The sequence below is a fragment of the Arachis stenosperma genome, chromosome 10 (genome assembly GCF_014773155.1).
Source record: "Arachis stenosperma cultivar V10309 chromosome 10, arast.V10309.gnm1.PFL2, whole genome shotgun sequence".
Taxonomy (NCBI): Eukaryota; Viridiplantae; Streptophyta; class Magnoliopsida; order Fabales; family Fabaceae; genus Arachis; species Arachis stenosperma.
In genome coordinates this window covers 96,424,274-96,496,362 of record NC_080386.1, presented here as the reverse complement: position 1 = coordinate 96,496,362, position 72,089 = coordinate 96,424,274, and the positions used below count along the sequence as shown (strand labels likewise).

General features: G+C 34.1%; 1 protein-coding gene and 1 non-coding gene across 2 annotated transcripts; one reads left to right on the top strand and one right to left on the bottom strand.

The window, feature by feature from the left end:
* The first annotated feature begins 3,044 nt into the window (after nt 1-3,044).
* LOC130957367 (uncharacterized) lies at nt 3,045-3,545 on the top strand. The gene has a single exon (XM_057884231.1). It carries the CDS (start codon nt 3,045-3,047, stop codon nt 3,543-3,545), a length of 501 nt encoding a protein of 166 aa, XP_057740214.1.
* Nucleotides 3,546-47,309: 43,764 nt separating this feature from the next.
* Nucleotides 47,310-47,413, bottom strand: LOC130959238 (small nucleolar RNA R71). Its single transcript, XR_009078331.1, has one exon. It is a non-coding gene; the product is annotated as a small nucleolar RNA R71 (small nucleolar RNA).
* Between the last annotated feature and the right edge of the window lie 24,676 nt (nt 47,414-72,089).

Genomic DNA, 72,089 nt, shown 5'->3' with positions numbered 1-72,089 from the left:
AGGTCTAGATCAAGCACTTTTTCTTTATTTTTTTACTAACACACTAACTGTTTGAATTTTTGCTTAAACTAACTAAAACTTCATTCTAGCAATAGATTGAAGTTTCACTGGTTTTCTGGATCTGTGTGTTTCTTATTGCGTGTTTGTATGTCAGGTACAGGAAGAGCTTCCCCTATTCTCTCTGAACTTGACCAAAGAACTCTTCGAAGAATAAGAAGAGCTGAAAGAGGGAAGAACGTTATTGGAGAGGAAGAATCTGAGGAGGAATTCCAATAAATGGAAGGAGATCCATCAAATCCCAATCAACCAGAAGGAGGGGTCAACAATAATCCACAACAAAGAAGAGTACTGGCTTCCACAACAAAGAATCTGAGTTATTATTACTTGATGCGACCCGGTACACTTGCCGGTGAGTTTTGTGTTGGATCGTTTTCCACACATCAATGGCCACCAGCATAACTGAAGTGGTTGAGTTTCTTTCATCCTATTTCTCTTTCATTCTTATTTTGTTGTCTTCTATTTTCTGTTGCTTGCATGATCTTTTTTCAGATCTTAAAAAATATGTCTCATGTATTGCCCACTAAGATTGAAATCAAAAAGAAAGAAGAAAAGATGTAGTGCATGAGAAATTGAGTTTAATTTTAAGAGTAGTCTTATTTACTTAAATGTAGTGGTATTATTTATGATTCTGAATGCATGATATGAATAGTGCATAGTTGAATTTGAATCAAAGGATGTTGATGTATAAGGAACAGGAATTTAGAAAGTTATTATGAATTCTCTGAAATAAGTAAAAATTTAATCCTTGAAGCAAAAGAAACAGCAAAAAAAAAACTATAAAAGCAAGGTCCAAGGCTCTGAGCATCAATGACTAGGGAGGTCAGACATGATTAAAAGCTCAAAGAGTTGTTTCCCTAGTCATATGCTTGTGGTATTTTTGTGTCAAATAATCCTTGAGAGAGAACACTTAGAGTCGAGACCAAGTGCGTTTAACAGAGTATGCCAAAGGCTTTGAGCACCACTGTCTGGGAGCAACTGAAAGAAAAATCATAACTTAAAAAGAGTTCACCAATTAAGTGCTTGTGGTGTTTCTGTGTCAAGTAATCCTTGAGACAAAACATTTAAAGTCACGGCTAGGCTCAAGGTGCAAAGCACCAAAGAAAAAATAAATTAAAGAAAATTTTGCTGTGTTCAAGGATTAAACTGGAGTATAAAGATCATAGAATTTATAATATGATCCAGATTCTAAATTCCAAATGACACTGACGTTCCTCTAATTCAAAGGAGAGCGAGATGCCAAAACTGTTCAAAATTACAATGAATAAACCCCATTTTAAGAATAGACTTGAGCATGACTAAACTCTCACTTCTCATGCAAATTCACATCTTAATCATGCACTTATTTTGGTTGCTTGAGGACAAGCAACAATTCAAGTTTCGTGTTGTGATGCGTGAGCATCTTTCTTATCTTTTCCTAGTGAATTTACATTTAAATTGTTGAGTTTAATCAAGAATTAATTATCTTTTAGCCACAATGGATGCTACTTTGAGCCTCGTGCAATTTTATTTATTTTAGGTTGCATTTGGCTGGATTTGATGGAGAGGAAGCTTGCACAAATGGAAGGAGCACAAGAATTAAAGGAGATGATCAGCGAGGAGCGACGCGTACCTGACGTGATTTGGAGATTTATGCAGCAACGCGTGCGCGTACCTGACGCGTATGTGTGACACGCGAAGAAGACCATCACCGCGTACGCGTGACTGATGCGTACGCATGACATGCGCCACGTGCAGAAAACGCAGAAAACGCTGGGGGCGATTTCTGGGCCCATTTTGGCACTCAAGTAAGGCGCAACTCTTTGCCAAGTTAGGCGTGGATCCAGTGAAGAAAGTGGTCCCCATCCATCAATTGAAGACTCGCTGATTGCTATAATTAATTCTGATTTAAATTCAAATTTGATTTTAAAATAGGAAAAGATATTATTTTAATTTTAGAAAATAGATTTTTTTAAAAAAAAATTAATTAGGACTAGATATAAAAAGAAGTAACTTTTCTTCTGAAAAGGGATTCCATTCTATTCCAATTTACATTCCGCACTTTACAGTTTATCTAAATCCTAGTTTTTCTCTCCGAGTCATGAGCAACTAAACCTCCACTGTTAAGGTTAGGAGATCTGTCTATTGTATGGATTGATACTATTATTTTTCTATTTTAATTCATGTTTTGATTTATATTTCAAGAATTGTTTTCGTTCTTTATTTTATGAAATTGGGTAGAACGGAAGTATGACCCTCTTTCTAATTGAGTTCTTATATAACTTGGAAAAGCTCTTTACTTGAACAATAGCGTGAAAATAGTTTCTCCTAAATTCTAATTATCTGGACTTAACAGGATACGTGACATATAATCCTCTTATATTTGGATAATTAGGATTTTTATGGCATAATAACTAGAATTAAACTTCACGCTCTAATTGGAATTAATTGACCTAGGAATTGGTGGTTGATGAATTTTAGAGGAGACTAGAAAGGTCTAAGGAATTAAGGTCTAGTCACATGTAGTTTGCCATGAATTAAATCTTGCAGGATTAAAATAAATTAATAAGAAATGTCAATCCGGAAAATAGATAACTCTAAAGCCTTAATTGCCTTCTTCATATTGTTTCTCCCAACTTATTTACTTGCCTATCTTTCTAATATTGTGAATTTATTGTTTAATGCTTTTGAACTCTCAAACACTATTTTCTGCTTGTCTAACTAAGTAAATCACTTAACCATTGTTGCTTAGTCCATCAATCCTCGTGGAATCGACCCTCACTCGCCTGAGGTATTACTTGATACGACCCAGTGCACTTGCCGATTAGTTTGTGGGTTATAAATTCCGCACCACTATACCGGCCTTCAATGATGAAGGAATGTATTAATTTTGCTTGACGTTGTGATCAATGTCAAAAGAATGCACCAATTCAAAGAGTCCCTGCGAAAGATTTGCATGATATAATTAACCTTAGCCATTTAGAGGATAGGCCTTGGATTTAATAGAAATGGTTCATCCCCCTTCAACTAAGGGGCATAAACTCGTTTTAGTCGATTACTTTACTAAGTGGGTGGAAGCTATGTCCATGAAAGAGGTTATACAAGCCAAAATAATTGATTTTATTGAGGAATTGATTATTCACAGATTTGTTATCCCTCCAACTGTAACTACAGGCCAAGAAACTATGTTCACAGGTCAACAAGTCGAAGGATATACTGAGTCGAAAGGAATTAAATTGATACATTCAACCCCATATTATGCACAAGTAAATGGCCAAGTTGATGTTGTTAATAAAACTTTAATTAAGTTGATTAAGGAACATATAGGGAGGCAGTCTCAAAATTGGCATAATACTTTGAGTCAAGTATGGGCTTATAGGTGTTCCTCTCGAGAAGCCACAGGGTTGACTCCCTATAAGCTGGTATATGGTCATAAAGCAGTATTGCCACTTAAAATAAATTTGCAAACAGTTAGAGTGACGAAGCAAAATGATTTACCTGTCGAATAATATTGGTCGAGCATGATTAACAAGTTAGATCAATTAGACCAATCTCGACTAATGGATTTTGATCGAATGGTGAGGCAAAAAGATAGTATCACTAAGTCAGACACAAGAAACTAAAAAGGAAAACATTTATGGTTAGTGATTTGGTGTTAAAATTTGTTCTCCCGACTGAGCAAGTTAAAGGAAACTTGTTTCCCCTTTGGGAAGGACCTTTTAGAGTTTAAAAGATATTTAATGGAAATGCTTATGAATTAAAAGATATAACAACTGCTCAACAAATAGGCATGTAAATGGTAAATATCTAAAGTTATATCATTGTCATTAATCAAAAATATGGAAGGTGCGTACAAAAGAAAAGTTCATAATGAAAAGCTCTAAAAAAATACAATAAATTACAAATAAGGTTCTAAACCTAAATTCAATATCTTCTTGCTTTTTTGTCCAAGGTAGCAGAGGCTTCGATAGTTTTTTCTTCAGCCTTGATTGTTTAATTGACATTTTCCATAAGAGCTGTATGACCTAAAGTTTTGGAGGCATGAACCTGATTTATTTTCTGAAGCTGTTGATTGAGAGCTGCATTTGTATCCTCGATCTTTTCTTTGCTTGCTTCAGCTCAGCTAATTCCTTTTCAAGAATCTCGACTTTTGTAGCTATAATTTGCTCTTTGGCTCAACCTTCTGATAAGACTTCTTCAATTTGAGACATGGCTATTTCATATTTTTTTAACTGTTGATCATGGGTAGCCAAAGTCTCAATTGCTATATTGAAGTATTTCTTGACAAAGTTGACCATGGAAATGTGATTGTAAATATCTTCCATAAAAGTCTCCAAGGATTTTAAGCATCAGCTGGAATTTTCTGATTCAAGAAGTCAAGGGCTGCCAACAGTCGAGTTTTCAGGTCAGTATTATTGTTTATCTCTTCTAAGGGATAGTTGAGACAATCAAGAACAATATTGACCCTTTCAATAATCGAAGGGTCGGGGCCTGGTGGAAGTTGTGGCTCAGGAGAGGTAACCTCTTCTTTGCGAGTCGGAATGATTTTTCTATTTCTTGCACTAAAGGGGCAATTTCAGGTTCTTGTCCAGAAGAAAAGAAAACTCTTGTTCCTTTAGAGGAATATACTTGTTGAGCTTCTGAAAGTATGTTGGCAAGGTTGAAATTAAAATCATCAAAGTTCAAGTCTTCATCTTCAAGAGTTGGAATATTAATAGGAGACTCATCATGTTCGACATCAATTGGATTTTGGGTAGGAAAGATGGTCGAAGTCACTACAACTGAGGTCAAAATAGGACCAGATACTTGCTGGGACTGTGCATCAGTCGGTAGAGGTGGCATATAGCTTGCCTACAAAGAAATGAAATATTATGTAAAGCAAAAGAAAGAATAAGAATATGAACAAAAGAAAGAAGAAGAAGAAAGAGCTATAATTACCATCAGGGAATTAGTTGAAGCTTGAAAGAAAGGGAGGTAGTCACCTTTGGAGGAGGTTGTGTGACCTCAGCTTTGACACCTGATGCATCGACACCGGGTTCGGAATAGCTTTGTGGTCCAGTCTGGGACTAAGAACTACGCTTTACGGGTTTCGACTATAAAGTAAAACAAACGGATCATTAAAATATGCACAATGTATAGGTTGGCTATTAAAGGTGAAGTGTGCAAAAATACCTTGATAGGTGGAACTGGATCATATTTTTGTACTTTCTTGGGTTTATCTCCCATGAGGATGTCGACAGTTCCCTTTTTCTTTGAAGATAAGGTGGCCTCACTCGACCGTCCTTTGCCTCGACCGCTTTTGGATTTAGTTTTCTTAGGAGCAGCTTTTTCATTCGACTCCCAGTTCTCTTCGACTGGTTTGGGGTCAGGGGCAACACCCGCTAAGGCTATTGGTTGAACAACTAGAATATAAGGAAGGTATAAGAAAAGTAAAGACTTCAAAGGTTTTTAAGCATTAAGAAAAACATGGTACCTGAAAGATATTTAGCAATCCTCGTATGACCATGGATTCTATCCCTGGCACCTGCGTAATAGATGGCACCAGTTGATGTGCTCATCTTTGGTTTCTTCGACGTAGCAGCAGTGTGTAGAAGGAAGAACCAGGTTAGAAAGTGCTTGTTCAGTCAAAGGGCAATGAGATTGGTAATAAGTCGACCACCATTTGTGAAATAAAGGTGTCGAAAGAAAACAAAATTTGATGTCATATATCTCGTACTGGAAAGTCACTTGTTGATGGTTCAAATCAAGGATTTGATCAAATTACTTCAGATTTGACACTTCATAATGGATCATTTGGACCCCGCTTCAAGTGAAAGAGGTCAAGGTAAGGCATGTTCAAGGCCAAATTACCTCGACACATATTGTGGGGAATAGACGACGAGTTTCATTTGACTCATGAGGAAGCCCTACAGGAAGGATATGGGGAGTTAAAGTTTTCAACCACAGTTCATCAAGAGCCTCTTGATTTTTAGGATTGAGGTTTGTTAGGAAATGAAGGTATCTCACATTGCTTTTTTGACAAGCCAAAGGATTTGGGTGGTAAGCAGAATCAACATTGCTTTTAATGGTAAAGGAAAGTTTAGTGAAATAAAAAAATGCATCGATGGATGACATTCCTTTTGGTTTTGACCAAGAAAGAGAAGACAATCGAATACCTTTAAGAAGAGTTTTTGGAAATTCAGAAGGGACAGTAAATTGAGGTTCGAAAACAAATTTCAACCAAAGGTTAACAATCCAAAGTGGACCAAACGGGTTTGTCGACGGTTTTTCCCGTTGAATTTTAGTGACTACCAAAGAAAGAATCTCATATAGTTTACCCAAGATAAGTGAGGGAAAGTTGATGTATTTCTTGTGATGAAGCATGACAGCTAATGGAAAGTAATTGCTTTTCTGGATTTGGATCGACTTTGGATAGCAAACAAAGGCATTGAGCCATAAGAGAAGGAAGCTACGTGTTCACTATCACTAATAGGGTCATTTTCAGAACTCATGTTATTTTGAATAAAACCCGTCAGAGAAGTCGAATCAAAGTTGATGTTGAAAACATCATCAGGACATGTGGTCGTCCAGCAAACATCTTCCCCATTAGGAAAAAGGCCAGTCAAAGATGAGATCTCCATCAAGGTCGAACCCATTATTTCATATGGGATATGGAAGTTATTGGTGGCTGGACACCAAAAGTACATGCTAGCCCCAAGAAGGGGGTAGTATAGGATAGGTCATGAGTGGCTAGTCAAAGAGCCGAATTTATTGGTGGTGAATGACTGTGACGAGTTTCAAACTCGCGACTGTAAGGCGTGGTGACAACGCAAAAGGATAGTAAATCCTATTCTTACATGATCGAGAACCGACAGATGATTAGCCGTGCGGTGACAGCGCACCTGGACCATTTTCACTGAGAGGACGGACGGTAGCCATTGACAACGGTGATCCCCAACATACGACTTGCCATGGAAAGGAGTAAGAATGATTGGATGAAAGCAGTAGGAAAGCAGAGATTCAGAAGGAACACAGTATCTTCATGCACTTATCTGAAATTTCCACCAATGAATTACATAAGTATCTCTATCTTTATTTTATGCTTTATTTATCTTTATATTCGAAAACCATTATAACAATTAGAATCCTCCTGACTGAGATTTACAAGATGATCATAGCTTGCTTCATACCAACAATCTCTGTGGGATCGACCCTTACTCACGTAAGGTTTATTTCTTGGACGACCCAGTGCACTTGCTGGTTAGTTGTGCGAAGTTGTGAAAAATGTGTGCGAACCATAGTATTGTGCACTAAGTTTTTGGAGCCATTGCCAGGAAATTGTTCGAGTTGTGAAAAGTATAAGTCACAATTTTGCCTATCAGCAAGGTCGTGGCCTATGGAAAAGGAGAAACCCGATCATGGTCAAGATTATTCAGGAGCAAGTCTATCCTTGTAATATATAAATAGGAAAAACTCAGAAGGATTTTGGATGACTTCAATCAACAACACTAGATCATCACCCAAATTCACAAAAACTTCTCAGTCTCAAATGACGAAAAAGAAGAGTATAAAATGCAAGTGCATGTGAATGTTAGAAGTCATTTGATTTATTTTCTTTGTTTTATATTTAATTCAATTTTCTCTCATTTCTTTATATTTCATGTTGTTCTATTTTCTTTGCAATTCAAGTTTATATTAATTTATTTAAAGCTTTTCTCTACTCATTTATTTATTCATTTTACATTGTTCATTATAAATTTGTCATTAGTAATTTCGATGTAGGTCGTTTTGACACCATTACTAAGCAATTTCCGGGTCGAGCTCATTCTTTTTTAAAGGAGTCGTATTTGTTTCCCGAACTGAGATCTTGATACAAGCTCGATTCGACACCCTGTCGAAAAGTACTAAAAATCAAGTGAAATAACGGGATATTGAGATAAGAATACATAGATAATAAATTATATTTGACATATGAAATATGAACAGAAATATTGTGTTTAGAGATACTAAATTAATATATTTTATATCCATTTTAATAGGAAAAATACAAAATCACTAACAAAAAATACAATTTTTTTTATTTTTTATCATTTTTATTAATTTTTTATTATTATATTTTTTTCAATTTTTTTAAATAGAAAATACAAAAATAAATTAAACTTTTATAATTCGTTCTAATTTATTACTAACAAAATTTTCCAAATTTGAACAATCCCATTTTCCTTATTGTGGATAAAACACGTCCAATACTTATCCCAATTTTGCCAACCTAATTCACTTTTAGTACCGAAAAAGATTTATTGACTTAGTATTTTAACCGTTTGGTGAGGAGCTTCACATTTTCTACGTGCAATAATGCATGGTTTCTGTAGGGTACAGTGGATGTCCAAGTTTTCTTGTCGAAGGTACTGTTAACAGCTATGTTCATCTTCCAAAGAATGATGAAGTCAACACTCAATATGAAAGGAAACAGTTTAGTTCATCTTGGTCTTATTATTAAACGGAAACAAATTTATTTTTTATAATTATATCTCACGATCACTTTTATGTTATGGTAGGTGTTGAGACTTTAGTCTTGAAAATAATTATCCAAAATACATGCTTGCTAATTTCAGGATTGGAGGAAATAAAAGAGAGATTAGAAAAGAATGAAAAGGCCCACATGTCTGGAAATGATAAGAAATACCTGAAGAATAATAAATGAAAAGGGAAAAGATGTTCTCTCGCTGTCCCATTGAAAGACAAATGAATAATAATGTGAGGCATAGAGAATGAGATATGATCCTTAATTGTATGTATTGTATCCCATCTCACCAAAGAAGAGGGTTGGATTGGGTTGGGTTCCCACTTCTCACTACTCAAAAAGCATCATAAAACCTTACTTCTACTACTACTTCTACTTCTTCCAACAAACGCTGAAGTGACATCTCTATCTATCTCTTTTGCACCGCATCTATCTCACCCTTCTTTCCTCTCCTCATATTTTTCCATATACTTTTTATATACAAAGGATAAGGACTACTCATAAAGATACTCTCATTTTGTAACTATTATGTAGCATTTGGTCATTTGGGTATTGTTAGACAGAAATAATGGAGACAATCAAATGGTACAGATATTTTGTTTAGGAATTTTTTTTAAATATTTATTAAGAATACATAAATTTACTTGAAAACTTTTAGTATATGCATTTTTGTGTGTGTGCATGTGCGCCTTTTTTTTTATTAAAGTAAATAGATAAATTATTTTAAAATTTATGATGAGATAGACAACGGTAACTTTTTTATCTAAAATAAATATTCAAATTGGTATGTAAAAAATTTTAGATTGAACACTTTGATCTTAACAAACTTTTATTCTCTAAAAGCTCTTGAAAATTATTTTCATCAGATGGATTGCTCTCTTCGTTATTTTAAAGAGGAACTATTTGTTTTATAGCCAGCGAGAATCCAGAAAAATTTAGTAATAGGAGCAAAAGTATAATAAAATTTAGATATAGATAATTTTTTTTGGCTTCCCACAATACCTAACAAGTTAAAGACTAATCTGTCGTGAATTTGAATTCTATTTATGAGTCTGCAATTGGCTGGCAATGAGTTACTACACATACGAAACGGAATTCGAACCCCCAATACTTACTTAAGCGGACAATTAAGTTAATCACTTAACCAATCTAATTTGGTTTAGATATATTTAAAATTTTAAATTAGAACTATCTATACATATTGATAAGAACTAGAAATTTATACAAAATCACTTATTATAATATTTAAAATAATAAAATATAATTCCATACACACAGCATAATATTCTATATAAAAACAATATTTTATTTTATTAAAAAATCAAATCTATTCATTATAGTCTTTATGGTATAAATAAATTTTTTTATTTACCAACATAATTACAGTATATTAATATATAGATAATATGCTTTTTATCTTAAATAATTTTTTAAAAATTACTAATAATTTGAGTTGTATTTAATTAAAAAACCAAGTTTCAATTTAATTATCAATTAATTAGCTAATATAATAAAGTTAATTATCACTATTTTTTAAGTTTATTTATTATTTCTTATATTAAATCAAATTTAACAATATAATTATTATTGTGTGTTAAGTTTAACAAAATATTTTTTAACATAAAACTCAAAAAAATTATTTATATTTTATTTTGAAACAAACATAATATAACAAGTGCTATATATATATAAGTATTAATTTTTTTAAAAAGTTTTGTGAGGGCAAATTTCTCCTCTTCATTGAATATGGGTCAGTCGCTACTTATAGTGATATACAAGTGTAATAATTCAGATCATGTACGTGATAAAATTAAAATTATAATTTTAAATTATTTTATTAAAATTAATTTAAGTTACAATAATTTGATTAATAAAAAAATAATATATTATGCGTTTAAAATATTTTTTTAATCTGATATTAAGTGTATTAGTTTTAATGTAGTTATTAATTATTTTTATTAATTTATTTTTTTCAATAAACTAGACATATATATTCATCAACAAATATTTATATGTTATTTTACTGTCAAGTAAAAACATATAAAAATCAACTCAAAATGAACAACAATAAATTAGTGGAGAATTCAAATGCACAAATTTCTTTAATTAACAGTAAATAATTTTAAATCACTAAAAAATAACTCAACACTCCACTTTGGTGCCGATAAAACATGTATCTGAAATAACATTATGATAATTTTAATATCTTCAAGATGTAAATATGGAATAAGAATGTATTGCCAATTAGCACTTAGAATTTTTTAATTTTTTTTTATTGATAGTAATAAATTTTAATAAATTTGACTAAGAGATTTAGAAATTATCTTTTCATTATAAGCTCTCAAAAACTTCTCCATATATCACATTCATCGTACAGTTATCTTCTAAGTATCTGTGATCTTGCAACAGCACTCACAATCTATCTTTACTCTTGATAATGCAACATACAATTGACCATTTATTTAGTTTAGGGTTATTTGTGGGTTTGATTGTAACAGGTAGTAATTATTAAATTGATAGTTGTAGTGGACTCAAAAGCTCTTCTGTCAATAATTACTCAAGATGTAAATGTGGAATAAGATTGTATTACCAATTAGTACTTAAAATTTTTTAATTGATAGTAATAAATTTTAATAAATTTGACTAAGAAATTTAGAAATTATCTTTTCATTATAAGCTCTCAAAATTTTTTTATATACCACATTCATCGTACAGTTATCTTCTAAGTGTCTGTGATCTTGTAACAGCACTCGCAGACCATCTTTACTCTTGATAATGCAACATACAATTGACCATTTATTTAGTTTATAGTTGTTTGTGGGTTTGGTTATAACATGTGATAATTATTAAATTGATAGTTGTAGTGAATTCAAAAGCTTTTCAAAAATAATTACTAAGAGACCCGAAAGGAAAAAGCACCCAAATAGCTTAGTTAAGTGCATAGCACAACACAGGAGAATATCTAGAATTATTTTTTTGTAATATTTATTTAGTTTATTTTTTATTTTTATCGTAGATTATAGTTATTTTTAAAATATTTATTTAATATATCATGTGCTAATACTAAAAGTATTTTCTAAAAAAGATATATTTATAAAAATAGATATAATATAATTACAAATATAACATAAATAAATTAAATAAATAAAATGTTAAACAAATATGCTTACCAATGCCTTTGTTAAAATTTTTAAATTGTAGAATAATTATGTATTCGGTTTTTTAGTGATCACGTAGATGATTGAATAACTGGATTCAAATTGATCTCATAGTGTGTACTTTTTTATTTCTAAATGAAAGCGAAAATTAAGAGATATAAGTAGTAATATGTAATGAAAAAGATAAAAAAATTTTGCATAAAAAAGATAAATGTTACAAAAAAATCTCATTGTGAAAAATTAAAAGTTTACATATTGCAAATCATGAAAATCAACCATAATGTACTGGCTACTTCTCCCAAATTTTTATCATGATATAAGTTCTTTTTTTATCAAAAGTCCAATAACATCTCTTTAAAAAAAAAAGATGAATGAAATGTACTAAATTAAGGACAAATAAATGAATAATATAAGAAATTACAGCTTTCTATGTGTATAAATTAAAGAGAATTTACTAATTTAATTTATATTAAACAATAAAAATAACAGTATATTAATATAACAATATACCTTTAGAAAAAGTCACAATACAATTTCAAACATTTTAATAAATAAACTGTTAAAATTTTTTCTATCCATAAAACGATGCTATTATACAATTTTTTGGCAAAAATTAAAATTAAAAGGAAAAAAATTTTGTGTGGGTTAATATCTACTTACTACATACCAAATAAATAGAATCATTCATTTATTTGTTTCAATATAGTAGTATGAGCAAGAAAATTGAAATGATTATCAAGAATTTTATGATCATCAACCGTATTTACTATACGTGACTCCTTTTTAAAAGTTATTCTGCACACCTGTGTAGTCGGAAGATATATTCCACTTGATTCCTCATTCAAAAAATTTGAGAAAACACAGACGTTTCCCTCGATCAGTTCATTTTCAAACATTTTTGACAAAAAATTCTTGATTGAATAAAGAATTTTATCACACTGCAAAACAAATTAAATATAAAAGCTATTAGCACTTATAAAGCTATTAAATCGCACTATTTTTTACTCGTGTAAGGGTTTACTTATCAAATAAATTTAAAATACGAACAAAAAATATTTATAAACCTGGCATCACTTGAAAGAATTATGAAAATAAGCAACTAACCTTATCATTCATTAGAATAATTTCTATGTAAGCTATTTTAATTTTATCAAATTTGGATGAAAATTTTTATAACCTTTTAATTCTTGCATTTATTATTCATACTTTCTCATTACATAATTTATCATAGGTAATACTATTGAAAGAATCGTAGCTAATAACCATTAGATATAAAAAATATAAAATAAAATAAAAACTATTTTTGAATTATAAATTTTCTAAATGATAAACATAAAAAAATATTTATTATTATTCTTTTTATATATATATATATATATATATATATATATATGCTAATTATATCCTCCAATATTTTTTATGAAATACTTGCTACGTTAAAATTATACTATTATGTTTTATTATTAATCTTTATCATTAATTTAATGAAAATATTTGCTCAGTATATATATTATATACATTAATTATATGATTATTATTCATTATTTGCTTCTCCCATTTTACCAACTTCTTTCCTTTAGCTCTTTTGAAAGAATATATTATTTTAATTGTGGATACTTGTTATAATTATAATAAATTTAATTATTACTCTAAATAAATAAAATAGATAATAATTAAAATTATTTTTTAGTTTTTTATATTTAATATTTATTGTAAATATAAAGAGTATAATAACTAATGAATAGAAATATGAATAGAAAATAAATCATATCAATTAAAATTAAACTTATTAAATGATTGAAAGTAAATAATATTTGTTAATTATTTTAGTATTTAATTAAAATTTATTATTTTGCAAAGAGATTGACCAATGACTTTTTAATTATTTTTATCGTATATTACCTAATAAATTTTAATGATTAATATCTAAAATAAGTAAATAAAATAACAATGACTGAAAAGATATTTTTAACAAATTAAATGTGAGAAATAGAAATAAAAAATTGATAACGAATAATAATTATAGGTAAAAATAGTATTTTTATCTTGGAAGAAAAAAAACATATAAGAAATTGTTTAATAACTCATGTCATACACGTGATAATAAATTGTTCAACAACTCATACCATGCATTTAATAAGATTGAAATTATAATTTTAAATTATTTTATTGAAATCAATTTGAATTGTAATAATTTAATTAATAAAAAATAACACGTTATGCGTTCATCGTTTTTTCTTAATTTGGTATAAATATATTAATTCTAATGTAATTATTAATCGTTTTTGTTAATCTACTTTCTTTTTCTAAATTTATGATTGAAACAACAGTTATAAATATTAATAGTTAAACAAATCACTATATTATAATTATTTTTATTTTATTCCCAAAATAAAAAACGTATTATTTCTTTATTAATTTTTTTTATTTATGCTACCCATATATATTGATCGTTTAGTCAATCGTTTTTTTATTTGTAGGATATATTTATTTATTTTGTTTAAATAATTTTAATTTTTTATTTAAATATACATATATATTAAGTCATATATGTTAATTATTTTTTTATTTTTTTATTATAAATATTTTTCTTTGAGGCTACAATTATTCAATGATATTGTTATTCCATTAATATCATCATACACATAATGATCTTCATAAATCATAGTAATTTTCTTATTTATGTATATGTATATAGTAATTGTTTATTTAAAAGTTTTTATTCTCAGAATATATTTATTTTATTAAATAATTCTAAATATTTTTTTATTTAGTTTTTATATATACATATATATATATATATATATATTAATTGTATAAAAATATATTTAAGTTGCATATATTAATTATTTTCTGATCATGATTATTTTTTTTTAGCCTATAATTATTCAATAATTTTTTATTCTTTATTATTAATATCATCGTATATATAATCTTCATAAATTACAGTAATTTCTTTATTTATGTATACGTATATATTAATATTATTAAATAATTTTAAATATTTTTTATTTATGCATACATATATATTAATTATACATAAAAATATTTAAATCATATATATTAATTATTTTTTGTTATAATTATTTCTTTATATATATATGATTATTTTTTATTCTACAATCGTGTAATAATTTTTATTTTTTATATCCATATATATTCTCCAATTCTCATTCATACACATGATTAACAATTTTTTTTTAAATAATGATGTTTTAATTTTTCTTTTTTTCACGTATCTTTGTATGTTAGCAAGAAAAGCAAAATCACGTATTGTGACTCTTTTTTTTTACCACGCCTTAATCTTAATTAATCAATTTTGTGTTCATACAAAATAATTAAACTTTTAATCACTCTAATTTATTGATGAATTATACTTTTCTTAATAATTACATTACTAATCTGAAATAAAAAAAGGTGATACATATATCCAAGAAAAAAATAAACTTAAAAATCGAAATAAAAAAAATTTATATTAAAAAATTTAAAAATAACATATCCAAGAAGAATAGTCGATATATAAAAATTGATGCAACAATTTAAATTTCTCTAAAACTAATTTAATCAAATACCAATATTAAAAATAAATTACGTAAATAATATTTAATCTATTCTAGTCCTTAGACACGTATAGATTAGAGTCATTCTCTTACTGACAACCAACTGAAACAACATCATAAGTTCGAACGTTTAGAATTCGTGCAAATTCAGACTATCCCTTTATTAAATAAGTTTAATCATCTGCTATCCATGCAATGCAACAAGGTATAAAATTGTCACATCGAGAAATTAAACTGACATTTATTTCTCTCAATGACATTGCATTGATACAAAAGAAGGCTGGTAATTTCTGGAAAAAAATCACAATATGTTATAAAATTATTTTAATTATGAAAAGTTTAAAATAAGAAAATTTGAATATATTACCAATTGTTGAAATTGCATCTTCGAGTTTGACACGAATTTACCAAAACTAACTTAAATTGAGAAAATTCAATCTCATTATGTGCTCCACTTCGAAAATTTAGAGGGGATGAAACTTGAACTTGGCCTACAAAATTCCGTGAAAATAATTCCTCAATCAAAAATCAAACTCCTCGTAAGAAAACTAACTTTACCCATATTCCATTAGGTTGGTCATAATATGTGAATAGATCCAACCATCCTTCGGTAAAATAGAGTTTATTGCCCCTTCGTTAGACGCTTAAATTCATGTAATTAGAACCCGAATCAGTGAATACAACTTAAGATGGTATTTGATGAATGTGGTGCATGATAAATAATTACGGCAAAAAACAATCACACTGAAACATTAGATGAAAAGAATAAATTGGTATAAGAACATCTGTTCATATTTTTCATTAATTATTTTACTTTTTATATTTAAAGTAAATATTGAATGTAAAAAAGAAAAAAAATAATATTGAATGTTATCTATTTTATTTATTTAGAGTTATAATTAAATTTGATATAATTATAGCAAGTATCTAAAATTAATAACATGATAGTATAATTTTAAGTTGTATAATATAATAAAAAAATGTAGTAATTTATGTATGCTTTCTGTATAGCAATAGTATTATATATATTTATATATCTCTTCTTTTAGCTCTTTCCTAAAAATATTGGCATATAATTAATGTCGATAACATATATATTGAGTAAGTATCTCTATTGAATTAATCATAAAGGTTAATAAAATATAATGGCATAAATTTTACTTAATTGTAGCAAGTATATCTCCGTTGAAAATATTTTCTAATTATTACCGTGTATAATTAGTGTGTGTATATATATATATAAGGATTAATAGTGAATTATTACAATTATTTATCATCTAGAAAATTTGTACCTCAGACATAGAATGTCTTCTGTTTATTATTTTTCATATCTAAGAGATACTAACTATGATTCTATCAACAGTATTACCTATGATAAATTATGTAATGAAAAAGTTTGAAAAATAAAGGTAAAAATTATAAGGTTATGGAAAGTCTCATCCAAATTTGACAAGAACAAGACGACTTACATAGAAATGGTTCTCATAGATGATAAGGTAAGTTGATTATTTTCCATGATTCATTCAAGTGATGCTAGGTCCATTTTATAAATATTTTTTTCAAAATAAAGGTAAAAATTATAAGGTTATGGAAGTCTCATCCAAATTTGACAAGAACAAGACGACTTACATAGAAATGGTTCTCATAGATGATAAGGTAAGTTGATTATTTTCCATGATTCATTCAAGTGATGCTAGGTCCATTTTATAAATATTTTTTTCATATTTTAAGTTTATTTGATAAGTAAACCCTTGCACGAATCAAAGACAGTGCGATTTTATAGATTTATAAATGCGTGCTAATAGCTTTTATATTTAATTTATTTTATAGCGTGATAATAGTCAATATATTTGTTGGTGGATTTAACTATTACTATATTATTTTTTATCACATTTAGCATATATATCTGATTTATTGAAGAAAATAGATTATTAAAACCGATTAATAACTATTTTAGAGTTAATCTAATTAACACTAGATTAAAAAAAACAAACAATGCATAACATATTATTTTTTTATTAATCAAATTATTATAATTTAAATTAATTTTAAAAAATAATTTAAAATTATAATTTCAATCTTATCCTGTCCATGACACGAGTAATTACACTTGTTATGAAGAAAATAAAACACAGTAACTAAATTAAATTTTTTAACTAATTGAAGCTAGATAGACAATGACAATTATTTTAGCATTTAATTATTGATATCTTATTATTATTATTATTATTATTATTATTATTATTATTATTATATTATTATTATTATTATTATTATTATTAATGGGTTACCATTAATGTAATAATTTACCATTAATAAAATTATTGCATAATGAGTGAGAATTTTTTAAAATGATTAAAAATATTTTTAATTGATAATTAGTTTAATAATGTATTAAATATTGATTTTATATAATTATAATAAAGATATTTTTCTAAATTAGTATAATTATGCATTATTTATTAAATGCTAATTGTAATATAATTATAATATTATAATATAATTATAATAAAGATATTTTTCTAAAATAAATTTAGAAGAGAAAATAGTACTTTTATTTTGGAAGTAAAATAAATTCATAAAAAATTGACACTTCACTTTCATTAGTTGATAATGTATTAAATATTGATTTTTATATAATTATAATAAAAATATTTTTTTAAATTAGTATAATCATGCGTTATTCATTAAATGCTAATTATAATATAATTGTAACATAATTATAATAAAGATATTTTTCTAAAATAAATTTAAAAGAGAAAATAGTGCTTTTATTTTGGAGAAAAAATGAATTCATGAGAAATTGACACCTCACTTTCATTAATTGGGAGAAAATCCTATTTTAGTATATTAAGTAGTTTTTCGGATTTAATTGTTTTATATAAAAAAATTTTAGAAATTTGTTTATCTAATATGTATATTAAAAATTTGATTAAAAATGATCAACAAAAAAATCAATTTATTTAATGAAAATAATTCTCAAAAATTTTTAGATAATAGAGATTTAATGAAATTAAAATGTTTGATTTAAAATTTTATAAGTAGTGTTTATTTTTTTTATCTGTCTCTTAGATCTCCAAATATATTGTCTTGAGAGACTAATCCAAAACTAACTGATTTTCAGTTGTCATATTTGTAAATTTTGTCCAAATCTCTGTGGGGCCTTCTTCTAGATGGACCGTCGTATTTATGGAATTATATGTAGGGAAATTTTTTTTGTGTCTAGATTTTTTGTCTAATTTATCTAAAATTATTATGGAAATAAGAAGGTAGGATCTATCCTTTTATTTTTAATCCAACCAATGAATTTTAAGCATCATATATAGAAGAGAGCATTTATTTAGATCTTGTTCATTTTTTTATAGAGTTTGTTTGGATAATATTAAGTTATCGAAAAAAAATCTTTTTTTTTTTAATATATTTGATAAATTTATAATAATAAAAATAAAAATATTAAGAGAATAAAAAATAATTTTTTTAAAAATATAATCAATAAAGATTTTTTTATTTAAAAAAATATTTTTATATAATCAATAAATAAATAAATATTTTTATATCATTATACCTAAAATAATTGATAAATAAAAAATATATAAAATATCTAAACATAAAATTATTTTTATTTTTTAAAAAATATTTTAAAAATAATTTATAAAAATAATTTAAAAAAATTTAAAAGCTCATTTAAACGAGCTCATAATGCTATAGTCTAGTTAATGGTTTTGGAAGTACGAAGCATTCAATTTTTTTTTCATGGTATTCTTCAATCCGATAGGTTATGGATTAATTCGTCGCGGATCAAAACTTCATTTAAGAGTTTATCGCTGCTGGACAATGAATTACTGCATGTACAGGACGAGATTTGAATCTTTGACAATTGCTTAAGTAGACGAATGAACTGACTACTTGACCAATCCAAATTAATTGTTTGAAGCATTTATCTGATTCCATCATTTGTTCGATTGATGAAACTAATTGCTATAATAAATGGGGGAGTTTGAAACAAAATTTTGGAGGGACAAAAAATTTAACATAAAATTTTAATAATAATATTTATATTAAAATAAAATTTATAAATATAATTATTCTTTAAGTTTGTTATTAATAAATAATAAATAAATAATTTTACAGATAAAAAATATAAAATAATTTATAATGGTACAATAATATCAATACTTATTGAATACTCTAATATTTTTTATCATATAAAAATTAAATTAAATAAATAATAAAATATAAAATAATATTAAATTAAATAAATAAAAATAAAAAATACATAATTTTTTATATTTGATCTTAAAGATAGAGGAAATATTGTTTGTCCTAATTTATTTGAATAGATAACTTTTTTAATTTAATTGGTAGATGATCTTTTTAATTTTTATATTTTTTTTGTTGCGAAAATCAACAAAAATCTATCTAATTCAATCTAAATTTAACATGTTTTTAATGATTAAAATTAAAAACTATTATGTAATAAAAACAAAAAATACAGATTAAATCTGAATACTTTAAATTATAATAAAATATTTAAACTAACTGAATTATTTTTATTTATTAAAAAAGTATTATAATTTTTTTATAAAAAATTTAGGCGCCATGGCGCCGTGGCCCCATAATCGCCCCTTTGCACTCTGCCACTATATATGCTTTTGTCATTCGATATATATCTAATTATCTATTAACAACAAAACATTCAACTTTTACAAAGTTGCCTAAATAGATAGCCTTGTTTTAGGAAACATTCAACTCCATTCTTATTGCGAGAATTTAAAAAAATATTTAATTTTTGTGTATAATTGCTAAAAAATATACACTTTATTATTTTTTTATAGCAAATACAATATTTAATGTTAAATATATATATATATATATATATATATTAATAACAATTAGATACATAAAACTTAAAGTTATAATTTTAAAAAAATAATTATAATTTAAAAATTAACAACCAATAAATTGTATCAAAGTATAACATAGTTTATATTTTAAAATTCAAAACATCAACGATCCTTTAAAATTATACCAAACTACATACAAATTGTAAACATAATTTATAAATTATTTTTTATTCAAAAGATAGTTACGATTTAACAAATAATAATTAATTAATTATTTTAGTTTTATAAATATCAATCATGATCAACAAATTAATTAATTCTATAAAGACCAGTTGCAAATTTATTCACCAAAAAACAAACTGATTTACCAAAAATATATTTTTTTAATAAATTAAAATCTTTTAAATATATAAAAAATATTTTAATTCAAAAAAAAGTTACAACTTAAAAATTAATTAATTATTCTAATTTTATAGAGATCAATCACAATCAACAAATAAAAAGAGAAAACATAAAATATTGTTAAAACTTAAAAGAGCATAAAATATTGTAAATTTGGCTGCGAATAAAAAAATATATCCAAAGTGCGAATAAAAAAATATTGCAAATTCATTGCGTGCCTTTTATGTAGTGTACGTGTGCATGTCAAATAATTCTATATTCCTATTTTTATTTTTAACACAGAATTACATAAAAAATAAATTATTATATTTATATGGTTATACAAATGTAGAGTAAGTTATGTACAATAAAAGGTAATAGTCAAAGAATCCAAAAAAAATTAATTATTCATCATTGACTTTCAATTCAATAATATTATATTTGGTAGTTGGTAGATTTGTTATCTTTTTTAAAAATCTTTTCATTCTCAATTTTAGAAATATATCTAATAATATCTAAAATAAATTAAAATAAAAATTATTGTCAATAAATTTATTAAAAAAAATACAATCGAAATTATCAATAAAATAAATAAATAAATTTATCTTTAACTAAAACAATAAATTTACCAACCAAATAGGTGTAATCGAACTCAAGAACATTGAAAAAGTCAAAGTAATCGAACTCAAGAGTATTGAGAATGTTAAAAATCATAAAATTAAATCCACATGTTGGATATTTGACGATTTCAAAAATCTACACACATTGGTACATTAGTTTAAATTCACCATATACTCATGATATGTAGTTTTGAAGTTACTCACATTGCGCCTAACACCAAAATACGTGATTTGATAAGCTATTTGTTCTCTTATAAAAATTTAAGAATTGAGACACAAGAGTCTTTTTAATCGAGACATGTATTTTTCGTTCCTAGTCCCTAGAATTGATAAACAAAAATAGAAAGCAATTAAAATGGGATAAATAAACACATTTAAAATATCAATAACACAAACTTAATATTAATTAAAAAAGTGGTAGGAAACTCACATCTTCATCGAGCCAAACCATCTTAATTGAGTATGACAATGGAGAATTTTCTTAACTCGGTAGTGTCTATAACCTTATTACTCGTATATATACACATAAATTCTCAACTGTAGGATTGATTTCAGCAATTTTGTGAACACCAACTGTCATTGAAAAAAGATAGAAAAATTTTAAAAGGAGTAATTAATTATCCTAAGCAAGGGAAGTATTGTACTATACATCTCTAATTCGTACTTTTATAGTTTTTTAATGACTGAGAAAGAAACGGAGAGCAATTAAGTTGAAGAGAAAATCTCTTTCCTAATGATCTCTTGAACAACAAAACAAGAGACAAGGTATTCTATATAAGGAAGACTATGACGTGTCATTGTCCTTGCTAAAAGATCAGCAGCTATGTTCGCTGTTATCTGGATCAAATAGACATGAACCACCCAATTCCGTTGTATCATCTCAGCAATCTTCAAAAGAAGATCATTAAAATCCCTTCGCATCCCTGCAAAATCCTTGGTGATTAAAAGATAAGCCTCCAAGCAATCTGTTTCACAAATAATCTCATTATTCCCACAATCCCAGGCCAAGCAAAGACCCCTCCAAATGACATAAAGCTCACACCAAGTGATCAAACCTGTTGGAATGCTTGCCGAGCAGCCTGTCAACCACTTACTAGAATCATTCCTAAGGACGCACCCAAAACCAGCAAGATGTTTTTGCTCAAAGAGGCTTGAATTGCAATTAAGTTTCACAACATTTAAGGGAGGAGGACACGAGGAATCAATCAAAGAAGGATGGGAGAAAACCTGATTAGTGCACTTAATAATACCATATTCAACCGCTGAGTGTCTAGCAAGCATGATGACCTTTTCCATGCTCCAACTATCATTTGGATTGAAAATATCATTGTTTCTATCTCTCCAGATCCACTAGAGTCCTGCAGCAAAGATAGCTTCCGTTGCTTTAAGATAAACCCAAAGCCAAGCCCGAAACTCCAAAGAGGCATCCTTTCTGCTTGTTCCCACCTCTAGACATTTCCAAATAGTCTGAACTTTATTATAAAATCTGAGGCAATGTTCTGCAGTTTCTGGTGCCTCATTGCACCTGGGACATATATTCGTAATTTTCAAGTTTCTGCTGCGACAAAAACTGGCAGTGGGAATAAAATTATGTAAACAAAGTCAAATTAGTCCCTTAACCTTCTCTGGGATATTCATACGCCATAGCCATAGCCATGTCTCATTAGCATCCCACTGAACCTTCTATTCCAGCAGCTACTCATAGCCACTCCTTGTAGAGTAAACCATAGTATCATTCGGTCCCCAATACCAGTTGAGAACAACCGCTTCTAGCAGAGATGAATTATGAGAAGTAATATTAGAACCGTATAAAGCCCCTCCAAGTGCCAGCCACCCACCAAACCATACATCGCCAAGCGAGAGAACTGTATCCGAGATATGCACAAAAGGAACCTCCTGAGCAAGAGCTTCTGAAGGCTTCTAGGAATGATACCAAAAGGACTGAGTTAGAGGGCCTGTACACCACATATAACCCTCTTTTAATCTCCTAGCAACTTTTGTGATGGTGCGCCAGATTTTCGAAGCATGCATATGGCAAACTAGATCCAAAGACTTATTTCCTTGCATATATTTCGCAAGCATAATGTGCATCCAAAGCTTGTTTCTTTCCTGAAAGATTTGCCAGACCAATTTACCAAGAAGAGCCATATTAACACTTCGAGTATCCTGAATAGCTAGATTCCTATATCTTTTGGGAGTTACCACTGTACTCCACTTCACCAAATTCAAGCCCCGCTCATCTGTCTTACCTTTCCATAAGAAATTACACATAATACAGTCAATCTTGGAACTAACCTTATTGGGAAAGAGCTCAACTTGCATCTGGTAGATAGGGAGGGAATATGCCACAGAGTTTATAAGACAAAGTCTGCCAGCCCTATTTAGGAGACGACCTTTTCAGTTAGACAATCTACTTCTGATTTTCTCCACCAACTCTAAGCAAGTTGTTCTACAGGCTCGCGGATGGTTGAGATTAACCCACAAATACCTACCTAAGTCATGAGCAAATCTGATTGACAACACACCAACTAGTACCTCCCTTTGTCTATTAGGCACATTCTTAGAGCAGACAGCTTTCGACTTATCTATGTTCACTTTCAGGCCCGAGGCCTTGCAGAACAAGTTCAAAGAATGCATGACTTGTTGAACTTGAGTTTTGCTAGCTTTACAGAACAAGAGGAGATCATCAGCAAACATTAGATGCAAAATTCTCGGCCCTCTCCACGAGACAGCAACGGGTCCCACACCTCTAACTCAACTTGGTTTGAAATAAAGCATGCTAGCATCTCCACACAAAGGACGAAAAGGTATGGCGACATGGGATCCCCTTGCCGGAGCCCTCTTCTAGGTTGGAAACCTTCTAACCTGTTCCCATTCTACAGAATCGAAAGAGAAGATGCTTGAATACACTTCATAATGAGATTTATAATAGAGCTAGGAAAGCCAAAGCTATCCAAAGTAAATTCCAAAAACTTCCAGACGACCCTGTCATAAGCCTTCTCTAAATCTATCTTGAAAGCCATAGCACCCTTCTTTGATTTAGTTTTCTTCAAGAAATGAAGTACCTCTTTTGCCACAATAATATTATCAGGAGTTCCTCTTCCAGGAATAAACCATCCCTGATTCAGACTAATAAAGTCTGCTAAGTAAGGTCTAACGCGGCTTACCAGCACCTTAGTTACAATCTTGTACATGACGTTGCAAAAACTGATCGGTCGAAAATCCTTCATTCTGCTTGGAACGTCAACCTTTAGGATAACACAATAAGCGTTTCCAACATAGCTGGATTAATCACCTCCCCCTAAGAAACCTTTCGAACTAAATCCCACACATCCTGCCCAACAACATCCTAATATTCTTTGAAGAAGTACCCTTGAAACCCTTCTGGCCTCGGGGCTTTGAGAAGACTCATACTATCCACTACTGTTTTAACTTCCAACAACGTGACCGGCTTTAGGAGATTCTCACAAGCCTCATGGCTAAAGGAGGGCTTTGGAAAATCTCCCAAATAGTCCACCTCCACCGGTTCAGTGGAACAAAAGAGAGTTTTATAAAATGCCAATGCCTCCTTCTGAAGAAGTTCCGAATCAGAGGACCAGGACCCATCACTCACAAAGAGCCCATGAATTTTGTTTGCTTTCCGTCTAATAATAGTTTGCATATGAAAAAACTTCGTATTTCTGTCACCAAATCTTACCCATTGCTCCCGGGACTTCTGAAACCAGAGAATTTTCTCCTAGGCTTGGACCAAGTTATATTCCTCCTTGTACCTACATTCCTCTTCTTTAAGAGCAACCTCATCACTAGGTTCGAATCTTCTTTGCAAATCATCGAGCTTGCTTTCAAGGTTTCTTTTCTTGACAAAAATGTTCCCAAAAACACGAGAATTAAATTCTTGAGAAGCTTGTTGGACTCTCCGAAGCTTGCCGTGAAAATGGGTTCTAGTACCATTCCAAGCTTGATGAATTACACCCTTATAAGAAGGGTGAGTGGCCCATGCAACCTGGAATCTGAACAGCCTTCCACTTTTTTTGGCTGGAGCTCCCAAGCATTTAATAAGCAAAGGGCAATGATCAGAATGCAACCAACTCAACACCTCTGTGAAAGCTTAAGGAAACATGAACCTCCAACTACTGTTACTACACTCTCTATCCAATTTCTTAGCTACTTTTCTATTACCCTAGACCCTCCTAAACTAGGTAAACTTTCTTCCCACTGTTGCTAGATCAAACAAATTACAAGCATCCAGCACATTAGAGAAGTGGTTGCTACGATTAGCATTGTAGAGACCCCCTTTCACTAATTGAGAACTCAGAATTTCGTTAAAATCTCCGATGACAAGCCAAGGAACCTGAACAGAAACTCCAAGAGCTAAGAGATGATTCCACATATCCCCTCGGGTCGTCGGTTGAGGACTACCGTAAACCGTGCTACAAACCCAACTCCTACCTCCGCTATCAATTTCTATAGTAAGACATTGTTCCATGGTAGCAATCACTCTACATTTAGCTTTAACATCAGATGACAAAAACCATATACCCCCTTTATGCCCACTAGCTTCCACTATTCCAATCAGAAGAAAACCCAAGCTTTCCCAAAAAATTTCATAGAACTAAATGCAACATGTGTCTCTACAAGAATAACGTAAGCAGGATTAAATCGTCTTACCAATTATTTGCAGTGTACCCGAGCCATCTTGTTTGATGCTCCTCTCATGTTCCAACTGATCAAGTTCATAAAATCACTAACCATAAAAACCAAGCTTGATGATGGAACGGCAACACCCACCTCTCACATCGAGGGTCCTCTGTCTCCCATCTTGGCAGTTCCCTCCAGAACAACACTTCCTTCCTGCTTGGTCTCATCTTGCTTGTCTCCACCGATATGATCGGTTGGTGAGCTCTGAAGAGAGGGAGGTCTCCTTCTCTTGTGATTTGAATTAATGGTCGGTGTCGAGAAAACAGGTGCCACGCCCCCTTTGCTCACTCTCAAAGAACTCCCAAGAAAGGAAGGTTTCTATGTGCGTGTTGCTTTGTCTGTTGGAGCGGGCTTCTTGACATCTCTAGCAGCTAATAATGGACCCTTACCAACCCGTGTTGGTTTCTTATCAACATTGGGCCTTCTAAGAATAAAGCCTCTTTTTGAGCCTATCTTAGCTTTCCCTTTTTTGGTAATCGTAGTCCACTCTCCATCAATAGGTGCATTAATATCTTTCAAAATCTCATGCAACGTTCCCCGCACAAGATCCGCAGGTTTCACATTCAACGCAACATTGACTCCTGCATTTTGAAATTCAAAATTCTGGTGCCCCGTTTTCTCCGTCGGTTTGACCTTGGTGGTTGCTGATGGCTTGCCTTTTCCCCCATCCTGTTTCTTCCGTGTTGGTGCGGCGGTCCTTTCCACCGGTAGAGTCTCTTCCTCCCCCTTTGTCTTCCCACAATTCTGGGTCACATGCTCAAAGCAATTGCATTTTTCACAAATGAGATTTAGGTTCTCGTATTCTATGGCGTATTCAAAGCCATAAACCAGAATCTTGCGTATTACAGGTTGGCCGAGATTGATTTAGATGAACGCTCTTGCATATTTCCCATGCTCAGCTGATTTGGTGGCTAAATCAACCTTAATCGGCTTTCTCACCGCTCTCGCTATGTTTAAGATAGCCTTCTCACTATATAGATGCTAAGTTCGGTGATTCTTATCCAAATTAAAGTGGATCTAAAGAAATTATCACACGGACGAAAAGAAGGGCACTACAGCTTTACCGCCACATAATTTCCTACTATCATCCACGAATCGCCCGAAAGAACTCTCTCTATCCTCCCATAAGTCAAACTTGATGAGGAAATAACCAAAACCAATGTCAAAAACCTCATAATTGCTTTTGGTTCTCCAAACTCCTCTCAACTTGTGTGTGATAGCAGTATAGCTGAAAGATTTACCAAGAATTTTAATGATGATAACATCCTTATATGGGGCTGAGAGAATCTCCCTAGCTTCCTGATGAGCGGATAATTTATACGCTTTTTGGCATTGTTTTTACATAGTTTTTAGTAAGTTTAAGCTACTTTTAGGGATGTTTTCCTTAGTTTTTATGTTAAATTCACATTTCTGGACTTTACTATGAGTTTGTGTGTTTTTCTGTGATTTCAGGTAAATTCTGACTGAAATTGAGGGATTTGAGCAAAACTCTGAAGAAGGCTGACAAAAGGACTGCTGATGCTGTTGGATTCTGACCTCCCTGCACTCGAAATGGATTTTCTGGAGCTACAGAACTCCAATTGGCGCGCTCTCAATGGCGTTGGAAAGTAGACATCCAGAGCTTTCCAGCAATATATAATAGTCCATACTTTATTCGAAGAATGACGACGCAACTTGGCATTGAACGCCAAGTACACGCTCCTTTCTGGAGTTAAACGCCAGAAAAACGTCATGATCCGGAGTTAAACGCCCAAAACACGTCATAACTCAAAGTTCAACTCCAAGAGAAGCCTCAGCTCGTGGATTGATCAAGCTCAGCCCAAGCACACACCAAGTGGGCCCCGGAAGTGAATTTATGCATCAATTACTTACTCATGTAAACCCTAGTAGCTAGTCTAGTATATATAGGACATTTATCTATTGTATTAGACATCTTTGGATCATCTTGGGACGCATAGTTCTCAGATCATGGGGGCTGGCCATTCGGCCATGCCTGAACCTCTTTCACTTATGTATTTTCAACGGTGGAGTTTCTGCACACCATAGATTAAGGGTGTGGAGCTCTGCTGTACCTCAAGTATCAATGCAATTCTATCTTCTTTTATTCGGTCTCTATCTTATTCTTATTCCAAGATATTCATTCGTACCCAAGAACATGATGAATGTGATGAGTTAGATAACCCTCATTATCATTCTCACTTATGAACGCGCGTGATTGACAACCACTTCCGTTCTACATGCAACAAGGCTTGAATGTGTATCTCTTAGATTCCCCAACAGAATCTTCGTGGTATAAGCTAGATAGATGGCGGCATTTATGAGGATCCGGAAAGTCCAACCTTGTCTGTGGTGTTCCGAGTAGGATCCTGGGAATCCGGAAAGTCTAACCTTGTCTGTGGTATTCCGAGTAGGATTCCGGTAATGAATGACTGTGACGTGCTTCAAACTTGCAACCTGCTGGGCGTTAGTGACAGACGCAAAAGAATCAAGGGATTCTATTCCAGTAGGAGCGGGAACCAACCGGTGATTAGCCGTACTGTGACAGAGTGCGTGAGCATTAGTTTTCACTGCGAGGATGGGATGTAGCCATCAACCATGGGTGATGCCTCCAGACGATTAGCCGTGCGACTGACAACCGCATAGGATCATTTTCCCGAGAGGATGAAAGTAGCCACAGCTGATGGTGAACCCCTATACACAGCTTGCCATGGAAAGGAGTAAGAAGGATTGAGTAGAAGCAGTGGGAAGGCAGGCGTCCGTGAGTCATACAGCACCTCCATACACTTAACTGAAATTCCTACCAATGAATCTACATAAGTATTCTATCCTTTTTATTATTTCTATTTTATTATTTCTATTTTCGAAAACCATAAACTATTTTAATCTGCCTAACTGAGATTTACAAGGTGACCATAGCTTGCTTCATACCAACAATCTCTGTGGATTCGACCCTTACTCACGTAAGGTATTACTTGGATGACCCAGTACACTTGCTGGCTAGTTGAACGGAGTTGTGAAAATAAACAGTGCCCTAAGAGTAAACTCATCAAAGTATAAAAGAACATGTAATCACAATTTCGTCCACCAAGTTTTTGGCGCCGTTGCCGGGGATTGTTCGAGTATGGACAACTGACGGTTCATCTTGTTGCTCAGATTAGGTAATTTTCTTTTCAAAAATCTTTTTCAAAATTTTTCTTTTATTTTTCGTTTTTCTAAACTTTATTTTCGAAAAAAAATTAATAAAAATTCAAAAAAAAAATTCATAAAATCATAAATATAAAAAAAATTATTTTATGTTTCTTGTTTGAGTCTTGAGTCAATTTTTAAGTTTGGTGTCAATTGCATGCTTTAAAAATTTTTCTTGCATTTTTTCGAAAACTCCATGCATTCATAGTGTTCTTCATGATCTTCAAGTTGTTCTTGATAAAGTCTTCTTGTTTGATCTTGATGATTTCTTGTTTTGTGCTGTTTGTTGTTTTTCATGTGCATTTTTGCATTCATATTTTCCATGCACTAAAGATTTCTAAGTTTGGTGTCTTGCATGTTTTCTTTGCATCAAAAATTTTTCAAAATTATGTTCTTGATGTTCATCATGATCTTCAAAGTGTTCTTGGTGTTCATCTTGACATTCATAGCATTCTTGCATGCATTCATGGTTTTGATCTAAAAATTTCATGCATAAAGTATTTTTGTTGTTTTTCTCTCTCATAATTAAAAATTCAAAAATCAAAAAATATCTTTTCCTTATTTCCCTCCAAAATTTCGAAATTTTGGGTTGACTTGGTCAAAAATTTTCAAAATTAGTTGTTTCTTACAAGTCAAGTCAAAATTTCAATTTCAAAAATCTTATCTTTTCAAATCTTTTTCAAAAATCAAATCTTTTTCATTTTTTTTATTTTTCGAAAATTTCAAAAATCTTTTTCAAATTATTTTCAAAATCTTTTTCTTATCTTTATATGTAATTTCCGAAAATTCACTAATAATTAATGTGATTGGTTCAAAAATCTGAAGTTTGTTACTTTCTTGTTAAGAAAGGTTCAATCTTTAAGTTCTAGAATCTTATCTTGTAGTTTCTTGTTAGTGAAGCAAGTAATTTTAAAATTTTTTTGAATTAAATCTTTTTATCTTTTATTTTATCTTTTTCAAAAAAAAAAAATTATCTTTTTCAAAATTTAATTTTAAAATATCTTATCTAACTTACTATCTTCTTATCTTTTTCAATTTTGATTTCAAATCTTTTTCAATCAACTAACTAACTTTTTGTTTGTTTCTTATCTTTTTCAAAACCACCTAACTACTTCTCCCTCTTCTATTTTCGAAAATATCTCTTTCTTTTTCAAAAGTTCTTTTTAATTAATTAATTGTTTCATGTTTTAATTTTAATTACATTTTATCTCTAATTTTCGAAAATCACTAACTCCTTTTCAAAAATTATTTTCGAATTGTCTCTTCTCCTTTCTTCTTCTATTTAATTATTTAATTACTAACACCTCTCTTCACCTCTCTTCATCCATAAATCCGAATCCATCCTTCTTCTTTCTTATACCCCTTTCTTTTTCTACTAACATAAAGGAATCTCTATACTGTGACATAGAGGATCCCTTTTTTCTTTTCTTGTTTTCTTCTCTTTCATATGAGCAGGAACAAGGATAAAGGCACTCTTGTTGAAATTGATCCAGAACCTGAAAGGACTCTGAAGAGAAAATTAAGAGAAGCTAAATTACAACAATCCAGAAACAACCTTTCAGAAATTTTCGAACAAGAGAAGGAGATGGCCGAAAATAATAATAATAATGCAAGGAGAATGCTTGGTGACTTCACAAAACCAACGTCCAAGTTTGATGGAAGAAGCATCTCCATTCCTGCCATTGGAGCCAATAACTTTGAGCTTAAGCCTCAACTAGTTACTTTAATGCAACAAAAGTGCAAGTTTTATGGACTTCCATCTGAAGATCCCTACCAGTTTTTAACTGAGTTCTTGCAGATCTGTGAGACTGTAAAGACGAATGGAGTTGATCCTGAAGTCTACAGACTCATGCTTTTCCCTTTTGCTGTAAGAGACAGAGCTAGAGTATGGTTGGATTCACAACCCAAGGACAGCCTGGACTCATGGGATAAGCTTGTCACTGCATTCTTAGATAAGTTCTTCCCTCCTCAAAAGCTGAGCAAGCTGAGAGTGGATGTTCAAACCTTCAAACAAAAAGATGGTGAATCCCTCTATGAAGCTTGGGAAAGATACAAGCAGCTGACTAAAAGATGTCCATCTGACATGTTTTCAGAATGGACCATATTAGATATATTCTATTATGGTCTCTCTGAATTTTCGAAAATGTCATTGGACCATTCTGCAGGTGGATCTATTCACCTGAAGAAAACGCCTGGAGAGGCTCAAGAACTCATTGACATGGTTGCAAACAACCAATTCATGTACACTTCTGAGAGGAATTCCGTAAATAATGGGGTACCTCAGAAGAAAGGAGTTCTTGAAATTGATGCTCTGAATGCCATACTGGCTCAGAACAAAATGTTGACTCAACAGGTCAACATAATCTCTCAAAATCTGAATGGATTGCAACATGCATCCAACAGTACTAGAGAGGCAGCTTCTGAAGAAGCTTATGATCCTGAAAACCCTGCCATGGCAGAGGTTAATTACTTAGGTGAACCTTATGGAAACACCTATAACTCATCATGGAGAAATCATCCAAATTTCTCCTGGAAGGATCAACAAAAACCTCAACAAGGTTTTAACAATGGTGGACGCAATAGGCTGAATAATAGTAAGCCATATCCATCATCTTCTCAGCAACAGACAGAGAATTCTGAACAAAACACTTCTAATTTAGCCAATATAGTCTCTGATCTGTCAAAGGCCACTTTTAGTTTCATGAATGAAACAAGATCCTCCATTAGAAATCTGGAAGCACAAGTGGGCCAGCTGAGTAAGAAAGTCATTGAAACTCCTCCCAGTATTCTCCCAAGCAATACAGAAGAGAATCCAAAAGGAGAGTGCAAGGCCATTGACATAGTCAATATGGCCGAATGCACAAGGGAGGAGGAGGACGAAAATCCTAGTGAGGAAGACCTCCTGGGACGTCCCTCAAGCAAGAAGGAGTTTCCTATTAAGGATCCTGAGGAATCTGAGGCTCATCTAGAGACCATAGAGATTCCATTAAATCTCCTTCTGCCATTCATGAGCTCTGAAGAATATTCATCCTCTGAAGAGAATGAAGATGTGACTGGAGAGCAAGTTGCTCAATATTTAGGAGCCATCATGAAACTGAATGCCAAGTTATTTGGTAATGTGACTTGGGAAAGTGAACCTCCTTTGCTCATTAGTGAACTAGATACTTGGATTCAGAGAACTCTACCGCAAAAGAAACAAGATCCTGGCAAATTCTTAATACCTTGTACCATAGGCACCATGATCTTTGAAAAAGCTCTATGTGACCTGGGGTCAGGGATAAATCTAATGCCACTCTTTGTAATGGAGAAGCTGGGGATCATTGAGGTACAACCTGCCTTGTTCTCATTACAATTGGCAGACAAGTCCATGAGACAAGCTTATAGAATAGTAGAGGATGTGCTAGTAAAGGTTGAAGGCCTTTACATCCCTACTGATTTCATAATCCTAGACACTAGGAAGGAAGATGATGAATGCATCATCCTAGGAAGACCTTTCCTAGCCACAGCAGGAGCTGTGATAGATGTCAACAGAGGTGAGTTAGTCCTTCAATTGAATGGGGACTACCTTGTGTTCAAGGCACATGGCTATCCCTCTGTGACAGAAGAGAGTAAGCATGAAGAGCTTCTCTCAGTTCAGAGTCAAGAAAAGCCCACACAGTCAAACTTTAAGTTTGGTGTTGTGAGGCCACAACCAAACTCTAAGTTTGGTGTTCAAACCCCATATCCAAACTCTAAGTTTGGTGTTGGGACCACACTAACATTGACCTGATCACCCTGTGGCTCCATGAGAGCCACTGTCAAGCTATTGACATTAAAGAAGCGCTTGTTGGGAGGCAACCCAATTTTATTTATCTAATTTTATTTTATTTTGTTTCTTTGTTATTTTTGTGTTTAATTAGGTACATGATCATGAGGAGTCACGAAAAAAAAAATCAAAAAAATTAAAAACAGAGTCAAAAACAGAAGAAAAAATTTTTCACCCTGGAGGTAGCGCAGACTGGCGTTCAACGCCAGTAAGATGCATCTTTCTGGCATTCAACGCCAGAACAGAGCACCATTCTGGCGTTGAACGCCCAAAACAAGCAACAACCTGGCGTTAAACACCAGGATGGTGCACGAAGAGGACAAACTGGCGCTGAACGCCAGGAACAAGCATGAAACTGGCGTTCAACGCCAGAAACATGCATAACATGGGCGTTAAACGCCCAGAACATGCACCAATGGGCGTTTGAACGCCAGAATGATGCATGAAGGCATGTTACATGCCTATATGGTGAAGGAATGGTATTTGTTTTCACCTCAGGATCTGTGGACCCCACAGGATCCTCACCTCAGGATCTGTGGACCCCACAGGATCCCCACCTACCATATTCCCACCTTACCTTTTAATCCTAATCACACTCTCCTAATCCAAATCTCATTTCACTCTTCCCCATAAACCCCACCTACCCTCATCAAATTCAAATTCAATTTCCCACCCTTCCCACCCAAAATGGCCGAACTCCCACCCTCCCCTCTCCCTATAAATAAGCTTCCATTCTTCTTAATTTTCACACAACCCATATCCCTTCTTCTCCCATATAACCGAACCTACTTCTCTCCCTCTCTACCATTTCTCTTCTTCTTCTTCTACTTTTCTTTTCTTTCTTGCTCGAGGACGAGCAAATTTTAAGTTTGGTGTGGTAAAAGCATAAGCTTTTTTTTGTTTTTCCATTACCAATGGCACCTAAGGCCGGAGTTTCCTCAAGAAAAGGGAAAGGGAAAGCAAAAGCTTCCACCTCCGAGTCATGGGAGATGGAAAGATTCATCTCCAAAAGCCACCAAGACCACTTCGATGATGTTGTGGCAAAGAAGAAGGTGATCCCTGAGGTCCCTTTCAAGCTCAAGAAGAATGAGTATCCGGAGATCCGACTTGAGATTCAAAGAAGAGGTTGGGAAGTCCTAGCCAACCCCATACAACAAGTTGGAATTTTAATGGTTCAAGAGTTCTATGCCAATGCATGGATCACTAGGAACCATGACCAAGGTATGAACCCAAGCCCAAAGAATTATCTCACAATGGTTAGGGGGAAATACTTGGATTTTAGTCCAGAAAATGTGAGGTTGGCGTTTCATTTACCTATGATGCAAGGTGATGAACACCCCTACACTAGAAGGGTCAACTTTGATCAAAGGTTGGACCAAGTCCTTAGGGACATTTGTGTGGAAGGCGCCCAATGGAGAATAGACTCCAATGGCAAACCAGTCCAACTAAGAAGACTGGACCTCAAGCCTGTAGCTAGAGGATGGTTGGAATTCATCCAAAGATCCATCATCCCTACAAGCAACCGATCTGAAGTTACTGTGGATCGGGCCATCATGATTCATAGCATCCTGATTGGAGAGGAATTGGAAGTTCATGAAGTCATCTCCAATGAACTCTACAAAATAGCTGACAAGCCTTCACACATGGCACGGCTAGCCTTCCCCCACCTTATATGCCATCTATGTTACTCAGCTGGAGTTATCATAGAAGGAGATGTCTCCATTGAAGAAGACAAGCCCATCACCAAGAAAAGGATGGAGCAATCAAGAGAAGTTCCTCACGGCCCTCAAGGAGAACATGAGGAAGTTCATCATCAACAAATGCCTCAAGGAATGCACTTTCCTCCCAACAATTATTGGGAGCACCTCAACACCTCTTTGGAAGATTTGAGCCATAATGTGGAACAATTAAGGGTGGAACATCATGAGCACTCCATCATTCTCCAAGAAATAAGAGAAGATCAAAGAGCAATGAGGGAGGAGCAACAAAGGCAAGGAAGGGACATAGAAGAGTTAAAAAACATCATGGGTCCTTCAAGAAGAAGACGCCACTAAAAGGTGGATTCATTCCTTGTCCTTTATTTCTTTCTGTTTTCTGTTTTTAATTATTGTGTTTATCTATGTTTTGTGTCTCTATTTCATGATCATTAGTATGTAACCATGCCTTAAAGCTATGAATAAATTCCATTAGTCCTTCACCTTTCTTAAAAGAAAAATGTTTTAATTCAAAAGAACAAGAAGTACATAATTTTCGAAATTATTAATTGAATTTAGTTTAATTATATTGATGTGGTGACAATGCTTTTTGTTTTCTGAATGAATGATTGAACAGTACATATGTCTTTTGATCTTGTTGTTTATGAGTGTTAAAATTGTTGGTTCTTGAAAGAATGATGAACAAAGAGAAATGTTATTGATGATCTGAAAAACATCATGAAATTGATTCTTGAAGCAAGAAAAAGCAGCAAAAAAAAAAAGGGCGAAAATTTTAAAAAGCAAAGGATCCAAGGCTTTGAGCATTAATGGATAGGAGGGCCCAAGGAAAATCCAGGCCTAAGCGGCTGAATCAAGCTGTCCCTAACCATGTGCTTGTGTCATGAAGGTCCAAGTAAAAAGCTTGAGACTGAATGGTTAAAGTCGTGATCCAAAGCAAAAGAGTGTGCTTAAGAGCTCTGGACACCACTAACTGGGGACTCTAGCAAAGCTGAGTCACAATCTGAAAAGGTTCACCCAGTTATGTGTCTGTGGCATTTATGTATCCGGTGGTAATACTGGAAAACAAAATGCTTAGGGCCACAGCCAAGACTCAAAAGTAGCTGTGTTCAAGAATCAACATGCTTAACTAGGAAAGTCAATAACACTATCCCAAATTCTAAGTTCCTAGAGATGCCAATCACTCTGAATTTCAAAGGAAAAAGTGAGATGCCAAAACTGTTCAGAAGCAAAAAAAGCTACAAGTCCCGCTCATGTAATTAAATTAATATTCATTGATATTTTGGACTTTATAGTATATTCTCTTCTTTTTATCCTATTTGATTTTCAGTTGCTTGGGGACAAGCAACAATTTAAGTTTGGTGTTGTGATGAGCGGATAATTTATACGCTTTTTGGCATTGTTTTTACATAGTTTTTAGTAAGTTTAAGCTATTTTTAGGGATGTTTTCCTTAGTTTTTATGTTAAATTCACATTTCTGGACTTTACTATGAGTTTGTGTGTTTTTCTGTGATTTCAGGTAAATTCTGACTGAAATTGAGGGATTTGAGCAAAACTCTGAAGAAGGCTGACAAAAGGACTGCTGATGCTGTTGGATTCTGACCTCCCTGCACTCGAAATGGATTTTCTGGAGCTACAGAACTCCAATTGGCGCGCTCTCAACGGCGTTGGAAAGTAGACATCCAGGGCTTTCCAGCAATATATTATAGTCCATACTTTATTCGAAGAATGATGACGCAACTTGGCGTTGAACGCCAAGTACACGCTCCTTTCTGGAGTTAAACGCCAGAAAAACGTCATGATCCGGAGTTAAACGCCCAAAACACGTCATAACTCAAAGTTCAACTCCAAGAGAAGTCTCAGCTCGTGAATTGATCAAGCTCAGCCCAAGCACACACCAAGTGGGCCCCGGAAGTGAATTTATGCATCAATTACTTACTCATGTAAACCCTAGTAGCTAGTCTAGTATATATAGGACATTTATCTATTGTATTAGACATCTTTGGATCATCTTGGGACGCATAGTTCTCAGATCATGGGGGCTGGCCATTCGGCCATGCCTGAACCTCTTTCACTTGTGTATTTTCAACGGTGGAGTTTCTGCACACCATAGATTAAAGGTGTGGAGCTCTGCTGTACCTCAAGTATCAATGCAATTCTATCTTCTTTTATTCGGTCTCTATCTTATTCTTATTCCAAGATATTCATTCGTACCCAAGAACATGATGAATGTGATGAGTTAGATAACCCTCATTATCATTCTCACTTATGAACGCGCGTGATTGACAACCACTTCCGTTCTACATGCAACAAGGCTTGAATGTGTATCTCTTAGATTCCCCAACAGAATCTTCGTGGTATAAGCTAGATAGATGGCGGCATTTATGAGGATCCGGAAAGTCCAACCTTGTCTGTGGTGTTCCGAGTAGGATCCTGGGAATCCGGAAAGTCTAACCTTGTCTGTGGTATTCCGAGTAGGATTCCGGTAATGAATGACTGTGACGTGCTTCAAACTTGCAACCTGCTGGGCGTTAGTGACAGACGCAAAAGAATCAAGGGATTCTATTCCAGTAGGAGCGGGAACCAACCGGTGATTAGCCGTACTGTGACAGAGTGCGTGAGCATTAGTTTTCACTGCGAGGATGGGATGTAGCCATCAACCATGGGTGATGCCTCCAGACGATTAGCCGTGCGACTGACAACCGCATAGGATCATTTTCCCGAGAGGATGAAAGTAGCCACAGCTGATGGTGAACCCCTATACACAGCTTGCCATGGAAAGGAGTAAGAAGGATTGAGTAGAAGCAGTGGGAAGGCAGGCGTCCGTGAGTCATACAGCACCTCCATACACTTAACTGAAATTCCTACCAATGAATCTACATAAGTATTCTATCCTTTTTATTATTTCTATTTTATTATTTCTATTTTCGAAAACCATAAACTATTTTAATCTGCCTAACTGAGATTTACAAGGTGACCATAGCTTGCTTCATACCAACAATCTCTGTGGATTCGACCCTTACTCACGTAAGGTATTACTTGGATGACCCAGTACACTTGCTGGCTAGTTGAACGGAGTTGTGAAAATAAACAGTGCCCTAAGAGTAAACTCATCAAAGTATAAAAGAACATGTAATCACAATTTCGTCCACCACTTCCTCTGTGAATTCCACGCTAGGGATCTCCCCGTCTTTGATCGTAGCCATCCTATCCGCATCCAAAGCATCCGCCACATGAGAAACTCTAGCTGAGGTTTCTCCCACTACCTTGTCTTTGAAGGACATCTTAAGAGGTTATTTGTCCTTCACCCTCTTCTCTGCATCTCCTAAACCTTGTGGTGTAGCTTGCCCATTAACTCCTGCAGAAGCCTTATCAAGAGACATGCCAAACCCTCCCCCTGCCTCCATGACGTTCTTCCATTTCCAAGACCCATCCGCCAACCTCGAGACATGAATCTCCACCATCTCTCCGCTACCTTCGTGGTCGTCACCCCCTTCACCATCCGCTATCCTTGTGCCTCCGAAAATCCTACCATCGTCTGCTCTTTCTCGCTCTCCCCACCCATCTATTCATACTTTTATAATTGACTCATAACTAGAATTTTTTGAAACCTAATTTATTTTGATTTGAATTTAAAATATAAACCTTAACAACTAACAAAAAGATAATATAATGTAAATAAAATTATTATTGTTATATCAAAACTAATTGAATAATTATCAATTATTATTGTTATTATGTGAAAATTAATTCACACTTAGTTATAAATCCTAACCGATAAAACTAATTTACACTCAGTTCAAAAGATAAAAAAGCATCTTTTTATTAGTTATTTAAATAGAATTATTATTATTATGACTACGTGAACTTAATTAATTTATCTGTAAATTTAAATTAAAAAGACTCTCTTATATTTCTATTTAGTTTTTTAAATAGAATTAATATTGTTATTATGTAAACTTATTATTATTTTTTTTAAATAAAAGAGTAATATTAAAAATAAAATGGATTTTATAAATAAAATATAACTATAATTTAAAAATTTAAAAAAGTAATAACCTAAGAAAATAATGTATAATTTATAAATAATTTTTTTAAAAATTAGTTCAATAATATTAAAAATTAAATATCTAACAATCTAAGAAAATGAATTTTCTAAAACCTAATTGACTTTTATTTGAATTTAAAATATGAACCCTAACAACTAACTAAAAGGATGATAAAACTATAAACAAAATTATGATATATAACTACAATTTAAAAATTAAAAAAGTAACAATATAAGAAAATAATTTACAATTTATAAATAATTAGTTCAACAACTTAAACAAATAATTAGTTTAACAATATTCAAAATTATTAAATACCTAACAACATAAGAATATGTATTTAAAAATTTAAAAAATAACAACTTAAACAAATAAGCATATTTAAAAATTTAAAAAGTAACAACTTAAGCAAATAAAAAATTTATAATTTATAAAATAAAATATTAAAAATTTTTAGTGACAACACCTAAACAGATAATTTCTAAACTCAATGTATGAGTGTCATGTCAACAAAAAAAAACTTTTTATTATTATTATTATTATTATTATTATTATTATTATTATTATTATTATTATTATTACACTTCTTACAAAATTGTCTAATCTAATGATATATTATCCTCTTGGCGTAGTTCATTTTAGGCATGGATTGAAAATTGTGTTTGTATATTATTAGGGTCGAATTGAAGACTGAAGAAGCATAGCATAATATTAGGCATGAAAGCACTCACATGCTTAGAGAAGAGAGGAAAGTAATCGAATTTCACATGATGCGTGTCAATTGTTGAATAGAAGCAATGAAAGGCCCCAAATTTATGTTACATCCATAAGGGTGAAAAAAAAGTAAGGATATTTCTTTTGATGCCTAGAACCAAGACATACATCAATTAGTATTGTATATATAAAAGGGTGAATTGAAGCGACTTGAAACTATCTTGTGCTTGTGCTTTCACGCCAGCATCACAAGTCACTAGCAAAAAGCAAGAGAAAAATTAGTGCAAGCCAACGAAATAAAAAAAAAAAAGAAACTGAGGGTGTGTTTTTTTTTTTCCCTTCCAATTGACTACTTCATTTTAGTTAATAATAGATGAAGATTAAAACAAAAAAAACCCTCCAATTTGGTTCTAAACCATTGAAACACTCGCATCATAGGGACAATGGTCAATGGGACCCAAGAATTAGGAATAAATTAATGGTTTGCTGCTAATTGGACTGTGATTTGAATTGAAGTGCATCCTTTTATATGCTTTGTCTAAAGTTGGTAGAGATTCAGTGAAACCCTTATGATTAAGGAACAAGAAAATTTTTTTTCTCGAAATAAATTAAAGATCCCAATTTAATCATGCCATAAAGCAGTCAATTAAAGCTTGACAAAGTAATGATTAATTAAGCTCTTAGAAACGTACGAAAAGAGTAAAATACTGTTTTAGACTTTTAGTTGTTAATGTTTTTGTTAAATTCTAATTTTGTTTTTAGTATTTGAAATATTATATTTTTTCTTAAATAATTTATTTTATTTTATTTTATTTTTTTAGTTAAAATTAAAATTTTTTCTTTTAAAAATACTTTTCTTTTATTATGTTTTATCTAAATAATTATAGTAGTCACAATAATTGTTATAATAATTTGAGAATGAAAATGACGTAATAATAAGAGAAAAAATAACAATAAAAAAATATTTTTTTCAAAAAAAATTTTGACCAAAAAATTAAAATAGAACAAAATAAAAAGAAAATATTTTAAATATTAAAAATAAAATAAAAATTTACTCTAAATATTAAAAAACAAAAATAGTACTTCCTCACTTTACGTCCTTATTGCATGATTATTATTACGAACAAGTTGTCAAGAAACTAATCATATCTCAACATTTAGTTTGTTGCCTTCTAAACCTACCATGATGATTCCATTACTATCACTCACTGTCCTTGAATTTTCGTAACCAAGATTTTTTGTCTAGCATAGTTGATCCGAAAATTAATTAACTCAACCTATTTTTAGGTTATTGGAGAACTTTTGTGGTGACATGCGGTAAGAAATATATTATAATTGAAAAAGGAAAAAAATAATAATGAAAATTCATCAGCTTCTTCTTTTTCGCAAATCCCTTGAGATTTATTCGCGTGTGCTTGTCACTATCGCCAAAAAGAAATCTTGCTGTGGATATCGGTTGTATATATTATCATCATGCGGCCAATAATAACAGTAAATTATATATATATATTTTGTGTTAATCATATTAAATTTACACTAAAATCAGTCACCAAAATTAATTATTAGAGTATAATATATATTAAAATATAAAATATACATTTAAAATAAATTCAACTGCATATAAATTTATATATAAATACATAATAACTGATTTTGATAATTAATTTTAGCGTGTAAATAATATTTTTTATTTTATGTATATGTATTTGACATGAAAAAGACACCATAATTATCTTCACTCACTTATTATTATTATTATTATTATTATTATTATTATTATTATTATTATTATTATTATTGATACAACCATTATACATTGGTTATAAGTTATAACTCGACCATGAACCTTATAAATCAGCGGTCAACAACTGACATTCAAACGGGTATCAAAAAGTCAGGTATGTTATTACTCTTCGCTTAAAACATTATTACTCGAAAACTTAACGGTTACTTTTCATTTTCAGATATAAAGGAAATGGTAAGAAGATTGTTCTAATCATTGCGTTCTGCAAAATCTATTACTCATTTATTGACTTGAGCGTCGGAATGCCTTTTGCAGGTACCCACTCCCTTGTTCTTTCATTGCCGACGTATATCTCATCCTGATGGAGAGCTCACAAATATTCACCAGCGAACGAGCTATACACCGGCTAACCTTCACAAGAACAATTGGCCCCACTGTTGGGCCTCGAAATAAAAACCCTTTTTTCTATAGGTCTGATGAGTTTAGAAAACTCAAATTTATTTTGATGATGAACAAACATTATTGTAATAATTAATTACAAAATTATTAATTTGATTCTCATTTAACATATGTTAATTAATAATTTTGTGATGCGGGTTTTCTTATTGGGCCGAACAAAAATAAAAGAAATGATGCAAGCCCAAGTGTGAATTTTACTCGGCATTGATTCAAAGATTATAATCAACAAAGTGAAGTTGAATTATTATTATTGGGCCAAAATTGATGTTAATTAGCCCAATCTAAGTTTGATCGAAAGATCCATTAACTTAGTCCAAATTGAGAAATAGAGAGAAAGAGCTCCATGCATGTTTCCACGGAAATCAAATTCACTTTTGAATGGATTTCAAATTTTGTTCTATTATACTTAATGTAGACCTTGGAAAATGGAAAGAGAAAGTAGAGAAATAATGTGATAGCCTTAAGTGCACTACACGCTTCTAGGCTTGGGTTTCGAATCAAATTAATTTATCTCACTCTCTTTCCTATCTTCACTAAAGAGCAATTATCTCTCTCTAATCTTTCTTTCTTCCTTCGGTCATATCACAGGAAATTATGGAAGCTAAGTTGAGCTACCAAAAGGAAGAAGAAGCTACATGCATCAAGACTATCAAAATGATGTCACGAAAAAGAAAAACATAAAGTATGCTGTGGCTGAGATTCTTATCACTTGTAGTAAGATCTTACCTTCTCCATACCAAAAAATGGAAGTAAAGATCTCGGCCAGCAAGGAGGAGATTCTTGGAGGGATGACTTGTCTCTGATTCTGCTCAACCACCACAGAAGGTAGCTAGGGTGGCTACGTGATGGAAGAGGCAGAGATTGGAGCAGATGAAGCCAACATCATCATTAAACATCAAGGGCAAGAATTTTATCTTGGAGAGCAAGCCAAGGATGGAGCGCTCGAATTGATGAAGAGTGATGACCAAGGAAGAACTAGAGGTATTTGCATGTTGGGTTTTACATGAGTTACCTCTTCTCTCTCTTTGGCCGAACCGGTTATGTGTGAAGGAAAAGAAGTTAAGCTTGGTTTTTGTTTCAACTGTGAAAGCTTCCTCCTTCTATAAAAAGGGTGAACAGTCACGGTTTGATTCAAGGAGTTAGAAGTAAGCAGTGAGAGTGCAAGGCACAGGATTCTCATAGCTACCTAAGCTTACAGATTTTTTTCTCCTTCAATGTATTCTATTTTGTATTTTTCTGTTTAAATTTGTCATGTCTTGAGTCTCATGGAAAAAGGTAAACAGTGAGATTTGTATGAAAAAGCCATAGAGCGGAAAAAGGCAGAGAGTGCAAAATTAAAAGAAAAAGCCATATATATCCTTAGAGTTCCTTTGTACATCTGTGTTGTGTTTCATGATTCTGTGGGAATTCCCTTGTAAGTTGGGTTAGCACTTTACAGTTGAAATCTTGGCAGTGACCAAGTCAAGTTCAGTTTGGGATTAGATTCTAGACTTGTCCCAGATAGGAAGGGTAATTCCTAGGGAGAATTGGTGCTTGTAATAAAGAATGATTATAGTGAAATTCTATCATCTTTGTGATGGAGACTAGATGTAGGCTGCACTGCACTTAGCAGCTAAACCAGGATATATCTGGGTGTAATTTTCTCTCTCTTCTACTCCATTTCTGTTTCTGTTGCACAAGAGATAAAATCGAAAAATATCTGGTGCCAAGTGACGAGACAAAAAGAAAAGTCTCGTGGCAAGGGACGAGACAAAAATCAAAAAGTCTCCAAAAAGTATTACAAAGACAAGCAAGTGTTCAGAAGTGAAAAAAGGGGCTAATGATGAGAGGATAACATATACGCTTTTTGGCATTGTTTTTAAGTAGTTTTTAGTAGGATCTAGCTACTTCATTAGTTTTTATGCTAAATTCACATTTCTAGACTTTACTATAAGTTTGTGTGTTTTTCTGTGATTTCAGGTATTTTCTGGCTGAAATTAAGGGACCTGAGCAAAACTCTGATAAGAAGGCTGACAAAGGACTGCTGATGCTGTTGGATTCTGACCTCCGTACACTCGAAATAGATTTTCTGGAGCTACAGAACTCCAAATGGCGCGCTCCCAACGGTGTTGGAAAGTAGACATTCAGAGCTTTCCAGAAATACATAATACTTCATACTTTATTCGAGATTTGACGAAGTAAACTGGCGCTCAACGCCAGTTCCATGCTGCATTCTGGAGTCAAACGCCAGAAACACGTCACAAACCAGAGTTGAACGCCAAAAATACGTTACAACTTGGCGTTCAACTCCAAAAGAAGCCTCTGCACGTGTAAAGCTTAAGTTCAGCCCAAGCACACACCAAGTGGGCCTCGGAAGTGGATTTCTGCATCAATTACTTACTTCTGTAAACCTTAGTAGCTAGTCTAGTATAAATAGGACATTTTACTATTGTATTAGACATCTTTGGTCTCGGTTTTATTCCATTATTCATCTTAGGAGACTATTGATCATTCAGGGGGGCTGGCCATTCGGCCATGCCTGGACCTTCATCACTTATGTATTTTCAACGGTGGAGTTTCTACACACCATAGATTAAGGGTGTGGAGCTCTGCTGTACCCCGAGTTTCAATGCAATTACTACTATTTTCTATTCAATTCGACTTATTCTTATTCTAAGATATTCGTTGCACTTAAATATGATGAATGTGATGATCCGTGACACTCATCATCATTCTCACCTATGAACGCATGACTGACAACCACTTCCGTTCTACCTTAGGCCGGGCGCATATCTCTTGGATTCTTTAATCAGAATATTCGTGGTATAAGCTAGAATTGATGGCGGCATTCATGAGAATCCGGAAAGTCTAAACCTTGTCTGTGGTATTTCGAGTAGGATTTAGGGATTGAATGACTGTGACGAGCTTCAAACTCGCGATTGTTGGGCGTGATGACAAACGCAAAAGAATCAATGGATTCTATTTCGGCATGATCGAGAACCGACAGATGATTAGCCGTGCTGTGACAGAGCATTTGGACCTTTTTCACTGAGAGGATGGGATGTAGCCATTGACAACGGTGATGCCCTACATACAGCTTGCCATGGAAAGGAGTAAGAAGGATTGAATGAATGTAGTAGGAAAACAGAGATTCAGAAGGAGCACAGCATCTTCATACGCCTATCTGAAATTCCCATTAATGATTTACATAAGTATTTCTATCTTTATTTTCTGTTTATTTATTATTATTATTCGAAAACTCCATAACCATTTATTATCCGCCTAACTGAGAATTTCAAGATGACCATAGCTTGCTTCATACCAACAATCTCCGTGGGATCGACCCTTACTCACGTAAGGTTTATTACTTGGACGACCCAGTGCACTTGCTGGTTAGTTGTGCGAGATTGTGAAGAAAGTGCTGAGTTATAAACACGCATACCAAGTTGAATGCCATTATTAGAGATCACAATTTCGGCCACCAAGTTTTGGCGCCGTTGCTGGGGATTGTTCGAGTTTGGACAACTGACGGTTCATCTTGTTGCTCAGATTAGGTAATTTTATTTTTGTTTTGTTTTCAAAAATTTTTCAAAAAAAAAATTTATCCCTATTTTCGAAAAATTTTTTTTAATTAAAAATAAATCATTCTATGGCTTCAGAATTTTTAAGAATGGATTCTAGAGTTTCATGAAGCATGTTGAATGGTAGCTGGCTGTAAAGCCATATCCAAATCTTTTTGGAATGAGACTTCAACTAATCACCTCAATACATGTAATGCCATCCTAAAGCTGGCTGGCTATTAAGCCATGTCCAACCCTTGGATTGGAGCTTTAGGCTAACATTGAAAGATTCCTGGAATTCTTCTTAAAAATTTTGAATTTCTTATTTTCTTTTTCCTATATATTTTTCAAAAATAATAAAAGAAAATACAAAAAATTTCATAAAATCATAAAAAACCAAAAATATTTTGTGATTCTTGTTTAAGTCTTGTGTCATGTTTTAAGTTTGGTGTCAATTGCATATTCATCTTGTTCTTGCATTTTTTTCAAAATTTCATGCATTCATAGTGTTCTTCATGATCTTCAAGTTGTTCTTGATAAGTCTTCTTGTTTGATCTTTAAATTTTCTTGTTTTGTGTTGTATGATGTTTTTCATGTGCATTTTTGCATTCATAGTGTCTAAACATGAAAGATTTCTAAGTTTGGTGTCTTGCATGTTTTCTTTGCATAAAAAATTTTTCAAAAAAATATGTTCTTGATGTTCATCATGATCCTCAAAGTGTTCTTGGTGTTCATCTTAACATTCATAGTGTTCTTGCATGCATCATGTGTTTTGATCCAAAATTTTCATGTTTTGGGTCATAATTGTGTTTTTCTCAATCATCATTAAAAATTTAAAAATAAAAAAAATATCTTTTCCTTTTTTCTCTCAAAATTTCGAAAATTTGAGTTGACTTAGTCAAAAAATTTTTAAAATTAGTTATTTCTTGTAAGTCAAGTCAAATTTTCAATTTTTAAAAAAACATTATCTTTTCAAAACTTTTTCAAAAAATCAAATCTTTTTCATTTTTCTTACTATTTTTCAAAAATTTTAATTTAATTTTTCAAAATCTTTTTCTTATTTTATTTCAAATTTTCGAAACTTAACTAACAAGTAATGTGATTGATTCAAAAATTTGAAGTTTGTTACTTTATTGTTAAGAAAGGTTTAATCTTTAAATTCTAGAATCATATCTTTTAGTTTCTTGTTAGTCAAGTAATTAATTTTAATTTTAAAAAAATTAAATCTTTTCCAACCATATCTTTTTAATCATATCTTTTTATCATATCTTTTTTCAAAATTTTATCTTTTTCAAAAATTTGATTTCAAAATATCTTCTTATCTTCTTATCTTTTCAAATTTGATTTTCAAATCTTTTTCAACTAACTAATTGACTTTTTGTTTGTTTCTTATCTTTTTCAAAACCACCTAACCATTTTTCCCTCTCTAATTTTTGAAAATTTCTCCTTCCTTTTCAAAATTCTTTTAATTAATTAATTGTTTTAAATTTTAATTTTAATTTTATTTCACCTTTAATTTTCGAAAATCATTAACTCCTTTTCAAAAATTATTTTCAAAAACTTCTTTCTCTCATCTTATTCTATTTATTTATTCATTTACTAACACTTCTCTTCATCTCAAATCTCTGCTCCTATCCTCACCCTTGTGTTTGGATTATTCATTCTTCTTCACTCTTATTCCTTTTCTTCTTCTATTAACATAAAGGAATCTCTATACTGTGACATAGAGGATTCCTCTTCCTTTTTTGTTCTCTTCTTTCTCATATGAGCAGGAACAAGGAAAAAGGCATTCTTGTTGAAGCTGATCCGGAACCTGAAAGGACTCTGAAGAGGAAACTAAGAGAAGCTAAATTACAACAATCCAGAGATAACCTTGCTGAAATTTTCGAACAAGAAAAGGAGATGGCAGCCGAACCCAACAACAATAATGCAAGAAGGATGCTTGGTGATTATACTATACCTACGTCCAAGTTTGATGGAAGAAGCATCTCAATTCCTGCCATTGGAGCAAATAATTTTGAGCTGAAACCTCAATTAGTTGCTCTAATACAACAGAACTGCAAGTTTCTTGGACTTTCATCAGAAGATCCCTACCAATTTTTAACTGAGTTCTTACAGATCTGTGAGACTGTTAAGACTAATGGAGTAGATCCTGAAGTCTACAGGCTCATGCTTTTCCCTTTTGCTATAAGAGACAGAGCTAGAACATGGTTGGACTCACAACCTAAGGACAGCCTGGACTCTTGGGATAAGCTGGTCACGGCCTTCTTGGCTAAGTTCTTTCCTCCTCAAAAGCTGAGCAAGCTTAGAGTGGATGTTCAGACCTTTAAACAAAAAGATGGTAAATCCCTCTATGAAGCTTGGGAAAGATACAAGCAGATGACCAAAAAGTGTCCTTCTGACATGTTTTCAGAGTGGACCATGGTAGATATATTCTATTATGGTCTATCTGAATTCTCAAAGATGTCACTGGACTATTCTGCAGGTGGATCCATTCACCTAAAGAAAACGCCTGCAGAGGCTCAAGAACTTATTGACATGGTTGCAAATAACCAGTTCATGTACACTTCTGAGAGGAATTCCGTGAATAATGGGATGCCTCAGAGGAAGGGAGTTCTTGAAATTGATGCTTTGAATGCCATATTGGCTCAGAACAAAATATTGACTCAGCAAGTCAACATGATTTCTCAAAGTCTGAATGGATGGCAAAATGCATCCAATAGTACTAAAGAGGCATCTTCTGAAGAAGAAGCTTATGATCCTGAAAACTCTGCAATGGCAGAGGTAAATTACATGGGTGAACCTTATGGAAACACTGATGATGCGGAAATTGGTGAATTAAAAATTATTAAAATGTGTACGTTGCAAGTATAGTTCTTAAGTCACCAGAAATCCACTTATCAATTTAGAAAGATGTCACAGAAATTTAAATTTTAAAAATACTGGGAGTATGAATCCCAGGTCGTCTCCCAACGAGTTGCAGAAAAGTATGCTATCTTATTAATCAGATGTTTTCAAAAAAAGTTTGAGTTGAGTAAACAGGAAATAAAATTGGAGAATTTGAATAATGTAAATAAAAGCCTTGATTGGGAGTTGATTAATTGGAAGTTCCGCTATTGTTGGATTACTCTCCAGATTAATTGATAATCAAAGGTTATCCTGTTTAGTTATCTCTTACTAGATAAGGGAAAATCAAACAAGTTGGGATGTTATGCCCGTTCACAAATTACAACCCACTTAATTAAAAGGGATTGATGTTAGTAACTAGAGGGCAAACCAACAATAACCCAATTACAATTTTTCTTTCAGGCCTTCCAACTCAATTGGTTCCTTTCAATCAACTCCCCATGAAGTTGGAGAACTACTCACTCATTGTGCATATAAAATTCATAACATATGAAAAGGAATTAAAGAGAGACATTATAAATAAAATCAAAATAAACAAATAAAAATAGAAGTAATCCTTGTATTAAATAAATCCTAATAATATTCCAATGGTAAAATTAACAAAGCAAAAGACATGGAAGAGTAAAGCCAAGTAAAGAAAACAAACTAGAATGACGAAGTCTTGATGAGGTAATAACTCTTCTCAATATCCCAATGCAAAAAGTGAGAGAAAAATAAAATCCTAAAATTATCAATGTGTAGAGAGAAAAACCTAGAGGAGGAGTAAAAACTAGATCTCAAACTAAAACTGTGTAGAATGAATGTTGTCTCTGGTTTCTGCATGTTCTCTGGCTCTAGTCTGTTGTTCTGGGCCGAAAACTGAGTCAAAATAGGGCCCAAAATCGCCCCCAGCGGAATCTGCAGATTCTGCAGGTCGCGCACGTCACGCGATCGCGTCATCCATGCGGACGCGTCAGTCGCATTTTTCCCTTCCACGCGTTCGCGTCGTCCACGCCTCTGCGTCACTTGTGCTTTTCCATTCCGCGCGGTCGCGTGAGCCATGCGACCGCGTCACTGCGATTTTTTTCTCTTTCGCGCGAACGCGTGAGCCATGCGGCCGCGTCACTTCTCGCTGATTACCTCCTCAATTTCTTGTGTTCCTTCCATTTTTGCTAGCTTCCTTCCTAATCTCCAACTCATCCATGCCCTATAAAGCCTGAAACACTTAACACACAGATCACGGCATCGAATGGGATAAAGGAGAACTAAAATGCATAATTAAAAAGTCTCTAGGAAGCAGTTTTTAACCATGTAATAATTTCAGGAAGGAAATATAAATGCATGCTAAATTAATGAATAAGTGGGTAAGGATCACGATAAAACCACATAATTAAACATAATATATACCATAAAATAGCGGTTTATCAAACACCTATAATTCTTTATGGAGAAATCATCCAAATTTCTCATGGAAGGATCAACAAAAGCCTCAACAAGGCTTTAATAATGGTGGAAGAAACAGGTTTAGCAATGGCAAGCATTTTCCATCATCTTCTCAGCAACAGATAGAGAATTCTGAGCAGAGCACCTCTAACTTAGCAAATATAGTCTCTGATCTGTCTAAGGCCACTTTAAGCTTCATGAGTGAAACAAGGTCCACCATTGGAAATTTGGAGGCACAAGTGGGCAAGCTGAGTAAGAAAGTTACTGAAACTCCTCCTAGTACTCTCCCAAGCATACTGAAGAGAATCCAAAAAGAGAGTGCAAGGCCATTGATATAGCCAATATGACCGAATGCAAGGAGGAAGGGAAGGACGTGAATCCCAATGAGGAAGACCTCATGGGATGTCTCCCAACCAAGAAGGAGTTCCTTATTGAGGAATTAAAGGAATCTGAAGGTCATATAGAGACCATAGAGATCCCATTAAACCTCCTTCGGCAATTCATGAGCTCTGAAAACTATTCTTCCTCTGAAGAGGATGAAGATGTAACTGGAGAGCAAGTTGCTCAATATCTAGGAGCTATCATGAAGCTGAATGCCAAGTTGTTTGGTAATGAGACTTGGGAAGGTGAACCTCCCTTGCTCATTGGTGAACTAGATACATGGGTTCAGCAAACTTTACCTCAAAAGAAATAAGATCCTGGTAAATTCTTAATACCCTGTACCATAGGCACCATGACCTTTGAAAAGGCTCTGTGTGACTGATGAGCGGATAATTTATACGCTTTTTGGCATTATTTTTAGGTAGTTTTTAGTATGATCTAGTTACTTTTAGGGATGTTTTAATTAGTTTTTATGATAAATTCACATTTCTGGACTTTACTATGAGTTTGTGTGTTTTTCTGTGATTTCAAGTATTTTCTGGCTGAAATTGAGGGACCTGAGCAAAACTCTGATAAAAGGCTGACAAAGGACTGCTGATGCTGTTGGATTCTGACCTCCCTGCACTCGAAATGGATTTTTTGGAGCTACAGAACTCCAAATGGCGCTCTCTTAACGGCATTGGAAAGTAGATATCCAGAGCTTTCCAGAAATATATAATAGTCCATACTTTGTTCGAGATTAGACGACATAAACTGGCGCTCAACGCCAGTTCCATGCTGCATTCTGGAGTCAAACGCCAAAAACACGTCACAAACCAGAGTTGAACGCCCAAAACATGTTACAACTTGGTGTTCAACTCCAAGAGAAGCCTCAGCTCGTGGATAGATCAGCTCAGCCGAAGCATACACCAAGTGGGCCCCGAAAGTGAATTTATGCATCAATTACTTACTTCTGTAAACCCTAGTAGCCAGTTTACTATAAATAGAACTTTTTACTAGTTTATTAGACGTCTTTTTGATTATCTAAGTCTTTGACTATCTAGTTCTTTTGACCATTCGGTCTTTCATGGGGGCTGGCCATTCGGCCATGCCTGGACCTTCATCACTTATGTATTTTCAACGGTGGAGTTTCTACACACCATAGATTAAGGGTGTGGAGCTTTGCTGTACCTCAAGTTTCAATGCAATTACTACTATTTTCTATTCAATTCCGCTTGTTCTAATTCTAAGATATTCATTGCACTTCAACATGATGAATGTGATGATCCGTGATACTTATCATCATTCTCACCTTTGAACGCGTGACTGACAACCACTTCCGTTCTACCTTAGACCGGGCGCATATCTCTTGGATTCCTTAATTAGAATCTTCGTGGTATAAGCTAGAATTGATGGCGGCATTCATGGAAATCCAGAAAGTCTAACCTTGTGTGTGGTATTTCGAGTAGGATTCTGGGATTGAATGACTGTGATGAACTTCAAACTCGCGATTGCTGGGCATGATGACAAACGCAAAAGAATCAAGGGATTCTATTCCAACATGATCGAGAACCGACAGATGATTAGCCGTGCTGTGACAGAGCATTTGGACCATTTTCACTGAGAGGATGGGATGTAGCCATTGACAACAGTGATGCCCTACATACAGCTTGCAATAGAAAGGAGTGACAAAGATTGGATGTAAGCAGTAGGAAAGCAGAGATTCAGAAGGGACACAGCATCTCCATATACCTATCTGAAATTCCCACTAATGAATTTACATAAGTATTTCTATCCTTATTTATTATTTAATTAAGTATCTCTTTATATTTTCTGAAAACCACTATCAATTTGAATCCGCCTGACTGAGATTTACTAGGTGACCATAGCTTGCTTCATACCAACAATCTCTGTGGGATCGACCCTTACTCACGTAAGGTATTACTTGGACGACCCAGTACACTTGCTGGTTAGTTGTGCGGAGTTGTGATAAAGTGTGATTTATGTTTGAGAGCACCAAGTCTTTGGAGCCATTGTTGATGATCACAATTTCGTCCACCAAGTTTTTGGCGCCGTTGCTGGAGATTGTTTGAGTTTGGACAACTAACGGTTCATCTTGTTGCTTAGATTAGGTAATTTTCTTTTCAAAAAGTTTTTCTTTATTTTCGTTTTTCTAAAGAATATTTTCGAAAAATTTATTAAGAAAATACAAAAAAATCATAAAATCATAAAAATCAAAAATATTTTTTGTTTCTTGTTTGAGTCTTGAGTCAATTTTTAAGTTTGGTGTCAATTGCATGTTTTAAAAATTATTATGCATTTTTCGAAAAATTCATGCATTCATAGTGTTCTTCATGATCTTCAAGTTGTTCTTGGTAAATTTTCTTGTTTGATCTTGATATTTTCTTGTTTTGTGTCTTTTATTGTTTTTCATATGCATTTTTGCATTCATAGTATCCATGCATTAAAGAATTTTAAGTTTGGTGTCTTGCATGTTTTCTTTGCATAAAAATTTTTTCAAAAATATGTTCTTGATGTTCATCATGATCTTCAAAGTGTTCTTGGTGTTCATCTTGACATTCATAGTGTTCTTGCATGTATCATGAGTTTTGATTCATAATTTTCATGTTGTGAGTCATTTTTGTTGTTTTTCTCTCTCATCATTAAAAATTCAAAAATAAAAAATATATTTTCCTTAATTTTCTCATAATTTTCGAAAATTTGAGTTGACTTGGTCAAAAATTTTTAAAATTAGTTGTTTCTCATAAGTCAAGTCAAATTTTTAATTTTAAAAATCCTATCTTTTTAATTTTTTTTTCAAAAATCAAATCTTTTTCATTTTTTTCTTATTAATTTCGAAAATTTTAAAATTATTTTCAAAATTATTTTCTTAATTTTATTTCAAATTTTCGAAATTACACTAACAATTAATGTGATTGATTCAAAAATTTGAAGTTTGTTACTTTCTTGTTAAGAAAGGTTCAATCTTTAAATTCTAGAATCATATCTTTTAGTTTCTTGTTAGTTAAGTAATTAATTTTAATTTTAAAAATTTAATCTTTTCCAAAATATCTTTTTCTTAAAAATCATATCTTTTTATATCTTTTTATCATATCTTTTATATCATATCTTTTTCAAAAATTTGATTTTAAAATATCTTATCTAACCTCTTATCTTCTTATCTTTTCAAATTTGATTTTAATATCTTTTTCAACTAACTAATTAACTTTTTGTTTGTTTCTTATCTTTTTCAAAACCACCTAACTACTTCTCCCTCTCTAATTTTCGAAAATATCTCATCCCTTTTTCAAAATTCTTTTTAAATTAATTGATTATTTTAAATTTTAATTTTAATTCTATCTCATCTTTAATTTTCGAAAATCACTAACTCCTTTTCAAAATTAAATTTCAAATTCTCTCTCTCATCCTCTTCTATTTATTTATTTATTTACTAACACTTCTCTTCACCTCTCTTCATCTCCAATCACTTCCTCTATCCTTACGCTTGTGTTTGGATTATTCCTTCTTCTTAATCCTTATCCCCTTTCTTCTTCTACTAATAATAAGGATCCTCTTTACTGTGACATAGAGGATTCCTCTTCCTTTTCTTTTTCTCTTCTCTTTCATATGAGCAGGAACAAGGAAAAAGGCATTCTTGTTGAAGCTGATCCTGAACTTGAAAGGACTCTGAAGAGAAAACTAAGAGAAGCTAAATTACAACAATCCAGAGGCAACCTTTCTGAAATTTTTGAACAAGAGAAGGAGATGGCAGCGGAACCCAACAACAATAATGCAAGGAGGATGCTTGGTGATTTCACTAAACCAACGTCTAAGTTTGATGGAAGAAGCATCTCAATCCCTACTATTGGGGCAAATAATTTTGAGCTGAAACCTCAATTAGTTGCTTTAATGCAACAGAACTGCAAGTTTCATGGACTTCCATCTGAAGATCCTTACCAGTTTTTAACTGAGTTCTTGCAGATTTGTGAGACTGTTAAGACGAATGGAGTAGATCCTGAAGTCTACAGGCTCATACTTTTCCCTTTTGCTGTAAGAAACAGAGCTAGAACATGGTTGGAATCACAACCTAAAGATAGCCTGAACTCCTAGGATAAGCTGGTCACGGCCTTCTTGGATAAATTCTTTCCTCCTCAAAAGCTGAGCAAGCTTAGAGTGGATGTTCAGACCTTCAAGCAAAAAGATGGTGAATCCCTCTATGAAGCTTAGGAAAGATACAAGCAGATAACCAAAAAGTATCCTTCTGACATTTTTTCAGAGTGGACCATATTAGATATATTCTATTATGGTCTATCTGAGTTTTCCAAGATGTCATTGGACCACTCTGCAGGTGGATCCATTCACCTAAAGGAAACGCCTGCAGAAGCTCAGGAACTCATTGACATGGTTGGAAATAACCAATTCATGTACACTTCTGAGAGGAATTCCGTGAATAATGGGACGCCTCAGAGGAAAAGAGTTCTTGAAATTGATGCTCTGAATGCTATATTGGCTCAGAACAAAGTGTTGACTCAGCAAGTCAACATGATTTCTCAAAGTCTGAATGGATGGCAAAATGCATCCAACAGTACTAAAGAGGCATCTTCTGAAGAAGAAGCTTATGATCCTGAAAACCATGCAATGGCAGAGGTAAATTACATGGGTGAACCTTATGGAAACACCTATAATTCATCATGGAGAAATCATCCGAATTTCTCATGGAAGGATCAACAAAAGCCTCAACAAGGCTTTAATAATGGTGGAAGAAATAGGCTCAGCAATATCAAGCCTTATTCATCATCTTCTCAGCAACAGACAGATAATTATGAACAGAATACTTCTAACTTAGCAAACTTAGTCTCTGATCTGTCTAAGGCCACTTTAAGTTTTATGAATGAAACAAGGTCCTCCATAAGAAATCTGGAGGCACAAGTGGGCCAGCTAAGTAAGAAAATCACTGAAACCCCTCCTAGTACTCTCCCAAGCAATACTGAAGAAAATCCAAAAAGAGAGTGCAAGGCCATTGATATAGTCAATATGGCCGAATGCAGAGAGGGAGGAAAGGACGAAAATCCTAGTGAGGAAGACCTCCTGGGATGCCCTCTGAGCAAGAAGGAGTCCCCTATTGAGGACCTAAAGGAATCTGAGGCTCATATAGAGACCATAGAGATTCCATTAAACCTCCTTCTACCATTCATGAGCTCTGAAGACTATTCTTCCTCTGAAGAGGATGAAGATGTAACTGGAGAGCAAGTTGCTCAATATTTAGGAGCTATCATGAAGCTGAATGCCAAGTTGTTTGGTAATGAGACTTGGGAAGGTGAACCTCCCTTGCTCATTAGTGAACTAGATACATGGGTTCAGCAAACATTACCTCAAAAGAGACAAGATCCTGGCAAATTCTTAATACCCTGTACCATAGGCACCATGACCTTTGAAAAAGCTCTGTGTGACCTAGGGTCAGGCATAAATCTTATGCCACTCTCTGTAATGGAGAAGCTGGGGATCATTGAGGTATAGCCTGCCTTATTCTCATTACAATTGGCAGACAAGTTAGTAAGACAAGCTTATGGATTAGTAGAGGACGTGTTGGTAAAGGTTAAGGGCCTTTACATTCCTGCTGATTTCATAATCTTAGACACTAGGAAGGAGGAGGATGAATGCATCATCCTTGGAAGACCTTTCCTAGCCACAGCAGAAGCTGTGATAGATGTTAACAGAGGAGAATTAGTCCTTCAATTGAATGGGGACTACCTTGTGTTTAAGACACACGGCTATCCTTCTAAAACAAGGGAGAGTAAGCATGCAAAGTTTCTCTCAGTACAGAGTCAAACAGAGCCCCCACAATCAAACTTTAAGTTTGGTGTTGGGAGGCCACAACCAAACTCTAAGTTTGGTGTTGAACCCCCATATCCAAACTCTAAGTTTGGTGTTGGGAGTCCACAACATTAACCTGATCACCTTTGTGGCTCCAAGAGAGCCCACTGTCAAGCTAGTGACATTAAAAGAGCGCTTGTTGGGAGGCAACCCAATTTTTATTTATCTAATTTTATTTTATTTTCATGGTTCTTTTATGTTTTATTAGGTTCATGATCATGTGGAGTCACAAAAAAATATTAAAATTAAAAACAGAATAAAAAAATAGTAGAAGAAAAATACACCCTGGAGGAAGGACTTACTGGCGTTTAAACGCCACTAAGGAGCATCTGGCTGGCGTTCAACGCCAGAACAGAGCATGGATCTGGCGTTGAACGCCAGAAACAAGCAACATCCTGGCGTTTAAACGCCAGGAATGCACCCTGAGGAGAGCTGGCGCTGAACGCCAGAAACAAGCATGGAACTGGCATTCAACGCCAGAAACATGCTGCACATGGGCGTTGAACGCCCAGAACATGCATCACTTCGGTGTTTAAACGCCAGAATTGCATGCAAAGGCATTTTACATGCCTAATTGGTGCAGGGATGTAAATCCTTGACACCTCAGGATCTGTGGACCCTACAGGATCATCTCAGGATCTGTGGACCCCACAGGATCCCCACCTACCTCAACTCACCTTCTCTCTTCTTCACCAATCAACTTAATCCCTCTTCCCCATCACCTCTTCACCACTCACATCCATCCATATCTTTTCCACCCAATCCCACCCATATGGCCGAAACATACACATCTCTCCCTCTCCTCTATCTCTTCTTTTCCTTCCATTCTTTATTCTTTGCTCGAGGGCGAGCAACATTCTAAGTTTGGTGTGGTAAAAGCATAGCTTTTTTGTTTTTCCATAACCATTGATGGCACCTAAGGCCAGAGAAATCTCAAAAAAAAAAGAGAAAAGGGAAGACAAAAAATTTTTTCCACCTCCGAGTCATGGGAGATGGAGAGATTCATCTCAAGGGTCCATAGCTCAGTAGAAGAGCATTTGACTGCACATCAAGAGAGCATGAGGAATTCCCTCATCAAGAAATCCCTGAGATACCTCAGGAGATACATTTTCCTCCACACAATTATTGGGAGCAACTAAGGATAAGAGCACTAAAATCACTAGGGATCATGCAACAAAGGCAAGGAAAAGACATAGAGGAGCTCAAAGCACCATTGGTCCTTCAAGAAGGTGCCACCATCACTAAGGTGGACTCATTCCTTGTTCTTATTTTTTCTGTTTTTTGTTTTTATGCTATATGTGTGTTTATGATTTGTGTCTTTATTACATGATCATTAGTATGTAGTAACTATGTCTTAAAGCTATGAATAAATTCCATAAATCCTTCACCTCTCTTAAATGAAAAATGTTTTTAATTCAAAAGAACAAGAAGTAGATAAATTTCGAAAATTATCCTTGAATTTAGTTTAATTATATTGATGTGGTGACAATACTTTTTGTTTTCTGAATGAATGCTTAAACAGTGCATATTTTTGATCTTGTTGTTTATGAATGTTAAAGTTGTTGTCTCTTGAAAGAATGATGAACAAAGAAAAATGTTATTGATGATCTGAAAAATCATGAAATTGATTCTTGAAGCAAGAAAAAGCAGTGAAAAACAAAAGTTTGCGAAAAAAAATATTGGCGAAAAAAAAAGCAAGCAGAAAAAGCCAATAGCCCTTAAAACCAAAAAGCAAGGGTAAAAATGATCCAAGGCTTTGAGCATCAAAGGATAGGAGGGCCCAAGGAAATAAAATCCAGGCCTAAGCGGCTAATTCAAGCTGTCCCTAACCATGTGCTTGTGGCATGCAGGTCCAAGTGAAAAGCTTGAGATTGAGTGGTTAAAGTCGTGATCCAAAGCAAAAAGAGTGTGCTTAAGAGCTTTGGACACCTCTAACTGGGGACGCTAGCAAAGCTGAGTCACAATCTGAAAAGGTTCACCCAGTCATGTGTCTGTGGCATTTATGTATCCGGTGGCAATACTGGAAAATAAAATGCTTAGGGACACGGCCAAGACTCATAAAAGTAGCTGTGTACAAGAATCAACAAAATTAACTAGGAGAATCAATAACACTATCTGAAATTCTAAGTTCCTATAGAAGCCAATCATTCTAAACTTCAAAGGAAAAAGTGAGATGCCAAAACTGTTCAGAAGCGAAAAGCTACAAGTCCCGCTCATCTAATTAGAATCAATATTCATTGATATTTTGGGATTTATAGTATATTCTCTTCTTTGTATCCTAATTGATCTTCAGTTGCTTGGGGACAAGCAACAATTTAAGTTTGGTGTTGTGATGAGCGGATAATTTATACGCTTTTTGGTATTGTTTTTAGGTAGTTTTTAGTATGATCTAGTTACTTTTAGGGATGTTTCATTAGTTCTTATGCTAAATTAACAATTTTGGACTTTACTATGAGTTTGTGTATTTTTCTGTGATTTCAGGTATTTTCTGGCTGAAATTGAGGGACCTGAGCAAAACTCTGATAAAAGGCTGACAAAGGACTGCTGATGCTGTTGGATTCTGACCTCCCTGCACTCAAAATGGATTTTCTGGAGCTACAAAACTGCAAATGGCGCGCTCTCAACGGCGTTGGAAAGTAGACATCAAGAGATTTCCAGCAATATATAATAGTCCATACTTTGTTCGAGATTAGATGACGTAAACTGGTGCTCAACGCCAGTTCCATGCTGCATTCTGGAGTCAAACGCCAGAAACAGGTCACGAACCAGAGTTGAATGCCCAAAACACGTTACAACTTGGCGTTTAACTCCAAGAGAAGCCTCAGCTCGTGGATAGATCAAGCTCAGCCCAAGCACACACCAAGTGGGCCCCGGAAGTGAATTTATGCATCAATTACTTACTTCTGTAAACCCTAGTAGCCAGTTTAGTATAAATAGAACTTTTTACTAGTTTATTAGACGTCTTTTTGATTATCTAAGTCTTTGACTATCTAGTTCTTTTGACCATTCGGTCTTTCATGGGGGCTGGCCATTTGGCCATGCCTGGACCTTCATCACTTATGTATTTTCAACGGTGGAGTTTCTACACACCATAGATTAAGGGTGTGGAGCTTTGCTGTACCTCAAGTTTCAATGCAATTACTACTATTTTCTATTCAATTCCGCTTGTTCTTATTCTAAGATATTCGTTGCACTTCAACATGATGAATGTGATGATCCGTGACACTCATCATCATTCTCACCTTTGAACGTGTGACTGACAACCACTTCCGTTCTACCTTAGACCGGGCGCATATCTCTTGGATTCCTTAATCAGAATCTTTGTGGTATAAGCTAGAATTGATGGCGGCATTTATGGGAATTCGGAAAGTCTAACCTTGTCTGTGGTATTTCGAGTAGGATTCTGGGATTGAATGACTGTGACGAGCTTCAAACTCGCGATTGCTGGGTGTGATGACAAACGCAAAAGAATCAAGGGATTCTATTCCAACATGATCGAAAACCGACAAATGATTAGCCGTGCTGTGACAGAGCATTTGGACCATTTTCACTGAGAGGATGGGATGTAGCCATTGACAACGATGATGCCCTACATACAGCTTGCCATAGAAAGGAGTGACAAAGATTGGATGAAAGCAGTAGGAAAGCAGATATTCAGAAGGAACACAGCATCTCCATATACCTATCTGAAATTCCCACTAATGAATTTACACAAGTATTTCTATCCTTATTTATTATTTAATTAAGTATCTCTTTATATTTTCCGAAAACCACTATTAATTTGAATCCGCCTGACTGTGATTTACAAGGTGACCATAGCTTGCTTCATACCAACAATCTCTGTGGGATCGACCCTTACTCACGTAAGGTATTACTTGGATGACCCAGTACACTTGTTGGTTAGTTGTGCGGAGTTGTGACAGAGTGTGATTTATGCTTGAGAGCACCAAGTCTTTGGAGCCATTGTTGATGATCACAATTTTGTCCACCAGTGACCTAGGGTCTGGCATAAATATTATGCCACTCTCTGTAATAGAGAAGTTGGGGATCATTGAGGTATAGCCTACCATATTTTCATTGCAAATGACAGACAAGTCAGTAAGACAAGCTTATGGATTGGTAGAGGACGTGTTGGTAAAGGTTGAAGGCCTTTACATCCCTGCTGATTTCATAATCTTAAACACTAGGAAGGAGGAGGATGAATGCATCATCCTTGGAAGACCCTTCCTAGCCACAACAGGAGCTGTGATAGATGTTAACAGAGGAGAATTAGTCCTTCAATTGAATGGGGACTATCTTGTGTTTAAGACCCAAGGGTGTTCTTCTGTAAACATGGAGAGGAAGCATGAAAAGCTTCTCTCAGTACAGAGTCAAACAAAGCCCCCACCATCAAACTCTAAGTTTGGTGTTGGGAGGCCACAGCCAAACACTAAGTTTGGTGTTGAATCCCTACAGCCAAACTCTAAGTTGGTGTTGGGAGTTTACAACATTGACCTGATCACCTGTGTGGCACCATGAGAGCCCACTGTCAAGCTAGTGACATTAAAGGAGCGCTTATTGGGAGGCAACCCAATTTTTATTTATCTTATTTTATTTTTCTTTTATTGTTCTTTTATGTTTTATTAGGTTCATGATCATGTGGAGTCACAAAAAAATACTAAAATTAAAAACAGAATAAAAAACAGCAGAAGAAATAGCACACCCTGGAAGAAGACCTTGCTGGTGTTTGAACGCCAGTAAGGAGCATCTGGCTGGCGTTCAACGCCAGAACAGAGCATGGATCTGGCGTTGAACACCAGAAATATGCAGCAATCGGGCGTTTAAACGCCAGGATTGCACACTGAGGAAAGCTGGTATTCAACGCCAGAAAACATGCTGCAGACTGGCGTTGAACGCCCAAAACAAGCATAGAGCTGGCGTTTAACGCCAGAAACAAGCATCAATTTGGCGTTAAACGCCAAGATTGCATGCAGAGGGATTTTTGCACGCCTCATTGGTGCAGGAATGTAAATCCTTGACACCTCAGGATCTGTGGACCCCACAAGATCCCTACCTACCTCAACCTATCTTCCCCCTCTCTCTCACACCTCAATCACTCTCCCCTATCACCTATTCACCACTCACATCCATCATCTCTTTCCCCCCCAATCCCACCCATATCTTCTTCTTCTTCCATCCTTTCTTTTTTTGCTCGAGGGCGAGCAACATTCTAAGTTTGGTATGGTAAAAGCAAGGTTCTGAAAACCGGTTCGAACCGGTCGGTCGAACCGTGAACCGCTGCCATATACGGTTCGGATAGAAGTCAAAACCGCCAACTTTAAAAACCGACAATGAACCGTCGAACCGCCCGGGAACCGGTCGTTCGAACCGAACCGTGACCCGGCCGATTTTTGAAATGTGTTAAAAACGGCTGCGTTTTTTGTTACTGAACGTGAACCCTAACACCCCTCTCCTCTCTAGTCTCCACTCTCCACTCTCCACTCTCCACTAACGGGAAGAAGCGGAACGCGAAGCAGCACTCACCTAGACTGCTGGACCTCAAGCTTCCGGCGCAACTTCCGTCCAGCCACCACCGTCGTCGCAAATTCCGTGCAGCCAACATCAGCTAGCTCTGTTTGCACAGCCACTTTCTGTCGCACTTCCAGCTCTGTTTGATCTTCGAAAATCGGAACTACCGCCAGCACCATTTTCCGTCACGTAGATACTTCCCGCCGGAGCCAACTCTATTCCACACTTCCACCCAGTCAGCCACTATCTTGCCTCTTGCCAGCCACTATCCCGGCCAGCTTTGCTTTTTCCAGGCTTCCAGCTTCTAACCCTAGGTATAAATTTTGTTCTCTGTTTTTAAATTTTTGAATCTACTGTTTAATTTTTAAACCTTCCAGGCTGCTGTTTTAGTGTTTTTTAATTTTTGAATCTGCTGTTTTTGAAATTTTGTTGATAGATTTATTGATTTTAGGATTTAGGGTGATTATTTGTTGCTATTTTTTAATTTTTATACTCTGTGTTTGCTTCCATATATTTTCTTTGATAGTATTTTCCCCATTATAAATTCTGGTTTTGAGTCAAAACTTTGCATTTGTTTTGTCTGTAGTTTGATTTGAGATCAAATTAGAACTGATCTGATAATCTGATCCTATTAAGTTCAAACTATTTGTGTGGATTTTTGGTGTAGAATTGTTGGTTATCTGTTTGAAGTGTGTATTTCTTGTGATTGGATCTGTTTTGAACTGGATTGTGATTTTATGCTGCATTAGGTGCTGATAGTTCATCTTGGATGTAGTTTTGGGATCATTTACTTGTTAATTATCCGACTTTCAGTTTGGTAAGAATCTTCTTGTACAAATTTGTATCTTTCTTTAGGTTCCTTATAGGTTTATTTGTAACAAATTTATATAAATTTCGGATCATTTTGAATGTGTTTGTTGGCGCAATTGTAAGAAGTATACTGAAATTTTGGTTTCAATTTCAGTATCTCAAAGTCTTCTGGTTCGGAGTTTTTGTACTATTGTACACAAAACCAAACTCATGATAAACTAGTTGTTTCTCTGCAGGCACCAGTTTGTATTAGTTCTATTGAAGAATTTTCTTGTTTTCTTGTTGAATAAGAAATAACTTTTTTTCTTTTTGTTTTTCTGCATTTGTATGTCAGAATCTTGCCGCAAGAGAAGTACAAATGGTTCCTTGATCTTCAGCGAAATGGAACTGCGAAGAACTCTGGTTTCACTCTGCGGTACGACCTTATGGTCCTCTTCATAACTGGTCTTACCAATGTTGTGAAGCTCTGTGAAGTGTGAACTGAAGTCGCTGCAGTGTGACATGATGAACTCTGAATAATTGTTGTTTACTGATTACTGAACTAGACTGATTCCATAGTTCCTGCTTACTGATTACTGATTACTGATTATTGAACTGATTCCATAGTTCCTACTTTGTGTACTGAACTGAATTTTGTTGTTTGTTGTTTTATGCATGCAATTATCCACATGAGAACATAACATTCAAGATAGATGAGAGTAGCAGCAACCCTAATTACTTGGCATTTGTGATTTGGTACCAACAGGGAATTAGAGACATAACTGTTGTCCAGCTTTGTGAGGTATACTATATATATACACATTCTCCTACTTCTAAATTATTCTGCTAAATCAAGCAATTATCATCAAGAGTAGTTGAAATTTGAGTCTTCAACATCTTACACTAATGCTACTATCCTATGTAATGAAATAGTGGTTATTGTTGTGACTCAAAGAAATTATTTTTCATCATATATATTGCATTGGAATCACTAAATAGACTATTAAACTAAAGGCGTTAAACTGTTGACTAAAAGTGTTAGCTAATATGAATTAAAATTGTTGACTTCTAGACTTTTTTCATTGTGGATGGTACTAGCAGCTAGTATTATTGATCATACATATAACTATTATGCAGACTGAGAATTTTGAGTGCAAGCTGCTAGATCGGAGCCATGGTGCAGTGTGGAGTAGCACCTGCGGCATTGATGGCATTGATAGTTGATTAATTGATTAGTGTTCATGAGAGCATGCATGTTCAATAACCATTATAGAGTTTCCATATCACTTGCTTATTTGTTGTCTGCATATGTTGTAAACTTGTAATATGAAATGAAATTTTGACAAGAGACAACTTCTTTGGATGTTTGGTGCCATTGATTTATATGGCTCTGTTTGGTGATGTCCGTTTTAGATGCATGAACAGGAACCTTGCATGGTATTTTTTCGCAGAATGTATTTATATTTTTTTTATTTTATTATAAAATGATTTTTTTCGTTTAACCACGGTTAAACCGGTTGAACCTATAAACCAGTAAACCAGTAGCTAGAGCGGTTCGATGACCGGTTCGGTTTTCAGAACCTTGGGTAAAAGCATAGCTTTTTTGTTTTTCCATAACCATTGATGGCACCTAAGGCCAGAGAAACCTCAAAAAAAAAAGAAGAGAAAAGGGAAGACAAAAGCTTCCACCTCTGAGTCATGGGAGATGGAGAGATTCATCTCAAGGATCCATAGCTCAGTAGTAGAGCATTTGACTGCAAATCAAGAGATCCCTGAGACACCTCAGGGGATACATTTTCCTCCACACAATTATTGGGAGCAACTAAGGATAGGAGCACCAAAATCACTAGGGATCAAGCAACAAAGGTAAGGAAGAGACATAGAAGAGCTCAAGGACATCATTGGTTCTTCAAGAAGAAAGCGCTACCATCACTAAGGTGGACTCCTTCCTTGTTCTTATTTATCTGTTTTTCGATTTTTAAGCTTTATGTTATCTATGTTTGTGTCTTTATTACATGATCATTAGTATGTAGTAACCATGTCTTAAAGCTATGAATAATTCCATGAATCCTTCAACTTTCTTAAATGAAACATGTTTTTAATACAAAAAGAACAAGAAGTACATGAGTTTCGAATTTATCCTTGAATTTAGTTTAATTATATTGATGTGGTGACAATACTTTTTGTTTTCTGAATGAATGCTTGAACAGTGCATATTTTTGATCTTGTTGTTTATGAATGTTAAAATTGTTGGCTCTTGAAAGAATGATGAACAAAGAAAAATGCTATTGATAATCTGAAAAATCATGAAATTGATTCTTGAAGCAAGAAAAAGCAGTGAAAAAGCAGAAGCTTGCGAAAACAAAAATAAATAGAAAGAAAAAGAAAAAGCAAGAAGAAAAAGCCAATAGCCCTTAAAACCAAAAGGCAAGGGTAAAAAGGATCCAAGGCTTTGAGCATCAATGGATAGGAGGGCCCAAGGAACTAAAATCCAGGCCTAAGCGGCTAAATCAAGCTGTCCCTAACCATGTGCTTGTGGCATGCAGGTCCAAGTAAAAACTTGAGACTGAGTGGTTAAAGTCGTGATCCAAAGCAAAAGAGTGTGCTTAAGAGCTCTGGACACCTCTAACTGGGGACCTTAGCAAAGCTGAGTCACAATCTGAAAAGGTTCACCCAGTCATGTGTCTGTGGTATTTATGTATCCGGTGGTAATACTGGAAAACAAAGTGCCTAGGGCCACGGCCAAGACTCATAAAAGTAGCTGTGTTCAAGAATCAACAAACTTAACTAGGAGAATCAATAACACTATCCAAAATTCTAAGTTCCTAGAGATGCCAATCATTCTAAACTTCAAAGGATAAAGTGAGATGCCGAAAGTGTTCAGAAGCAAAAAGCTACAAGTCCCACTCATCTAATTAGAATTAATATTCATGGATATTCTGAGCTTTATAGTACATTCTCTTCTTTTTATCCTAATTGATTTTCAGTTGCTTGGGGACAAGCAACAATTTAAGTTTGGTGTTGTGATGAGCGGATAATTTATACGCTTTTTGGCATTGTTTTTAAGTAGTTTTTAGTAGGATCTAGCTACTTTTAGGGATGTTTTCATTAGTTTTTATGCTAAATTCACATTTCTAGACTTTACTACGAGTTTGTGTGTTTTTCTGTCATTTTAGGTATTTTCTGGTTGAAATTAAGGGACCTGAGCAAAACTCTAATAAGAAGGCTGACAAAGGACTGCTGATGCTGTTGGATTCTGACCTCCCTGTACTAGAAATAGATTTTCTAGAGCTACAGAATTCCAAATGGCGCGCTTTTAACGGCTTTGGAAAGTAGACATCTAGAGCTTTCCAGCAATATATAATAGTCCATACTTTATTCGAGATTTGAAGAAGTAAACTGGCGCTCAACGCTAGTTCCATGCTGCATTCTGGAGTCAAACGCCAGAAACACGTCACGAACCAGAGTTGAATGCCAAAAACACGTTACAACTTGGCGTTCAACTCCAAAAGAAGCCTCTGCACGTGTAAAGCTTAAACTCAGCCCAAGCACACACCAAGTGGGCCCCGGAAGTGGATTTTTGCATCAATTACTTACTTCTGTAAACCCTAGTAGCTAGTCTAGTATAAATAGGACATTTTACTATTGTATTAGACATCTTTGGTCTCAGTTTTATTCCATTATTCATCTTAGGAGACTATTGATCATTCAGGGGGGCTGGCCATTCAGCCATCCTTGGACCTTCATCACTTATGTATTTTCAACGGTGGAGTTTCTACACACCATAGATTAAGGGTGTGGAGCTCTGCTGTACCTCGAGTTTCAATGCAATTACTACTATTTTCTATTCAATTCGACTTATTCTTATTCTAAGATATTCGTTGCACTTCAACATGATGAATGTGATGATCCGTGACACTCATCATCATTCTCACCTATGAATGCGTGACTAACAACCACTTTCGTTCTACCTTAGGCCAGGCGCATATCTCTTGGATTCTTAATCAGAATCTTCGTGGTATAAGCTAGAATTGATGGCAGCATTCATTAGAATCCAGAAAGTTTAAACCTTGTCTGTGTTATTCTGAGTAGGATTCATGGATTGAATGACTGTGACGAGCTTCAAACTCGCGATTGTTGGGCGTGATGACAAACGCAAAAGAATCAATGGATTCTATTTCGGCATGATCGAGAACCGACAGATGATTAGCCGTGCTGTGACAGAGGATTTGGACCTTTTTCACTGAGAGGATGGGATGTAGCCCTACATACAGCTTGTCATGGAAAGGAGTAAGAAGGATTGAATGAATGTAGTAGGAAAGCAGAGATTCAGAAGGAGCACAGCATCTTCATACGCCTATCTGAAATTCCCATTAATGATTTACATAAGTATTTCTATCTTTATTTTTTGTTTATTTATTATTATTATTCAAAAACTCCATAACCCTTTATTATCCGCCTAACTGAGAATTTCAAGATGACCATAGCTTGCTTCATACCAACAATCTCCGTGAGATCGACCCTTACTCACGTAAGGTTTATTACTTGGACGACCCAGTGCACTTGTTGGTTAGTTGTGCGAGATTGTGAAGAAAGTGCTGAGTTATAAACGCGCATACCAAGTTGAATGCCATTATTAGAGATCACAATTTTGCCCACCAGCTAAGATTCAACCCCCCTTCTCTTAACCACTGAAACCATCAAGGTCCAAAAACTCTCATAACTATTCATGGATGACCAACCTCCTCCCACACTATCAGAGCTTCTTCGGATGGTAACGGAGTTGCAACAGGCTAATCAGCACATGACGGAAGAAAATCAACGAATGGAAAATCAAATAGTCGAGCTAACTAATGCTCGGATTGAAAATAATGACAATGAGAAACCAGAAGATGATGAAGAAAATTCTGATCCAACTCATATCTCGAAAACTCAACAACTAGAAGGAAACCAACAAAATGATGACGGTGATGAATTGGACAACACTGTTGGTCCATTCACAGCATGATGTTATGAATTTCAAACTGCCTAGAAACTTCGCATTACCGCGCACATTACTCCCTATGATGGCATGGGAGATCAGAAAAAGCATGTCAAAAAATTTCAATCTATGATGATAGTAAATGGTGCTTTTGACCCTATTTTATGTTGTTATTTTTCTTCTTTTTAGACGGTCCTGCACTTGTTTGGTTTTCATCTTTGTCTGCAGATTCCATTTCATGCTTCCAGGACCTAGCCAAGCAATTCGAAGATCAGTTCGCCGCATCTTCCATCTATTTACGTGACTCCGACTATTTAAACACTATCAAGCAAGGGCAGCACAAAAGTTTAAAGGACTATATCACCCCTTCACCATGGCAATGAGCATCCCAAACTTCCATCTCGAGGTACACTTACATGATATAAAGAGTGGACTCCGCCCCGAAAAGTTTCGAGAAACCATCATAGTGGCTAAACCCAAAACCTTTACCGAGTTTCGAGGAAAGGCTAAAGGTCAAATGGAAATTGAAGAGTTATGCCAAACTCAGAAATCCGAGAAGAATCAAAATAATAAAGATGACGATAAAACTCGGGACAATAAGAAACCCTTTCAGTTGGCTTCGCGTTATGACTCCTATGCCCAATTCAACATCAAAAGTAAGAAAATCATCAAGGAAATACTAAATTCAAAGCTCATCAAACCTCCTCGAAAGGCCGGAACCTACCAAGATACGAAGAATGTGGACAAAACAAAGAAGGCCGGAACCTACCAAGATACGAAGAATGTGGACAAAACAAAATACTGTACTTTTCACCAGAAGCACGAGCACACTACTGATGAGTGTGTCATAGCCAAAAACTTGCTTGAACGCTTAGCTCGGCAAGGTCATCTGGACAAATACATCGGTGGACACATCCAAAAATGGAACACACATCAATTTGACTTATCTTCTATAGGTCAATCTTTTCGGGACAAGGAAAAAGCACCTACATCCCATCCCAATCAACCCAGAAGTGTGATCAATTGCATATCTGGGGGCTTCGCTGGTGGAGAGGATTAAGCTCTGCTCGTAAACGTACTTACCGAGCTATGCTTGTTATAGAAAGCACCACCAACAATCATCAAGCTGCACCATATTTTCCTGAAATGACATTCTAATCGTTGAATTTCAATTCAACTGAAATTAATTTAGATGACCTAGTTGTTATTTCTATTCAACTAGGAGACCTAATAGTTCGAAAAGTCTTGCTAGACCCAGGAAGTAGCGCTGATGTTCTATTCTACTCCACATTTCAGAAGATGAAGTTGAGTGATAACATACTCCAGCCATCCACTGGAGACCTGGTTGGATTTTCAGCCATACGACTACCCGTGTTGGGTTCACTTTGGTTACAAACCACACTCGGTGAGAATCCTCTAACAAAAATTTAGATGTTCAATACCTTGTGGTTGATTGTTTCAGTCCTTATAACTTAATACTTGGCCGACCTTTTCTAAATAAGTTCAGTGCAATTGTATCTACAATTCATCTCTATGTGAAATTTCATGTGCAAGAAAACCTTGTTGCAACAATTCACGGTGACCACTGTGAAGCTCAGCATTGTTATAACACTTTTCTATAACTCGCTTGAGCTTCTCTTTTTAGCTGAGTTAGATCCACAAGCTGAGTTTCAAGATCGTCCTACCCCCAATGCGGTAGTTGCAAAAAATACCTTTAACTAATGATCCAAACAAGTTTACTTTTGTAAGTTCAACTATGCAAGCTGACGAAAGGGAGAAACTCATCCGATTTCTCCATAAAATTGCCGACCTATTCGCTTGGACCTCTGCAGATATGCCAAGCATTGATCCTTCTGTAATATCTCATAAACTGGCAATTAACTCATCAGTCTAACCTATAGCGCAGAAAAAGCGTAACTTGGATCCGAAAAGAAAACGACATCATTGGAGGAGACCAAAAAGCTCATTGATGCCAACTTCATTCAAAAAATCTGGTTTACAACATGGTTAGCTAATGTTGTCATGGTAAAGAAACATATTGGTAAATGGCGCATGTGCGTCGACTTTACTAATTTAAATAAAGCATGTCCTAAAAATACATATCTTTTACCATCCATTGATGCTTTAGTTGGCAATTCATCAGGCTATGGCACTTTAAGTTTTATGGTGCGTACTCTGGTTATAACCAGATCCTCATGCACCCATCAAACTAAGATAAAACTGCTTTCATAACTGCATTCGGTAATTTTTGTTATAAAGTTATGCCCTTTGGCCTTAAGAATTCAGAAGCTACTTACTAGAGACTTATGGACAAAATGTTCGCCAAGCAAATTGGTCGGAACATCAAAGTCTACGTTGATGACATGTTTGCCAAAACCAAAGTCGGTAAATCTCACGTGGATGACCTTGAGGAGATCTCCACACAAATATGACAATACAACATGAGGTTAAACCCTGAAAAATGCGCCTTTAGCATCCAAGGAGGTAAATTCCTTGGCTTTTTGCTGACAAGCCGAAGTATAGAAGCCAATCCAAAAAAATGTTGAGCTGTTTTAGACATGCAAAATCTTGAAACGATCAAAGAGGTCCAACGATTAACAGGGAGACTCGCTACTTTATCAAGATTTTTGCCTTGTTTAGCTTGCAAATCTTTCTACTTTCTTCAATCACTGAAAAAGAAAAACAACTTCCAATGGGATAACGAATGTGAAACTACTTTTTCAAACATAAAAACTATTCTTTCAAAACCTCCAATTTTGCAAAAACCTGAACTTGGAGAAGAGCTTTATCTTTATTTATCTGTAAAGGCAATTAGTTTTGTTCTTGTTACAGAAAGGGATAAGATTGAACAACCTGTTTACTTCACCAGCAAATCGCTGCAAAATGCCGAGCTTTGCTATCCAAAGATAGAAAAGATCGCTGTTACCTTAGTCTTCTCAGCTATGCGTCTCCGACCTTATTTCCAAGGTTATACCATTAATGTCCGAACTGACCAGCCGCTACAACAAGTGCTCATAAAACGAGAACTAGCTGGCCGATTAATAAAGTGGTCTATCGAATCATCCGAGTTTGATATCAAATACCAATCCCGAGACTCAATCAAATCATATTACCTTGTTGACTTTGTTGCCGAGTTTACTACTCCCAACTCCAATGATATGCCAGCAAAATGGGTACTATATGTAGATGGCGCTTCCAGCCCTCAAGGGTCACGGGCAGGAATTCTTCTAGAGGACCCTAATGGAATAGTTTTGGAGCATTCTCTATGCTTCTCTTTCAAGGCCAGCAACAATCAGGATGAATATGAAGCACTCATTGCCAGCTTAAGATTAGCCATCGAATTAAATATTTTTACAATAAAGGTACACTGTGACTCTTTACTGGTAGTATAATAAGTAAATCAATCTTTTCAAGTAAAAGATCCCCTTTGAACTAAATACTTAGATGTTGTCAAAACATTTCTAGCTCATTTTTCAAAATTTGAAATTCATTATATTCTCAGAGAACAAAATTACCGAGCCGATATCTTGTCAAAACTTACCAGTACACAATTAGACACTGCTACTCTTTTACAATCCACTTTGATTACACCAAGTATCCATTCCATTAACATTTGCCACATTACTAATAAAGATGATTGGAGATGGCCTTACATCCATTATCTCAAAACGAGAAATATTTTTTCTAAAATTACTAATTTAAAAAAATTCAGGAGACAAGTTTCATTCTTTACATTATTAAACGATAACCTGTATAGGCGAGGCTATACTCATCCCCTCTTAAAGTGTCTAAGCAGGTCAGAAGCCGATTTTGCCTTGGATGAGGTTCATGAAGGAATATACAGCACATATATAGGAGCTCAGAGCTTATATATCCTCCAAAATTTTTTGAGCTGGGTTTTTCTGGCCGAGTTTATAGAGAGACTGCTATTAAAAGGTGAAAACCTGCAACAATTGTTAAAAACACGCTCCAATAATACATGTATCAGCCAAACTATTGCATCACTCCAAGATAAGCTGGCCATTCTATCAATGGGGGATTGACATCCTCGATCCTTTTTCTATTGCACCAGCAGAGGTAAAATTTTTAGTTATGGCAATTGACAACTTTTTCAAATGGATTGAGGTACAACCACTGGCCAAAATCACTTCACAACAAATGAAATCCTTTATTTAGAAACAGATTATATGCAGATTTGGTATGTCTCATCATATTATTACTGATAATAGTCGTCAATTTGTTGATCATAATTTCACATCTTTTTTACAAAACTTAAAAATCAAACAACATTTGTCTTCAGTTGAATATCCACAGACTAACGAATTGGCTGAAACTGCCAACAAAGTTGTCCTACATGCTTTGAGAAAGAAACTGGATACTGCAAAAGGGCTTTGGGTCGAGCTTATTGATGAATCCATATTTGACGATATATTTTGGTTTGATTTGAGAGGATTTCATTACATAAACCCACATTTATTCATTCAAATAGCATACTCTTGTGTTCTCTCTCTAAATTGAGCCTAATTGTGAAAACATGCTATTTTGTGCTTAATTTAATCAATTTTATCCCACTTTTATCCTATTCGATGCCTTGATGATTTTGATGAGTGATTTCAGGTGTAATAGGGTGGAATGGCTTGGTAAGAGTGGCAGAAAAGCATGGAAGAGGGAGCAAACATGAAGAAATCAAATGAGATGTATACATTGGCATGTGTGTATGCACAACCTACTGTGTGTACGCACAATAAGAAAATAAGCAAGTGTGCGTACGCACACACCTGTGCGTAAGCACAAGTCCCAGTGCGTGACTCATTTAATGCAAATCGCTGGGGGCGATTTTTGGGCCTCCAAAGCCCAATTTTGGACCTTCTGAAGCTGATTGAGTGCTATATCAAGAGGGCCTCCTTCCATGTAAAAAGGAGGGAGCAATTAGGGTTAGATTTTAGTCATGTAGTTTAGTTTCTAGAGAGAGAAGCTCTCCCTTCTCTCTAGAATTAGGGTTCTTTAGTTTAATTTCTTGTAATTCCTACTTTTAATTCTTGTTTTTTTTTTTACTTTTCCTTGTCATTTATTTTTATTGCATCTTTCTTCTTCTCCATTTTCTTTGTTATTTCCTTTATCCTGTCATTTTTTATGTTATGAACACTCTTTGTTAATTTTTATTTCAATTAATGCAATTTATGTTTTATGTTCATTTAATGTTTCCTTTAGTTGTTGTCATCATTTTATTGCTTTTGGGA

What these genes read in the sequence shown, in the direction of transcription:
- LOC130957367 (XM_057884231.1), top strand. Translation starts at nt 3,045, where the DNA reads ATGGTTCATCCCCCTTCAACTAAGGGGCATAAACTCGTTTTAGTCGAT.